This window comes from Plectrocnemia conspersa, unplaced genomic scaffold (genome assembly GCF_051122295.1).
Source record: "Plectrocnemia conspersa isolate PC_06_02 unplaced genomic scaffold, ASM5112229v1 ptg000011l, whole genome shotgun sequence".
Taxonomy (NCBI): domain Eukaryota; kingdom Metazoa; phylum Arthropoda; class Insecta; order Trichoptera; family Polycentropodidae; genus Plectrocnemia; species Plectrocnemia conspersa.
The window spans coordinates 13,849,859-13,921,947 of NW_028277175.1; the positions used below are offsets into that span (position 1 = coordinate 13,849,859).

The 72,089-nt window shown below is 27.1% G+C and overlaps 1 protein-coding gene across 1 annotated transcript; it reads right to left on the bottom strand.

The window, feature by feature from the left end:
- Positions 1–10,120: 10,120 nt before the first annotated feature.
- LOC148229579 (limbic system-associated membrane protein-like) lies at positions 10,121–58,633 on the bottom strand. Its single transcript, XM_088197146.1, has 8 exons — positions 58,265–58,633; positions 40,838–40,956; positions 27,357–27,526; positions 25,431–25,511; positions 24,992–25,075; positions 18,690–18,824; positions 11,414–11,627; positions 10,121–10,651 (listed from the first exon to the last, which is right to left on the bottom strand). The coding sequence occupies exons 2-8, from the start codon at positions 40,905–40,907 to the stop codon at positions 10,533–10,535; spliced, it is 873 nt and encodes a 290-aa protein (XP_088053272.1). The 5' UTR covers positions 40,908–40,956; positions 58,265–58,633; the 3' UTR covers positions 10,121–10,532.
- Between the last annotated feature and the right edge of the window lie 13,456 nt (positions 58,634–72,089).

The following is a 72,089-nucleotide window of genomic DNA, read 5'->3' on the forward strand; positions in this document are numbered from 1 at the left end:
TATATTATCAAAAGAAAAAAAAAACATTATAACTAATACATTTGATATAATGTATAAACATTTATTAGATGTATTAAAAACTAATAGGGACGATGTAAATAATAAAAATGAAAATAATAACTCAATAATTGAGTTATTAAATGATGTTAGAAAAGATGTTTATAATATAAAGGATAAACTAAATTTAAATAACAATATTATTAAAAATAAAATGCAAAAGAAACATTATTCGGAAATCGTAAAAAAAGGAAAAGATATTGCGATAATTATACCTAAAAATTTGCAAAATATAGAGCAGACAAAAAAGGATTGCAAAAATTTAATTAAACCAACAGAATTAGAAGTTGGAATACAAAATATAAGACCAATAAGCAAAGGAGGTATAATAATTACATGTGATAGTAAAGAAGATGCATCGAAAATTACGACAGATGCAGTAAAAAAACTAGGAGATAAATATAATATAAAAGTAGGAAATTTAAAGAAACCAAAAATAAAAATAATTGGAATTTCTGAAGAATTAAAATATGATCAACTAAAAAAGTGTATAATGAAACAAAACACATGTGTAGAAGAAAACAAATGTTATTTAGAAGTAAAACATATTAAAAAAAACAAATTTAATAAGTATGATGCTATTATTGAAGTAGATGTTACGACATTTAAAAATATAATGGATGTAGGCAAATTAAATATTGAATGGGATAGGTGTAAAGTATATGAAGACATATTCATATACCGTTGTTATAACTGTTATGGTTATAATCACAAAGCCAGTGAATGTAAAAATAAAAAAAATTGTATAAAATGTGGTTCGGAAGAACATTTAATAAATCAATGCAACAAAAAAGAAAACTGTGTGAATTGCTGTAGAGCAAATAAATTACTAAATCTTAATTTGAATGTGGAACACAACTCCATGGATAGAAATTGTTCAATTTATAAAAGATACGAGCAAAATTACTATAATAAAATACAATATAATATAGTATAGCAATTAAAAAAATCAAGTTCATATGGGAAACAAGAATCAGTAACTGGGATATTAATCAATGCACAAGGTTATTTAAAACATAAAGAGGAAATAGAATTAATTACTGAAAAGGAATATCCAATATTTTTAGGGTTAACTGAAACCCATATCACAAATGACATTGAAGAATTTGAACTAAATATTGGCAATTATAATATAATTAGATGTGATTCTAATTCCAGACATACAGGAGGTGTTATACTGTATATTAGAAATGATATAAAATTCAATACTATATTTAAAAATAATCAAGATAAGACATACTGGTCTATCACAGTTAAGATTTTTATTGAAAAAATTCCCATAATATTATGTATAGCATACAGATCTCCAAATAGTAATCCGAATATATTCATAGAATTTATAAATAATATTGCAGAATGGAGTTTTGATCAAATTTTGGATACTGTTTTAATTGGAGATTGGAATTTTAATTGGAACAAATGTGAAGATTTTTACACAGCAAAATTAGAAAAAATATCAAATATATTTGGTTTAAGACAATGTGTCAAAGAAAATACAAGGACTAATAATAGATCGAGCACATTAATAGATTTAGTATTTACCAACAACAAAAAAATTTATTGTGAAGTAAAATCAACTCCAAGAATAACTGACCATTCAATTGTATATATTTATATAGAAAAACATAATGAACTTAAGTTTAAAAAAACAAAAAAAATTGATATAATTAAAAAAATTAATTTTAATAAATTAAGATTAGAATTACAAAAATGTGACTGGAATGTAGATAATATGGATGTTAATAGGATATGGAACAAAATTTATAAGAATATAGTAGATTGTAAAACAAAAAGTCAATATAATTTTAAAAAGGAATATCGTTACAACCCAAAACCGTGGTTTAATGATGATGTTAAAAATGCTATAAAGAAAAGAGATGAGTCATACAAAATTTTTCAAATATTAAAAACAGAACAAATAGAATATAAAGTCTTTAATGAAAAATGGAAAACATACACACAATGTAGAAATATGGCAGTCAAAGTATTAAGAATGGCTAAAAAGAAATGGTATGAAAAATTTATAGATGAAATACAAAATGATCCAAATAAGATGTGGAAATCAATAAAACAATTAATTAATCCAACTCAGAAAAACGACATAATAAAAATGGAAATTAATGGAAATATATATCAAGATCCTTATATAATGGCAGAAAAGATGAATACATATTACATTGAGAGCATAGAAGAAATTGTAAATTCAATACCAAGGATTAGTAATTTAGTACAATATAATAATAAAACATTAATTGTAAAATTTAGTAAATTTAAATCAGTATCATTAGATGAAATTCATAACATAATATGTAAATTTAAAAAAGGAACTAGTACTGATGAACTAGATATAAATATAATTAAAGAAACATGGGAAATAATAGGAACTAAATTAAATTATTTAATAAATAAAGCACTCTCATTAGGAGAAATGCCTGAAAATTTAAAGATTGCTACTATTGTACCTATACCTAAAATAAAAAATAGTAAAAAAGTTGAAGAAATGAGACCAATCAACATGCTACCATGTATAGAAAAAATAATAGAAGAAGTAGTAATCAAACAATTAAAGGAATTTATTACTTCTCAAAACATAATATGTGAACAACAATCGGGATTCAGAGAAAAGCATTCCACTGAAACTGCATTACAAGTAGTGATAAATGATTGGCTGTTGGCTAAGGATACAAACAAAATCATTGGAGCAGTTTTCTTGGATTTCAAGAGAGCCTTCGAAACAATAGACAGAGAAATAATGTTGAAGAAATTGGAGAGTATAGGTATAAGTGATATAGTTTTGAGATGGTTTAATAATTACTTATATAAAAGAAAACAAAAAGTTAAGATAAATAATGTATGTTCTGAAGAGAGGTTAGTGTATTATGGAGTACCACAAGGGTCTAAATTGGGACCATTGTTGTTTGTTTTATATATAAATGATATAGTTAATAACGTAAAAAAATGTAAAGTTCATCTATTTGCGGATGACACATTGATCTATTGCATGGGTGATAACATTGAAGAAGTTGTGAGTAATTTGAATGATGAATTAGGTGTGTTAGAGATATGGTTAAAGAATAATGTACTTAAATTAAATGAGAATAAAACTAAATGTATGTTTATTAATTATAAAAATGTGTTAGATGATAGTACCAAAATAGTAATAAATAACTCTAATATAGAAATAGTGGATAATATAAAATATTTAGGAGTAATTGTTGATACAAAATTAAACTTTAAAGAACATTGTAATTACATATTAAAAAAAATTAGTAGAAAAATAGGTTTATTATCTAGATTAAGAAATATATTAAGTATAAATACAAAAAAATTAATTTACAATAGTATAATATTGCCCCATTTTAATTATTGTGCAACACTATTAAATATGTTGAATAAATTAGATAAACAAATGTTGCAAAAATTACAAAATAGGGCAATGAGAGTAATCTTAAATAAAAATAGATTAACTAATTGTAAAAGTATGATTGATAGATTAGAATGGTTGAATGTTCAAGAAATATTGAGTATGAATGTTTTAGTATTTATATATAAGTTAGAAAATAATATGTTATCAGAATATTTTAATAAGTATTTAATAAGAAATAAAGATGTACATAAATATAATACTAGAAATAGAGAAAATTTAAAGATAATTAAGTATAAGAAAACGAGTACGGCTAGGGGAATTATGTACGGAGGTTTTAATTTATATAATAGTCTTCCAAGAGAAATCCGAAACAGCAAAAATATAACGGGTTTTATAAATGGAATAAAAAAACACCTTCGTACATATAGAAATAAAATATTATAATATTAAGTCTTTATTATTGTATATTTTTTCTTTCTGTTATGTATTTTTTATATATTTTTATATATGTTTACTAAATTTGTTAGATGTAAAGATTAGCTATTAAGCTAAATAAATTAATAAAATAAATAAATAACCGTCATCTGCGATCTCTGCCTATAACTGTACACTCACGAACTTACAATAAAACCGAGCTATTGTATGTTCAACAATATTTCTTACACGATACTTACATACATATGAAATAAACGTGATGCATTGTGTTTATCCGTCTGAGTTGTATTTTTCCAAGCTTTGAAACCTACGTCGAATGCTGTAGAGTAAAATTCGTTAGAGAGCGAGGAGCTTTGTGTGTTTAAAACAGAGGATGGAAAAGCAAAAAGTAGACAATTTTCAAACCTTCCGCAAAGCTAAGCAGCTTAAGATGGCTTCGTTTTGCGGTAGTTTGATGCTCTTTTTTCCTTCGCGCTGCCACACACCGAATTGGCACGTTTCTGTAATACCAAAACTTCACGTACTCTCTCATATCACTATTTCACGGTTCATTCTGGAATGAACGCTGTGAGGAAAATTACTTTGTCCAGACCTCGCGTTTGCAACCACGTACGTATATATTGGGTTTTATTTTAGTTTTTTTTTCACCTATTGCGTATATGTAAGTATTGGATCCATCGAAAAAGTAACACTGAACAATTTAGTCGAAAACCTGACTGGTATCTTGTTCTGATCACGTTTCGACAATAATATTTTAACATGTGTTTTTTTAATTACGAAAAAAAAATGTTTTTTTAATTACGAAAAAAAACCATAAAATTACATGTTGATTTTTTTTTCATAACACTGTATACGAGATAAATATAACTGAAGTTTCTTAACATATTTTTTCTTCGCGGTTTTCATTTGCATGTTTTGTGCTCGCAATTTTGCGACAATCAATATGGTTTGTAAATTATATCTCAAATGCTTTGCACATAACTTTAACTTAATACTCTTAGCTAATTGCGCTTTGATTTTATTTAAAATCGTTAATAATATGTGAAGTTTGACAATAAAAAAAAAATGCTATAGTTCTTAAAAAAAAGCATTCAAAACGATCGCAAAATATGAATTCCTTAGCAAGATATTATGTAGAATATTTTTTTTGTAGTCTAAAGTAATTAAATCTTAATAGTTTAAATTTTTATTATGCAATAAAAATGTATTTGTGCGTCAAAATTATTCTAGTAGTAGTGTATTTATGTGAATAAAGTGACACAGTACAGAAGATCAAGAGCAGTGTTGTACATTTAATATGTAAATGAGCTTATAAATATATTAAATAGATCCTAAAATGCGTTGATTTGTTTATGATTAAGTTGTTTATTATGTACTTTAATAGGATAATTACTGAATTATTAAAAAGATAGGATTAAATGGTATTAAAGTAATAAATTGCTTTTAATAAATATATATCAAAATTTATTAGATCGAAAGTGTAATAGTTAATAAATGTAGAATAGTAGATTTTATTTAGTATCTAGCGATTATAAATACATATATTTTTTTTTTAATAATTAGAAAATATTATTCATAAGTAATTAAAATTTTTGGGAAGATTAAAATGCATTTGACATAAACATACATCAAATTTTTTTAACAAAATAAATTAAAGTAGAGATATAGAGTTTTTGTACAAAAATTAAATGTGCACATTTGTAAATATGATTAAATAATTATTGTGTGAAACAGAGAAAAATTAGGTGGGCATATTTTTATTACTACATCAATATAATACTAATCAATAAGTAAGAACAGTAATTATCTATAATTATGCAACTAAATATTCTTTACGAACATATAAAAATATTAAAATAAAATAAAACAACACAAATAGTTATTATACAACTTTTACTCATTTTTTTTTTTTAAATATGACGTATAGTATTAAATATGTATATTATATATATTAAATATATAAGGATATAGAACTGATATTAAAGAATAAAAAAACTATGCTATAAAAATAAATAATACAATACATATTCATACAGGTTTTTTTAAAAAATATGTATTCACGCTTTGTATGATATTCATGAAAGCGTGTATACATTTTTTTGTGACATGTAATTACAAAATTTCCCACATCTAAAATATAGTAAAAGGTTGATTTTTTAATCAGGTTTACTTTGCGAAACATAAAATTTAACATATATTATTGAATTTGACGTTAAAAATTTTAAGTGTTGTACAGTCGTGAGTTATTGTATGCTAAATAATTTATAAGAGGAAAAATGCTAATAAAATAACATTCATGTTATGAAAATACTTCGTGTTATAAAAAAATAAAAATATTATTTTACAAGGAATGTTTCGTAGAATTTTCTCATTATAATATCTAGAGAAAATTTATGAAATTTTATAACACATTATGAATCTTAAATGGCGTGATGAATTAAATATACGTAAAAATAGGTTATTATTAATCTTACGTTGAAATAGTAAAATTCATTTCAATAATGCAATCAAATAACATTTGTAATGAATGCCTTAGTGTCATATATTCAAGTTTATAGCACCGTTACTAAAGGTGATAAATGCGCAATTTTGTCGACATACAAGGTTGATGATCTTAATTTTGTAGTCCATTTTTTGCTATATTTTTCTTAACAAATCTGACTATCATATCTTGATAAGTTTTCCTAATTTGTCACGTCGGCCATTATACAAACAATTTAAATTTTAAAAGATTTAAAACAAATAATTTTAAAAAATATGGTGCACACCTAAAATAATTTTAAGAAATTTACAATAAATTTGTGTTTAATATTATATGTGTTGTTTTATTTTTGACTAATATATATAAATAAATTGAATCACTTCGTAATAATAACAATAATGCTAACTTTTTTACAAGCGTAATGAAAGTGGTTCGTTCTCGGTTATCATTAAAAAAGGTCTCAGATATCCTTGTAATTTCCGCCAAAGCATATATTTCACGAAATCATCATTAAGCTCGGCAAACCAAGCTTGAAAACATTTTTCCGCCACCACAGTACTACATTTATAGGAAAAGGTTTAAATTAAAGAATTTATCTCGGTCATGACATCCGCCACAGAGGAGATAATTGGATATTTTTACGCACTCGCCACAAAGACGAGATATCTGGGTTACATAAATTAAAATGATTTTCAGAAAAATATATTAAATTGAGTATGAACGCCCTAAACTCGAATCTGAGTTATAATATAAAAGTATATTAATGAAAATGTATTCAGTTTTAAATAGTTATTTACTTATAAGTACTGATTGAACTGAAAAGATTGAAACAGTTATTCTTTAATTATATTACTACAATTTATTATTTGTAAAATGTCAAAAAATGATTAAAAAAAAGGAGAGGAGTTTATTATAGTCTTAAATGTGTTAGGGCTGAATTGGAGCAAGTACAGCCTAGAGTCACCATGCACTTTGATAACGCCTAGGCCCTGTCGCTACATCAACGTAGATATTGTCTGTGGGGATCTTAGATCAATCCCGTAATACGAATTTCACTGTTTTAAAGGCGCGTTGTTCTAGCAGTCTCTTCATTAGAGTCGCTTAATTTCATTATACGTAAATGTTGCCCTTTCCAGTGTATCGTAGATTAAAGCTAGCTAACTTGATGATTGACTAGATCAAGTCATCGTTTGGACCAGGCGCATACGGTGAACTACATTGCCTTTCGCTCGCTCGCGTGTGAGTGAGAGATAATGGCGTGCGTTACATAAGTTCCGCACGCCCACTTCTTCTCACTCACTCTCGTCACTTAACTCGCGAGCGAGCGAAAGATAATGTATCTCGTCGTACGCGCCTAATTTGGACGTGTATATTGGTAATATCCGTTATGACGGTAGGGATCACTGATGGTTTAGTAGTTCTAGTCACGTCTAGAATTTTTTATCTGATGTCTTTTAGTCAGGGAATAGTCTGCCTGTCTTCTTTGGTAGTTGCCATTTTGCGTCCAGGGGCTGGCCGGGGTCTTTTATTGCATGAAAGATGCTTTTAGCGTGCCCACTGCATGGTTGCGAGTTTGCTGCGCCTTCTTCATATCGCTGATGAGGAACTTCCTATTCTACATTTTGTGTAACTGCTTAACTGCGATAAAAAAATAATTTGTCACCCTAATTCTAAAATAAAAATCGAAACAAAAATAAATACATTTTATTTTTTAAGATATTTTGTAAGATACAATACGTAGCCAGTTTTACATTCTCCTTTATTACGGGTAAACTATAAAACATATTTATTGTATTACGACTAGACTGTTCCTATTTATCATACATATGCATTCTTTATTTTGTCATTTTATATAACATTCAAACGACATTACTGAAAAATGCCGCATTCGTTCGATTTGTCAATGCCAGTCAGAACGATATTAAACGCACGTACGCGTCTCTCTCGCGTCATCCAGTTGCCGTCACACTTTCGAAATACGACGATCTCGACATTAAGCACACACATAAGAAGCGCCAAGGGCGAAGGCGTGAAAGTTTCAAACGCAAACAAAAGGCGAAATTTAGTGTCGGGGTACAGTAGGTCGAATTATTCCGGTCACGTAGTTATGCGGCTCTCGCTCGTATCGACCGAAACTAAATGCGTATGTGTACACGTTGCGGGATTAACTCGTTACCTACTATGTATCCCCATGCAAAGTAGACATGCTCCTCTAATAGAATAACTATTTCTATTTCATACCCGACATCTTATCACTATTTCATACGCGACATCTTAACACTATATCAGAAAATTATTTTAAGACATGCGACGGTAAATAAATTTACACTTTTAAAAAAACTTAATTTTAAATATAATAATTACCATTAATACGCAAATTCTTTCTTCGAGTTTCTGTGACTTCTTCATTCAGAAATGATAGTTATTGCTTTCTTATTGGTAGAGATGTACTAATGATATTTAAGAAAAAAAAAATATTATACATCAAAAATAATGGTCAGTATCTATTTTTTCTGCGCTGTTGAAATTCATTAACACTAAAATTTGATATCGTTTTTAAAAAAGTATGACAGTTTTTCTCGAGATAATATTTTCGAAACAAGTGATAACCGCCAGTACTTGTTTGTAGCACTTGTCACTTCGTCGGGTATTTTGCTTGTTTGCAAGTACCGCAGCATAGCCGTGACTTAGACATATTGTCACCTGAGGCAAAAGGAAAATTTTTCGCCCAATGTAGTTTATTTTACATCTAATAAACATAATAATAGGAAAAATGAGATTCTATTGAAATTTATAAAAAAATAATATTGATAATTATTTAATATAAAAAAATGTCATAGAACACAGTAATAGTACAAAAGTTGTAAAAATACAAGGTTTTGGATATACTAAACATAAAATGACAAACTACAAAAAAGAAAAACGCCCTATAACAAACAAGCTTAATGATCCCTGTAGGTCTTGGCTGTGAGACACACAAGAAATATACATAGCTTATTCCTTTTTCCGGATAAATATGGCTTGTGCATATTTAAAAACCCCAGACATGTTTGCCTTATTGTCATATTCTTGACCAGAGATCAATGTAGTATTTTTTCATCGATTTTTTTAATATACTGAATAGTAATTCAGGGCCCTTTCTAACGTTTACCTGAGACAAGTACCTTGCTCACCTCCTCCTTGTATTGGCTCTGTACTGCAGGTGTCCAGTATAGGTCCAGTGCTGTTTTTTATGTTTGTCAATGATATACAAGAAACGTTCTAGAAATTTGGCTTGAATTTATATTTTTATTAATATTGTTCTTGCTGTAAAATTATGTGTTAAATTATATTATTATCTTAAAATATTATTAGTGAATAAATACGGTTCATTGCTTTTAATTATCCAATGCGTATTAAGGTCTACTGATTATTTTATAAGAAAATAAAAATAAATGGTTTTATTTTTAATATATTTTATTTTAATTAAATCTTTCATATATATTTTAGTATAATATAATTTATTATATATTATATACATTTTTTATTTACAATAAATAATTTAAATTTATTCAAAATTAAACATTGATAAATTTATATACTATATAATTCATATCGTATATGTTTCTTTATATACATCTTACATGATTTACATGAAAATTATTTTTGACGAATAAATCAGCAAATTAATTATTAATAATAATACATTTCAATTGATATGAAAATTAGACTATTATGTTTGAACATAACGGTCTCTGTTATTTTTAATATACATATTTAATTATCAATTGAGCGGTATATCTCTACTCAAGATTTGCACAAATACACTAATTATTAATTGCACAAATAATTGTTTATAAATATATTTTCTGAAACAATATGTAACAAAAAATAAAATCTAACCGCTCATATTTTAAATAATATTTCAATTGGTATACTGAATTTTGTCACATGCATAAACATATTAAATAATATTGATTTATATATTTTTTGTATGCATATCATTTGATATATAGTAAATAATTGTATATATGATCTCTATATATTTTTAATAATAATTATATATTATATATCATCTTTAATTATTTACAAAATTTAATAAAAACATCGAATTTACAATATAATGGATCGACAATTTTTGTGAATTTTGCATAATATTTTTTAGATGTAAAAAATGATTCTATGGGTTTACGTTAAGTTTAACGATGAGGGTCACCGCGTAAGTAACGCCAAGACCTCTGTTAATAGAATAGCAAAGATGCACGATAGGCTATTTCTACTGTAGCTTCCTCTTGAGCTTTTCCTTCTTGATATTGCTGCCATTTTATCGCCTTTAAAAATAAAAATGAAAAACATATTTATTATGACTTAACTATTCGAATCAAATATTAAAACGCATTTTTAATAATTTATTTTAATTTAAAAAAAAAAAATTAAAAAAAATATATAGTAATTGAAAATAAAAATGATAATTAAAATAAGATGCAATTTTATATATAAATTAATTGATTTTATTTTACATATTTCAAAGAAAATACATTAGGTTAATCACAAATAAGTCATTAACTAATTGAATGTTCCTCGCAGCGCTATTCATTTTATGCTTCGAATAGACTGGTTTTGAGAGACTTAAGGACTGGTGCACTTCAAAAGAGAACTGTGCGATTTGTATGCAGCTTACCAAAGAGCATGTCTCGAATCCTTTCAAAGACATGCAGCATCAACTCAAAAGGCTTAACCTCAAAGTTGGTCTCGCGCAACAGTAACTATCAAAGTCCTTTCTAACTTATCCAACTTTCAAATCTTTCGAACTAACGTTCACGAACAATATTTCCGAATAACACATTTCGTGTCGTTGGCTTTTTTATACAACTTTAAAAAAATGTTCTTTCTTTTATATTTAAACTGTATATTATTTTTATTCTTATACATGATTCCAACAACTGTTTATTTTGTATGGGTGAACGTAAAGTTTACAGCACCCTGTACACATCACATGAATTATGTAATGTTATAATTACAATCATACACATAAAAAAACAATAAAAAGAATTAAGACTAGTACTACATGGATAAATATAACATCAATATACCTTCAGTGACGAAGACGTATATGCTGGCAGGTTCTGTGTTACTGGCGCTGCAGGTGTAATTACCAGAATCCGTATCCCTGGCACCTCTGATGGTTAATCTCGACTGGCTCTTGGGCCCTGGTTCGGTCTCCACTGTGATGCCACCGCGAGCCGTATCATAGTTGATCATACGTTCATTGTGATACCAAAACACGTACTGCGGCGGTGTTGGACTCTGTTAAATTTACAATAATATAGAACTAAATTAATTAGTGACGTACGTGGTATATTATCTATAAATACATTTAACGTATGATAATAAAACACGGTAATATTAGCTAAAACTATATATAATACTAAAATTTAAGTTTTCTACTATTTGCGTAATGCTTTAATACGATTTATTATATTTGCTCAATGCTTAACCGCAACTCCGTAGAAAATTGTAATATGTTAAATTTAAAAGGCATGCCGGAATGTGATTTTTCATAAGCGGTGTTCGTGACATGAGTATAAGAATTTAAAATACAAAATTTGCATAGTCAATTTTATAGTTCGTTATGTAGTACATGGATGTAGGAAAATTTAAATCTTTAAACTTAATTGTTTTTAAATTTTTTATCTCCATATTTTTATAGGTACTTAGTAAAATCAATAGTGTCTTATCGCTAGCTACATCAATGGCGCTATATGTATATACATATACATACATATCTCAAGGGACTGTTCCATTTATTTTGCTAAAATATACTTGAAATATGTAAGATAATTTCATTTAAACGTGTATTTTTTATACATGGTTTTCATTTTAATAAAATTGTTCAGGAAAAGAGTACAGTAAGGTAATAACTAAAGTAATCCCTACGTCATCTAGATTTATTATGATTGAGTTAAAAAAATATAATTAAATTTATTTATTTCTTAGTAGTTTTAAAAAATATTTTTAATCATATTTTTAGTTTTTTACACGTCCACGTCTAATATTAATATATGTTTGATCATAAAAATTACTTAATTAAAAACAATAAAAATAATAACTATGTTACGAACAACCAAACTCCATAAAGTAATTTAAAATTACCTGACTAAACAGACATCATATTAAATGTTTTTATTATTCCAAAATTGAATATAAATAAGAAAAAAACATTTTATCTAACACATAAAATTTAAGTGATTTTTTTTTTAAAATAGAAAATTTTCTGATTTTAAAATACCATATTACATATATACCTGTCCGTACTTATAGTTAAAAAAACAACATAATAACTGCACATGTTTCATCACAGTTAAATATCTATTTCATAATATTATTAACACAACTATAAAATAAATCAATGTATCAAACGTTTTTTTCTAAAACTAATGTTGTGGATTTTAATTTTAAAATTTTCGGGATTTTTACTTGACTTTTTGCCAACATATTGAAAAAATAATTATATAACAACTTTTTAATTTAAATAAATTAAAATATTTTCCGTAGAAAAAATATTTGTGTATTATTTTTCTTTAAATATCTTTATCGGATATATTTATTTTTATACAAATATGTTATAATAAATATTAGGTATTAAATTTTTCAATTTATTGGACTTTAATTGTATTTATTTTATTAAAAAATATATTTTTAGTAATAAAATTAGTTTTTATTTGAATTTGCACTTTATTATTTTATATTAAACCGAGCCAAAATATCATGATTTATTTTTGAAATTTTTTAGGTACCCCTTTTTTCTTTATAAATTGCTTTTAAATTCGTATTGTTTTTAACGTTGCAAAATTAAATCTCAATGCTGATGGTTGTTCAATATTTCGTCAACAACAGACGTTTCTGGCTTTTTCTGAAATTCTGAAATACGGTGTTAATTTTCTTGGGTAAGTTACCTTAATAATTTTAAATTAAAATATAGTTTTCTGGAAAAATGTCAATACCAAATAGTTTAGATTTTATTAGGGCTGGAAAATTACGCAGCATTTGGGTTTGTATTACTTTACGATGTATGTTTATTTTCTCTATAAAAGCATATAATTTATTTCCTATTTGCAAAATGATATTTTCACGCAAAAAGGCTAAGAGACGCCACTATCCACCATTCCTTATTTCTCTTATAAAAACAAAATAATTTCTTGCCATAAAGAAAAAATCGTTCCAGATATCGTGCCATCACACCGAGGTATGTAAAATAACATCGTTATAATTACTGTACATTTTTTCCTGAAGACTTTAATTATCTGTGGTTCAGTTCCTGCGCTCGAATATATTTCACTATATTTATTACGGTTTTCATAACAGCATTTGCATCGCCGATGGAAAAACATAGTGCAAAATTTTCTTGGTGTATTATGCAGTGAAATAATAAGAGGTTTGGTATATTTTATTTTTTCTTTAATAATGAAATAAATCCTTTTTTAGATCTGAGCATAGAAAGACAAAACGGTCATACACAAATCATTTTTTTATATCAATATTATTATGTTTAGAAAAGTACTAACAATATTAAGATAATCTGTGCCTTTGGTTTAATTATTCATTAAAATAAAATTAAAAATTAAATTCTGTTGTTTAAATATTGGTACTCTAATCTAAAATATTTCGAAATTTGCAAATCTTCTTCGATGCGATTAAAAATAAATTATGCAAATTTCCTTTAATAATACAGAGAGCTGCAATCTCTTAATATCCAATTTGTTTAATATTTTCATTGATTAATGTATCAAACAATATTTTGGACGCATTATTAAAACATTCCTTCGCAATCTCTAATATTTTGTTGTAGTTGCAATGATTTGAACTTTTTTTAAATAAAGTTAACTTTTCATATCTTAAAGTCCCGCATGGATAAGTGTCAATAAATGATTTGTATTTCGTGGTATGGTGATTAAAAATATGATATACAACATTTTCACGTCAAATGGTTTGAATATATTTGGTAACGGGTGTTGGGTTGAGCATGAACACGCCGCAGGTTGAATATCGCTGGTTTAGATGCTTGTTTTATTGTACTAAAATTGCACAATATTGTCCAGAAACACTGTTTATTTTTATAATGCGTCACTTTCGTTACTAAGCATATCTCGGGGGTTACACGTTGTGACTTTGGATCACGTACTCATTTTGTATGCAGCTCGCACTTTTGCGGCAGTTTGCGGCGCCGGGGCGTTGCTACGGTCTACAGTCTACGATCTACGGCGGTCTTTACTACGGGCGTCCCTTTGAACGCAACTTTGAACTGGCCGCGTTTAGCCTTCAAAAGTTTTCAGCATTAACTATGCACATCGCATGTTTAAATACAAATTTGCAGGTTGATACTGTTACTTAGTCTTAATTATACACGCCCGGACTGAAACGTAAATTTGCATATTCATATATGACTGTTGGCTGAAGAATCGATATTAACGTCAACACGAAACATGTGTTGCTACAATTAGAATCGTTTAACCTTCAATCTACTTCGAAAATCACAAAATGGGCAAGAATTGACGGTGAAGTTTGTTCATTTACAAATACTAATAAGCAATCTTTTTAACGCTGCACAATCAAAAATTAAAATTTAACGACTTAAATCCAAAAAACAATTATTTGTGGATCATCGCATTATTTTGCTGCAAACCCTCAAAAATGACCAAGAAAAGAATTTTAAAACAAAATATTTTTTTCACTATAAAAAAACTGAATCTATTGCAGAGTCTACAAAACCAATGCACAATTGTTACCGGAAAAGCTCAAAAATAATGAAAAATAAATCAGAGATTACCTTTCAAGACCCATAGAAAAAATTAACCCTATCACAGCTCATGAAATAGCTAATATAATTCAACGACTTCCTAATAGCAAGCCCCCCAGTAATGACCCTTTTCCCAACAGAGTATTGATAATAATTCCACCGATTAACACTCTACTTCTGAATATTATAAAATCGTCACTTGCTTGCCTATACTTTTCTATATTTATTAAATCGGGTACGGACCCTACACTTCCTTTAAACTATCAACATATTTTACGTTAAGCTTACTGCCCGTTACAAATAAAATCTACTAGAAAATTATTTAAAATATAGTTCTAGAACATGTAAATAAAAATAATAACTTGACTAATGCGCAATTTTTAATCCGCCACGATTCTACTACACGGAGTTGTGAAATATATTCAAAAGGGCTTTGACAGAAAATTTAAAGTTAAAACTTTGGTACACAGGCATAACATAAGCAGCTTTAGTGAAATTCATAGAATCTTTCGACTTAAAACTAAAAATTATTTATATAACTTCCAGACCCATATTTGCTAGAGCCCACTTGGGTTCACTTTTAAGACCCTTGCTATCCACGATATTTATGAGTGATTTTCCATCTATCACAATAAAAAAGCCACTACGTTATTTGCTAAATAACTAATAAAAATCTTCAACGAACAGCAGATTTAAATTGACTTAAAAACAGAATAAAAATTGTTCGACAAATGGCTAGTCACTGTAAATCTCACTAAAGATGTCGCAGTAATGTTTTCTCACAAAGAAAATACATTCGCTATCGATATATTAGTAAAAATAAATAGTAAAAATAATAACGTAGACCTGTAATTTCGTACGCTTTCTGGTTTGCGGATACATATAATAATAAATACTCGTAAATATCCAATAAAACTTAACAAAATATTTCGTTAAGCTCCATAGTATGTCCGCAACTTGATTGCACACCGTAATTTGAAAATAGATACCTTAACTAAACACTTCAGCAAATAAACGTAAAACACCGCGAGAGAATTAAAATTTACAAAAACGCAATAATAAAAAAATACAAGAAGTTAATATAAATAATAATATTTTTCTCTTCCTATTACTTATATTAAAAATATTTACTACTAGTAATAACATGAAATAAAATTTTAAAATATCGATACAAAAAAAAACATTTCTTACAAAGGTGATTTTTTAATAAAAGCTAAGCTGGCAAGAGACCTTGGTCTAGAACTGCAAAAACCATTAAATAATCTGATTGACTATATATTTATATTACATTTTTCTTTAATGCGTCATATTTTTTATATGTCCACATCCTCTATTCAAATACACTAATATTTACAAACGTTAGTTAACATATTTATAATATAATGCACCTTTCAACATAAATTGTCAAATGTAACCAAAAAATATTTTTTGAATGGCGAACTACAAAGATACAAAATAATAGATTGTCATTAGAATATAACATTAATTATAACATATTTAAATTTACGTATATAAAATAAGTAATAAAAAAATACAATATTACACTTATTTAGTTAAAAATATAGTAAATTAAATATGTAATTGATTTGGATAGCAAAAAATATTAATAAACATTTCATATTTATAGACTATAACGCTTATAAATAGCAGTTTTAATTTACATATTTATCACCGATATGCTTAAAAAAAACTAGGGCTAAGAATTACTGATACTTTTTGTAGATTAACACGAAAAGTTTTATTTTTTATTAATTTAAAATGTCAAAAAGACGGAATAGAGAGATAATAAATTAGAAGTAACAGATAATAAATAAAACGTTTCTTTAATTTTTACTGTTTTAAATTTTTCCATTGTGTTTATGTGTCTTGTTTATAAATTAAAATATAAAATTAAAGCTGTTAATTTAATATTAATTATTGATCAAAATATTTACACCTATTTTGAAACGTTTCTAAAAGCTTCTTTATAGCCCTGTATATCATACCAAATTAAAATTAATTTACCCCACGCAAATTAAACCATTAATATTGCAGGCGAAAACTACTAACGCAAAAGTACACATACATACACACAACATTACAAAACACCCTCATGGGAAATTTTCGTCGCTTTCTTAGACACTCCCTAATGCTACTCAGACATGCATTTTTACTCAAAGTATTTTATATTATCCTCAGAGAAGCCTTTTATTATGCTTTATTTTTTCTTATCTTGTATGAAAAAAAAATATATCATCATATTATAATAATATTTTAAGCGACAGTTAGATTACAATTTAACAGAGGTTTATTCAAATTAACTAATCAGCCTTAAACAGAAAACACTAAGATATTTGGGTGTGTAATTTGAGTTTTAAATAATTGATGCTTCGGTTAAAAGTGCCGGAGATGTAAATTTATGTAAATAGTACCGCGTTCAAATTCACGAGAGGACTTATAATTTAAGTTGACCTTAAACTTTAATTAAAATATAATTAAAATATTAATGTTTTATTCCAAGTTGCTAAATTACCATAGGGTTAATATAATATTATAGTTGTAAGATAACGAAAAACGTGTCCTTGATTTAAGAACAAAACGGATACATATTTTTAATGCGTATCTTATATTCAAGACTATTCATCTCACCTTTACATTAACAAGTTTATAAATATATAATAAAATTCTCTTTGTTAAGGCTTTATATATTATATAGAAAACTGAAAGTATGAAGCTTGCAATATTTGAAAATCTTTTGCTCCTTAGATTATCTCTTATTCATTAAATAATTTAGATTGAAAATTCAATAACTTACGACTTTGAATTATATAAGTTATTTAGTAAGATTTTACATGATTGACATTAACTTATAATTGCTATAATAAATCTTGATTTTATCAAGATTATGAGAGCTTTATAATTTACATTTATATTTTTAATGAAATTACTTACTTTAATTATTTAGCAGTATAAATGTAAATTTTCGGGTAGCTCTGCTTTTGGGTTAAAATAACTCAACAATGACACTCATCATTACAGAACATATGTAAACACGATGTATGAAAAATGCTAACGTTAAGTATGAACCACTATCTACATTTTATATATAATAGATACACACATACATGTCAATGGCTTTAATTTCATATTAGCCAACTCTAACTCATATGTTCTGGATCACAAAATTAATGACACCCATTTTTGTCTTTACTGTAAATAATATTATTAGCTTATAAAGCAACAACCATTTAAAATATTTATAAATAATAAATAATTCAATAAAAAATAGAGTAGAATAAAATATTTATTTGAAATATATGTCTATCTTATTTTCAACGTCATATCTCAGAAAGTATATCCATTCATCAGCGATAGCCAAATGGCCGCCTGCGGGCTGGATTTATCTCTCGTCAATTTTTCACATTATCCTCGTTTGCGATGAACCGCTATCAGTGCGCCCGATCGATAATTATTAGGAGTTCATCCATCACAAAGGAATAGGATGGGGTTTTGGGGGGTTCAACAAAAACATTTATGAAGAAGGGAACGAAAGCTCACTGGATGAGAGCTATGTGCGCAAGATTTTTACCCACCTTCTCAATTATGCACACCAAGTTGATGATGCTGTCCGTGTCTACGTGATGTTCGCCTGATCCCAGTATGAACGCTTCTGGCACCACAATGTTGAGATTTACGTAATGGGAAAGTAAACCCACACCTGTTGATACCTGTTGACAGAAAGCATTGCCGTTTAAAAATTAATGTAATGGGATTGCTATAAGAAAAAGTTAGAGTTTATTTTTTGACATCGAACTTATTTTAATTTACACATATATGTGAAATTCTTTGTGAGCTTAATTAGATTATTATTAGAATATTTTTATACCATATTCAATTTTATTTATTCATCACGAGATTCATTAGTAAAATTAGCAAAATCTTGTAAAACTTTTTCTATGATAATGAATCAAATTAAAAATATTTATTATTTATTAATTTCGTTCTCCATGACACTATAACAGATAAGAAAATACAATGGTTCACATTTAAACCTAAACTGTAAATAAACAGGTAAACCTTTGATAACAAAATAAATGTTATAAAATTATTAGATACCTATTTTTTTGTATTCCTTATTATATATAATTTTTTTTAAATAGTACAATTTTACATGCAGTAAGTTAAAAAATATTTTGAGATTTTTGATTGCTAAGTACGTATTTTGTTATATTTGGGTTAGTGCACATCTGAAATTTACATTACAATATTTTTTAAAAAATGGGCCCAAAAATTCACAATCACAGATTTTTTACTAAGTAAACAATTTATACGAAACTGTATGTTATGTGTGTTTCTTAAAAAAAAATATTAAATAATTTTTTTTTGTCAGTACTTTTTAATAAATAAATTATATAAATTTAGATTATAAATCAAACGTATTTAAAGTTGATAATAATAAAAAAATTAGCACTTGCATTAACTTATTCGTCACTTTAACAAATATGCCATTGCTTGTCGATTTTTTTAGGGTTTCAAGTCCAGTTTTGCTAATTTTATTCCTAGACTAAGCAATAGCTTTTATTAGATAAGTAATTTTTATAAGCTTAGTATTGTATTATTTAAAATAATATTTAAAGGTTTTTAATAATATTGATTTATTGTAACGTCGTTCCTAAAACATAAACATTAATAAATATTTGTTATATCATCGTATTAATGTGCACTATATGTTTTATTATATTGCTTTTAAAATTCACATATGCAGCTTTTTATTTTTAAACCACCTAGAAAGTCTACAACATTTTATAGGTTTTCAGATTTACTATTATCACTTTTTATGTAATAAGGAAGAAATTAAAAATTAAATTAATACATTTATTGTATTTAAAGTTGAATAAAGTTGTTATTTTAATATTATATTATTTACAAACACAAAAGCAGTTTCCTTTTAATACATTTGAATATTAAATGACTTTGTAGAATGTAAAAAATTTTCACAAAAAGGTACTCTAAACTATTGTATAGTTCTAACTTATTTGTTGTAGTCCTAAGTAGTAAAGTTCAAACCTTTGTGATCTAAGCTCACATAGAGGTCAAAAAGTCGTTAATCTCAACCCTTCAGTCAAATCATTTTAACAAGCGTTTCTCTTTTCCGATTTTCTAAATTAAATGAGCAGTATTTTTTGCATGTGTTATTTAAACGTAATACAAAAAGTGATATTAATATTTAAATTAAACGTAACATTCAAATTAAGTGTGAAATGTTTTCTTTAACTACGTCTTATTCTCAACCATTGTCAGATGAAAATAAACCAAATTTTAATCATACTTTAAGTATGCTCAAAATAAAGGCTTTTAAGCTATACCAGTTATAGCTTAAAGCAATATTCATAAAATAATTTTTCAGGTCATTGTTTTTTTTTTTGTAAATAAAATATAAACAACTAAAAATATATTTTACAATTCATGCAACGTCAACGAGTTTTTTTTTCCATTAATCGAACTTTTTTTTAAAATGGAAACTATTTTTAAACCTTCCGATAAGTTAATCGCCACATTTCATAAAATCGATATACACTCGAAGCGAGTTCATTGTGTACTACTGTACCAGCACTGTTGAACATTTTATTTTTTCGTCGCCTTTCGAACGCACAAACACATACTCTTCGTGTATTGTTATAAATGAGCACTTTCCACTTGACACTCCTTCAATTCTGAAAGTTCAAAGGCAAACTTCCTTTGATGAAAAAAAATAACCAAGATATTCAACGTGTGAACCAAAAATGTCAAGGTATAATTTGCCCTTATAATAATAACATTTTAATAAACCTATTACCATAAAACATTTAAAATTACAACATTGTATCGGTGCATTTTGAAGTATATAATAAATTAAGTTCATAAAATATATGAAATAAACACTTTATAAAAGCCGACTCGAAACCTCTAAAGCAAATAATTTTATCTTAACTTGAGCTGGTATAGATTTAAACTGAGGCGTTAGTTGAACGAAGGTAATAAAAATATCCTAACGTTACTCTTTATGCACAATCAAAGCTAAGACAACCGCTTATTAAAAATGTAATAAAAACGTACGTCTTTTGCTATAACGTAAAATTATATTTATGTGTATAAATCGCTGTTCAATTTACGGATGTATATAAAATTACCAAAAATAACTTTCTTAAACTAATCATAAGTTTACTAACGTTAAACCACATTTATGTGAACGTCAAATATTGACTGCTAGTTGTCAATACACATGCCGTCTTTACTGACATCCAACTTTTATTAAAGCTATCAAAAACCGATCTCGCACAACGAAAAAATATTATTTATATTATTAATCTTAAAAGGAAAAATAATTTATTGAAGACGATAAGTAGATATTGTATATAAGTATTTAACGAAAAATATCTTTGGCAACTTTAATAAATTCTCTAGTACCTAATCTAAAGCTAAATAAAAATAATAATGATATAAATAAAAATGGAATATCAATAAATGTAATGCGCAATATATTATACTAAATGTATTTCTCTTTCCAAATGAATATTACTCGAAAAACAAGTTTCCAGTTGTCTACGCTTTTATAAAGTCGTAATAATCTGAGGATAGGTTAAACGTGTGTGCGGTGCTTAAAGAGAAGCGGTGTGAGATGAAAATCGATCCGATGGTTTACCCTGGTAACGATGTGCGGATTTTATAACGAACCGTTTAATTACCTAAACTCTTGCCGATACTCTCGCTAAATAAAGTATAATAATACTTTCTGAGAGGTGTCGTTTACACAGGCATAATTGGCGTTGTTTTGTAAAATTTATAGCGGTTGTGTTATCCATAACAAAAATAATGAGTGAGATGCTTTATAATGATTTTAAAGTATTAAAAGCATAACAGTCTATGTATATACAACAGAAAATATATCAATCTGTTTATATTAATGTTTGATTTTAAAGACATATCAGCATATAGAAGCTTTATTTATAGTTGCAAAAATAAACCGTAAATCCGTTTACCACAAAATTATATTTTGGTGATTATCACAATGGATATTATCTGATCCAGCAAAACATCATTTTTGCTGGACCAGATAATATCCATTACCTCTTGTGTGAAGTATTACTTAGACCTATTTATGTGCTGTTTTATTTATAATTAAGCAAATCAAATAATAAACAATAAACAATATGAAAAAATAAAATTGTATGTAAACGATATTTGGGCCTTATGATATTCTACTATATGTTTTGATCTCTGAGCCATCTATTAAGCTTTAGTAAACATGTACTGCCAAATTTAGTAATGTACATTAAGAATGGTATTTTATAACGATACAGTATTATGGTTATTGTTTTTTTTCATTCATTACATGATTTTATTGTATTACTCGACTTATTATAATATAAATTATATAATTACCGAGTATTAAAATATTAACTCAAAGTTTTATTAGGCGAATGAGGAAATGGTTCTATATTGGTTCATAAAACTCTCAATATGGAAGTTATCAAAACGAACTGCGGTCGTAAATCCGAATCGATATTAATATTTGGATATAAATCGTGCTTTTCAAAGTAAAATTGATAAGCTCATTTTAAGTTATCAGAAGACATAAAAAATGAATCTAAAATATGGCCTTAAAATGTTTTGCTTTTAAAACAATTTATTATGTTTATTTAAAAGGTATATATTGATCGTTGTTATTATCTCAGAATGGTACGCACCTTAAAATAAATCTAAGATCTGGTTTACAAACAATACTTCGCAAAAATTTGTTTATTCTCAAGTTTAATTCATCAAGTCTTTCTTAGAAGTAACTAGACAACAAAAACTCTTTACTTGTGGCATTTCAACTATTTCTAAGAAATCTCGAATACCTTAAAATATATATTATATTTATCTTTATTAACTGTGAGCGAAATATTTATTTGAGAAATAAAATAAAAATATTTGTGATATATATATTTATGAATACATATTTTGTACAAGTGTTATAAATGTTTTTTTTCAATTCGTTTCAGTAATTGTGCTTATATTTATATATATTACAAGGCATAATATATACATTTGAATGTAAAATACATATTGTAGATTTATAATATATACATACATATAATTAAATAATATTTAAATTGTAATCATTTTATTTTAACAAAAAGTTCAATTCGAAGTTAATAATTAAATTGTAAAAGGCGCTTTGATTTTTTGAAGCATATACAAAAAATAATTATGTTACTTATTTTGTACTTGCAATAAAAAATTTAACTTGAAATATGAAATATTAATTATTTACTTTATTTTTATTATTTTTAATAATATTTTTTTTATTAAGCTATTGATTTGTAAATAATATAAATCATTTTCGGGATTTTAACCCTAAAAGATGTGACTTCGCAGCCAGTAAGACGAATGAAAACTAGTGAGAATTATATTAAATTATAAAACATATTGCGACAGCGATATCGTTATTCTCTGAGCGGTGATGTAGAAGCGGGCGCAGGGATGATGTCGGTGAAAAATCGTCAGAGTTAATGTAGGTAGCATGGCAGCATCAGTATAGCAGAGGTTGCTCTCTCTCTACTACAGTGCTCGTATGGTGAAGTCCCTCTCAGGCTGTGAGCGTCCATGACCATATGTTGTCCGCGGGCGGGCGGGCGTCTGCTAGTATCTTCAAGTATCTGCCGGAGTCCGCAAGGTGACTGCCCTCTTCTCATTGAAGTCCATACTTAAGTAGTTAGGGCTGCAAAGCTTGCTGACTAATCACAATCATGCAGCGATCATCCAGCTAATACATGTACTCGTTTCTTAGAATAGCGTAATATGTATACGCCTTTAAAAAGCGACATTTTCCTGATGGGCATTGTCCAAGGTCGTATACTGCAACAAGAATCTCGTGAATCCGGTGATTTATTATACTCGGGACTGTTTAGCAATAAAGAAATATTTTTTCAATGCACTGGAGAATCTTTGCGTGCTATTTATGATTTTTTCTGGTTGTATTATTGTTCAATCACAATCATGCAAAGCTTGCAGACCAATCACAATCATTTGAGGTCGAATTGAGCAACGGGCATATTGCAGCTTTACGGTTATATATTGTTTTCCGTGATCGCTTCGTAACAAAGAAATATTCATTCAATGCACCGGTTAATCCTTGCGTGTTATTTATGGTAAAACCTTTTAGTTATAGTCATATCGAGAGCTTTTGTGTAATCACACTATTGTCTAGTTTATCTTTATTGATAAATAATCACTTTTGGTCAGAGTAATTAACGCGAATTTTTAGAATAAGATCCCCCACAAATGAGAGCATCTGAGTGGATCCCATATAATAATATGTTTTTTTAATCCTAATAAAAAGTAAATTTATTGTGATCTTTCAATATTTTCAAAAAAAGTGTCGCTTATGGTTATAAAATAATTAGGTATATATTATTGCTAATAAAATGTTTTAAATTAATTTTATAATTCAAGTAAAGTAAAGTAATAAATTTAACCTTGTTAATATATTATTTTTTGCTCATCTTAAATAAAAGATAAATATCTTAAATATCTTTAATGAAAGTGCAATCTGTATATGAAAGCACTTAGGTACAGATTATACATATTTTTCTGATATAAAAATATATTATTACTAATGACATATTATTTATATTACATTGGCTCGACTTAATGACTTATTTAAACAAATGTACACATACCAGTATGATTAAGATGAATTTGCACATTTCACAGATATATCATTATTTACAAATGTATTATTTAACCGCGAATTTTATGATAGCACAACGAACCCTTCATCCCTTAATACGTTACGCCACCTCACTCGAGAGGAAGCTCTCGCGCTACAACACTCGCACAATGTATTATACGTATAATATAAATCTCATACCTGACACTCGTACGTTCCATTATCCCTCTTCTGCACATACTTGATTTGTAGCGTCCAATCGTCGGAACTTTCTCCGTGCAGAATCTGCGAACAAAGGGGGGCGAATTTGAGCCAAAGCCATAAAACGTGTGTATAGTATGGTGAACACAATCAATATGCGGCGTCGTAAATTTAACAATTAGCTCACCACATTCTGCGGCTCAACTTTGTCCATTACTCTTCCTTAGCTCACTCGCGAGTAAGAAAGTTGAAAACCTCACCACTTACAACGTGTATGAGGTAAAAGTACTATTATTATATTAATATATGTATGTAGATGCAGAGTCTGGAACAACCTTCAACCGCAGAGCACGTCACCATAATTTTGCATTAGCCCCGCCTATCAGGGGACCGAAATTATTCTACTGGAGGGGAAATAGATAAAGGAGTAAATTATAACCTGGAAGCGCTCGTCGTTCGTGAAGGTGAACATCCCCGACGACAGTATGTGCCAGTCCCTTTTTCTGACCCATGATATTTGCTGAAACATAAAATACACGTTTGAACGCGTTACTTTTATCTTAATTGCCTGGTCCCTAATTTAATCGATAGCATATATTATATGGGTCTGTGTATATACATATGTGAGTGTGTGTGTTTTATTGCAAAGTCATATAATTTTAAGGTGCAAAAATATATATTATAAAAATAGATATGGGTTGAATAATAAACTTTATATCGCACACCTTATTTAAAAGTGACCCTACTCAATATTTACTAATTTACGTTTCAAGACGGTTTTGTCATTTTGGTGGTCGTTATTTTTTACGTATAAAGTTTTATGTTATATAGATATTAGTGTAATTAAAATTATGCTTTTTAAGGCATACGCTGAACTGCATTTTTATTGCGTTGAAATATAGAAAATCAATCAAATGTAAGTTAAAAAATCAAAATCAAATGTAAGCTAAAAAAATAATTACAAAAATCTCGTGTCTTCAATAAGAATAAACAACATATAGTAAATCAAATAAGTTTTAAGCTCACGTTTAATTAATTCATAATATTTTTTATCTTAATAGTTTTTTCATTTTATTAAATAATTTTGCTAATAATAATAAATCTGCTAATATTTTTTTATAATTTATTTTCAGTAAAAAACAATTAAAAAAAAATATAATATATGAACATGCAATATTGAAAGCAAAATGTTATGGGAATTCTGATCGCTTACATATAAAAATAAATCAATTTATTGCTTATTTTCAAAATAAAATAATAAGTTACTTTGTGTAATATACTAAAATATAATATTATTCACTATTTAAATTTAAAAGACAGTTATTAGGATTATTAATTAAAGATAATAAAACGCTACTAGTGATTTTAAAAATATATTATAATCAATTTAATAAAATCCATATATGCCTATATTATAACAAGCACACTTTTCTTGATACAAACCAAAAGCAAAAAGATATGTATTTTAATAATATATCAATTAAAATCTATTATAAAACTTATTTAATTTTGTAGAAAATAATATACAGTGTAATATTGTTAAAAGTTTATATAAAAAAACTGTAATACATTGGTTATTATAAATGCATTAAATATATTTTTAATTTAAGAATATACATGCAATATTCTGTATATGAGTATATATTTTTTTGCAAAATTGAGAATAATTATATAATTTGATTATTTCATGATATCCATCACCAAATTAAAAAAACACACACAAACAAGTAATCTTTAATTTGCTTTATGATATTACGTTATTTAAACATATCATGAATCTAAGCTTAAATTATTAAAACTAAGCTGGTTTTAATGTAATTCAAGATAAATTAAATTTATCCAGAGAAGTTATTATTAAATAATTCATTAAGTACTAGAATTAATTACATATAATATGTTTAAAGCTTAAATATACAAATAAGTTTACGAATGGTACTTTTTGCGTTCTACTTAAAATATCTGTACATTTAATAATTAATCATTAACCTGATAGTTATATATAAAAGCTAATACACATTTTTTTTAGCTATAGAATATATTTTATAATATTTAAATCAAAGTTAGAATAATACGGGTGTAAAAATAAATTGGCTTCTGTTATGTGATCAAAGAGAATATTTTTCTAAGCTTAATTTTATTGTTCTGTAAAAAAAAGGCATTAATTTAGCCTTTTTCGTTAAAAATTCCCTCCGGTTCTTGTTTCAAAATGAAAGCTCCCTGTTAAAACCCGATTATTATCCAGTGAACATTCACATCGGGCATAGATATTAATTATTCTTTTTATACGCAAATTTTAGCTGTGCAATGCGTTAAAAAAGGTATTAATTCCTAAGAGATTATATATTTTTATTTAATTCAAACTCACCCCTCTGTCAGATTTATGTCTAACTGGACAGTGTAAGAAAGCTGTCGCACCCAATTGGACTGTCACGTTGGATATGGTATTATTTTCTAAAGGTGGATCTAGCCTTTGATAGTCTTCAAAGCCGTTATACCATAGCTGTTGCCAATCTCCCTCATGGCGAGACGTATCGTCTGAAAAAAATTTAAATAATTTTATTTTGTAATATAAATAATGTTTTTTATAAGAACATTTGAGCAAAAATTTTATTACAAGGTCATAGCTTTCTCTAATTGGTTTTAGCTCAAGGACAAACCTTGAATGTTATTTTAGCTTAATTAAAACATAATGCCCAGCATATTATTCAAAGCTGAAAACTTGTATGTTTAAAATACAAAATAGACATATGTACATATTTAAACTGAAAACAAGTAATCTACGATTAAATACGTAATTTAAAACAACCTTAAGTTCAATAAATACTCTTTAAACTAAAACAGAAATAAAGAGGATTTTCACCTTTCTATTTTATCAACATTTCTGAATAGATTTAAACAGCCAAATAATTATTCATTGATTGCGCTAATTAATGGTGCAGAGTTATTAGTGAAATATATGCATCATTACCGGTATATATATTTTACTAAACATTTCAAACCCTACATTAGAAAATAATTTTCTAAAGTGCAGGTATCTCGATACTTTACAAAGTTTGGTACGTTAAGAATGTATACAACTTTTATCGAGCAATAGTAGTAATACATATAATTTTAATACCCGAAAACTGATAGCAGTTTAATTAGCAATACGTATAGAGCTACATTTATTTGCATCATTGTTTTAAATAACGAATAAAATTGTAGATTTTACAACTGACCGATGAAACATGGAGTCTAAAGACTACTATTTTTAGCTGATCATAATTTATCAGATAATATGGGTATGTGCCTCTAAGAAAAATCTAAGGAAAGCAAATATGCTATTTATTTATTTAATCCTACGTACTATAATAAACTTATTAAGTATCAAGCGTTAGTTAATTGACCGAAATTTACTGTAAAAAAGTTTTCCACAAACCTTTTACATTGTCTTTTTGCCTAATTTAAAATTAATACAGAAGAAAAATAGTCTCATTTTATTTTCTTGTACACGCAGAATCTACTATTTTCTTGTGTATTTTTATGGTCTGCCCTTTAAAAATTGATCATTTGGCACTTTTAGACCGTGAGCCTGGAAAGGGTTGTGAAATCGAACCATGCCGGCCCACTCGTGCCTGAAATATGTGACACATTTTACCATATACAATTCCCAAATCGGGGAAAAGGGGAGAGACTTGAATTTTAGATGGCGCACGAATGAAACGCTCGCTTGCTTACTTACAAATATATTTTTTATATTATATATTACGTAATATATAAATTCGTGGCAAAGCCGCTTAAAGACCGACGAAAAAAATAAATTCAATAATATGCTAATACTTATATATACACGCTTATATAATATAAATACAGGGTCATCCCTCCGTTCGTCACATATGGTTATGACACAGTTATCCCTGAAATAACCTACTGATTTAAATGAAATTGACTTATTTAAAAAAATGTTTTATACAATATATATACATATGTGTCAAGGGCAACTGCGAAGTAAATCAATACCATCAAATTTAACTATAAGCACCAAAATTTAGATGCTTACTCGGTAATGGTTAGTAGCCTTTAAATTTAAATTTAACTTTATTCTATATAATGTACATTTACATGTATTCTATATGCATTATATTATGTAATAAAAAATACCCAAACTAATTCATGATATTAAAAAACTTTAATATATTTAATTCAAGCATATATAATTTGTAAATGTATAAAGCCCACAAATGTATTTAACCTTTACGTAAGTTTTCCTTCTTTGTTTGACCCGTCAACGCGCTAATACTTCTCGAGAGCTGCGAACTTTTATTAATGAACGCTCGCGAAACAATATTTGCACGTAATTTTTCTTAATCGCCGACAAATAAATTATTCTCTGGGACGTCTTGGAGAGAGAGAGGACTCTTGGTGTGAGTTTTGAGATATCTCTTTCGGTTGCGCAACTTTGTTTATTCACAACTTTGGGTCCGCACAGAGAGGCGGAATAAGAAGACGTAAACTTTGGCTAGGAGAGTGAGCAGCCGGTTCGCATAATTGATGGTCAGAGGAAGGAGGCTTGTTTCTCGTAATTATTACACTTTTCCCTTCGAAGCCTTTGGCATCGTGACGCCCCACCGGAGAATTTCACGACTGAGCGGGCGTAAAAAAGACTCGCCCGCTCGGAAATAGCGCTCGTTTTTATCTTTAGGCCATATGCGGGAGGTTTATGCGAGAAAAGTACTTTATAAATGTTATATAATATTTGCGTTTAGATCAGATTTTTTACTTAGGTATATCTCGTATCATCCCCTAAGTATTATTTGATAGCCTTTTAAATGACGTCATAGAAGATTTTCATCGTATAAATTAAGTAGGTGCTAATATTATTATTATTGTTATACATACAGTGGTGTTATTTCAATAGCAACACCTACTGTCTTGGTAATATAATAACACCAGATCAAATCTGTAATATGCTTACGATTATGTTTACGAAAAAACAGAATTTTCGATCTTAATAATTATGCACCTCATCATGACGCATATCTTCAAAAAAAAATATTTCAAAAATAAACTGAAGGCCAATGGTTTTATATACGATTCGTTGCAAGAAACAATATAGATAGGTAGAGGGTAAAAATTAATGTTAATAAATGAAAATAAATTACTTAAGCAATTAATTGTTTTGCCTACAAATATCCTGATGGTGTTTATTTTAATGAATTATTATTAAAAATATTTAGCTTAAAAAATTAGGAAATGAAATTAATCCAAATCTTAAGAAAGCTTTAATATTAGATTAATACAATCTAATACAGTCATATCCAAATTTGGATATTGCGATTTAAGAATAATTTTAATATTACAGGTCACTGTTGCCTGATTTAAAAATTATTAATACTTAGCAAGAATCGACACTTGCTCAAGAAAAAGTATCAAATATGGTCATTTTATAGATTCAACGTGTGATAATTTAAGAATTTGCTTTAACGTAAGATAAGATAAAGAGTAAATATTATTAGTTTGTTCTTTTGTGATATATATTTTTTTTTGAAGCAAATGATTTGAATCACCGAAAACTTGTAAATTCAATAACTAAAAATTTTATGATATTGTTATTGATTTTATGTGACAATCTTAAATACGTTTTTATAACTTTTTTTGTACACTGTTTAACAAAACAAGCTAAGAAAAATTAAAATAAAAAATATGTATACTTACTTTTTACTATATACAATATAATTTGTAAGTACAAAAATAATATATTTCTTATTTTGGTTTTTTTGTTGTTAAAGTTTTTGTCATTTTATTTGTATTATATCTAAAACGATATATTTTTACAACTATTAAACTACTGCGAAAAACCAAACTACTTACATTTGTATTATTATAAATATTATAAATATAAACATTACATATGCTTTTTTTAAATTGGGATAAAACCAATACTTCGTTAATATATCTATTATGGCTTCTATATTATTTTTAAGCGATAACGCTTTGACACTCATTCGGATGTATATTATAATAATATATTAAAATACTATTATTAATAATATTTTTCATGGGTCGCCAAATACAGTTTTCTAAAAAATATAAAAGGATAACATTAAATAACCTATTATTAAATACAAAATTAATTAATTTACTTAATAATAACTTGTATTATATAAACAACGAATACGTATACAATAATTTATTATTGGCATCTATGCATTACTGCGTAGCAAATTCTTTAATCTATATTGTCCATATTATAATTACTAATTTCCAATCAGGCAACTTCAATATAATTATACAGCAGCGCTCTAATATACATTATATTGTTTTCTAAAACGGTAGATATACATAAATTTAACCCTTGGCCGAGCTCCAAAGCGTGTACATTATATTATATACGTATAACAAATATATTTCAACGTATACTGTGGAGATTTGTACTTATTTAGAATAGACGTAGGATGTAGTAAGGATAAAGTATTTCAAACATAAAAAATCCGTTTATTATGTTAAGCACATTTTTTGATGCTGAAAAACTTGAAGGTAGTATATATAAAAAAAAGTTTTATTTTTATTAAAAACTATACAGTTTATTTTATTATTATTTTTATTTTTATAGAGAAATAAAAAACTATAATAATAAACGGTGCACAAAAAATTGCCCAAACAAAAATTGCGCAGACAAAATTCCGCACAGCGAAAATTCTAAACAATCGTGATTGAATTATGATTAAACTGTGATTATTTTTGATACAATAGCTAAATCTAAAATATTAGATTTTTAAAGCTGCAATTTTATGCAGTTATTTTAGCTATGTTCAGTGATATTTAAGAAAAAATAATTTTAATTGATTTTTATAAGGATTAAGACTATAAAATTTTATCCTAAATATAGAAAACAATTAAAAAAAAATACACAATATTTTAGAAAAAAATGTTAAACCTTGAACAATTTAAATAAAATCATTGCGAATATAAATGTTGCATAGTCAAATTATAAAATATGCACTCATAGTACATATACTATCTTTTGAAAACGAAACATTAGTCACGAATATAGATAGTTGGCATTTCACACAATTTCTTACAAACATGAAAAAATATAATTTTACTTTGTATTAGTGATCTGGTTTTTGAAATGTGATAACACATATTAAAATAATTTTATTATGTTTACAGCTTTTTTATCAACCAGACACCATAAAATCTTTTTTTTTATTATAAAAAGTTGGGCTAAGTTAAACAAAGTTAGGTAAGGCTTACATTATATATTAAAATTAATAAATGTCTATACATGTGTATTTCATTTTATAAAATTAAGAAGCCTATATGTTTCGCACTAACATGTAATTTTTAAGAATATATGTTTTCATAATATTACTTACGCGTTAATCAAAAATAAATATAAAATTGTTTTTTTTTTTTAAATGCAAATTTTACCTTGATGCTGTATTTAAATGTTCTAATTTTTTAATTTTTAAAAATATAAAATGATATTTTATGTTTATTCAAAAAAAAAGTTTTTTTTCTCATAAACATTTTTTTTACTAATTTTTGCGTAGAGATAAAAAAGGCGACTTTAGTCGATTTGCGTCCAAAGGGTCAAGTTAGGTAAAGTTAGGCTATGATATATTGTACCTTAACCTAACCTAACTCAACATATATTGTTAAATATGTATGTAAAAAAAATATATAAATTTAGAAACACGCGTTCTAAGTTTTAAATATAAAAGTACAATCAGAAGCATTTACAACGAAAGTGTCACAAGTGCAAAGCACCCAGGATCCGAACTAAGAAACAGGTTCCTAAAAATAAAAATAAAAAACATGTTCATATGCAAATTAAGACTATCCTGAGTAAGGCTACGATATATTGTACCGTTACCCGGCCTAATTAAAATATTTATTTAAATATAAAATATGTAAAAAAAATATATACATATATAAAATTAAATTTATATATTCAGATACACACAGAATAATTTACAAAAGCAGTGCTGTGTGTACAAGACACCCAGGTTCTGGGATTAGATAGAGGTCTAAAAACAATCAAAATTTTAATAATGATATATTGTACCTAAACTAAACCTTACTTGTAATATTTAGAATAATTAATATGTGAAAATTTAAATGTAGGTTCACGTGTATTAAGTTTATATATAAATTTACACCGCAAACATTTACAAACACGATTCAACGGGTGCAAGACACCCAGGTTCTGGGATTAGAAAGGGATCGAGAAACAATTATTTTTTTTAACTTGTATTATACCTATTGATACTTTTATAATAATTTATATGTGAAAAATTTCAATGTATGGTAATGTGTACTATGTTTTATATATAAAGATACACACTAAAATATTTACAAACACGATTCTAGGGGTGCAAAGAACCCATGCTCTAGACTATGAGTAAGAAATTCTGAAAAATATTTACATGTAAAAATTAATGTTCGACAAACTTATGCTACGATATATTTTACCCTTAATTAGCACAACTTGAAATATTTTTAAAAGTAAATATGTAAAAATATATAAATTTAATATATAAACTAAATATATAAACTAATTCTTATTTTTTTCCACTTCCTGGCCGAAGCCATTTACCTGGGTATCTATTAATTTGTTCTTACTTTTATTTATTTATTTTTTAGGGCAAAAAAAAAAACTTTTTGTTTCTTATTAAATTAGCTAGCATTTTTTTTTTTAAATATTTATGTTATCTTATTAAGGTTTTTAACTAATGGGTTAGAATGATTTTTATTTTTGTCATGGTAATTTACTTTAAGTTTATCGAAATAATCGCGTAAAGGCAATTCTGACACATTTTAAAAAAATGTATACATTGATTATTATCAAACCAAAGAAAATTACTAGCAAATAAAAGTATAGTGTGTGTTTTTCTCTCATGCTACAAATAACTTTTGGTAAAAGGTGTTCAATTATTTTGTTTAGTGTAATTAAACTACAAGTGCATTTGTAACGGTAATACTGATCCATTAACATTTTTTTCTAACTTCAAAGGTTGTTTAACACGTTTTAAAATAATACTATTGATATAACTAGCCTGTGTAAACATGCATGTATACTTGTTTATACACAAATTTGCGTTACAAAATATACAAACGTACACAGTTTGTGTAGTATATGAATATTTTCAACTGTAATATATTCACCGCTAATATCGATACACAAAATGCTTACGAGACACGCGAGCCGCCGAATGAACGTAATAAAAATCGACGTCGCCTTTCCAAAACGCTTTATAAGCGAAATTCTCGTTTTATTTATTGCTATTGCATTTATTTTTACAAATTGTTATATGCCCTGATTTTGTCGAATTAGGCAATCGCCCGCAACAGTATGAAACGTAATCGATTATAAACGAAACAACTTTTAGTGTCCCGCCATACTTTTATTATCGAGTTTCGTGCCGGCTTCGCTTTATCTGTTTAGCTTTATTGACGTTAAACTATATCCATTATTATGGAATCTATATATGTACATATGTTTTAGCGTGAAACGTAAAAAAAATTACGTATTCGTATAGTTTTTTTAATGGCTCATTCAATTACCGAATGAATATTTTACGACTTTTTAGGCATGTAATCAATGAACGTGTTGTAGTAGCGAATCAGTAATAAAATGCAAAATGTCGTTTTAAACGCTATACTGTGAATGCCTAAGAATAAAATACAGTTAGTATTTTTACATTAAAAGTTAAAGCTTTTAATGATTTTATACTAATAATAAACAATACAAATATTTTAAATGGGAGATATTCAAAAAAAATATAAAAAATACATTTTTTCTAATTATCAACACTGCTGTCTTCGCTATGTTTTATGGCTTGTATTATATATTTTAAATGACCTTGAAAGTCCTTGATCAAGCCAAGTGCGTTTAGTGATTTTTGAAAGTTATTTTTGTGTGAGAGGAGAATTGGCAGCTTATTTCTATTTATGGTTTATGATACATTAAGAATTGATAAGATTCAGCAAAATTGTTTTTTATATAAACAATTAATATTTATATGTGTAATTTTAAATTAATATATTATATTATATTTTTATTTTTGTTTCAATAATAAAATTAAGTTATTTATATCAAATAGTTTTTTTATGTTAAATTAAATTTGTATTATTTATAAGTAGTAAAATAGATTAAAATTAGTTTTAAGCCACTAAATAATTTAATAAATAATATGTCTTAATACGGATTAATTTTTTTTAAATTTATTATATGCTCTAATAGAAATAAGTTTACCATTAATGATATTATAACTAAGCTTTAAGCAAAATTTAAATTCCATATTAGGATATAGCAGTGAAGCAATATTGAGTACATTAAATCAAGCAAAAATATATTTAAAATTAAATACACAAAAATAACCATATATTACACAGGCAGAATGATGATAGCCCAAACATCAGAGATCGAAACGTCGGGAAAAAAATAATAAAAATAAAAAGCCTGCTAAGTCCTTCTATTTCTTAAACCTGAGCTACCGTGATAAATTCTGTGAATAATATTAAGATAACAAAAAATATACATTTATAAGAATTAACATTTATTTAATCAATTAAATCTATTTTCTCAATATTTTTTTGGCTTATTACTAATGGCACATTTACGAATATTGTTTCAAAAATAACTGCTTATAATTTTTTTTTAGTTTTTTTTTATAAACATTATTAGAGTGGTAAGAAAATATTATGCATTTAAAAAAATTAGATCTTGACCACACTAATTTAGTGGCTATACAAGACAACTATTCTACTTTATTTGCACAATTATTTTTATTTATTTCTGTATAATATGTAACTCAAAAGTCACTGTTTATCAGAAAACTTTGATTTAAATTGAAAACTACAAGCTATTTAATTAAAAGTATTTCTTAAGATAATCTTATAAAACAATAAGATTCAAGACTCCTAATCTTTCCATAACTTTTAATTTTTATTTGTAGAAATACTGTTTTTAAGGTAAAGCAATATAAATAAGGATAAGAAAAAATGAGAACCATCACATACAATATCCCATTATCAACGACAATTAGTTAAGCTCGCGCAAAGATAAGCTTAAATTAAAGTTAACAACATAATAAAAAAAATACTTTAAAACAATATTTAATACGAGATAAAAAATAATACAGATATTAACATTTATGTATATACAATCATCCGTAAATATGAATAATAAAAAAATATATGATTCAAACTTAGTGTTGTAAAAGTATTACAAATACATTAAACAGAAAGTCTTTTAAAAAAAAAATATGTTTAACAGTTTAATCTTATTCTCAGATTTATGTACTTGTATTATAATTATTATGATAATATTCATAATACTAAACCTTATAAATTTGTTTATTAAAAATATGTTTTTATACATTTATATAATATTTAGAAAGTATATGTATTATTTTTTTACCCATATACACGTTTCTATGGTATACGGTTATCGCCAGGCTGACATGTGGGCAAGGGCGAGCGATATTTTATTGTAGTAACGCGAAAGGATTCTGCACGTGCGAATGTGATGCTTCGATACCGTTTTTTTACAACACAAAAAATACGTACAAATTCGCGAAAGCTTCGACGCTTTCTCGCCGTTTACTATGTTGGAAACTGTGACCCCTGCAAAGGTCGATGGTTTATAAATAAGAAAATTTATACGTATTCTAGCGACCGTATGCAAAACGACTAGTATCATATTTTTACGACCGTTGTATTATTTCTTGTAGTATACATAAATATTTTATTAGAAATGTATCCTACACCGTAATAACTTGAAACTGCGCGGTATGCAAAATTCTCAGATATATTTTTATGAGTTTTTACGAGTAATTTAAGTAAAAACGTTTACCTAGCGTATAATGCATACAATTTCATATTTGATAGTGTAGGAATTTTCTGTGATATCATGTGTAAAAATATTAAAGTGTTATATTTGACCAAAAGTAAAAAGTTTAATTTTATGTTATACTTATAGTATTATTATTAACGCATTGATACTTGCATTTAGGCATTTTATTTTATCATTTAATTTTATTTCTCGAGAAATAGGAATTCTCGACTCCACTTTTGAGGAATGAAAAAGTATATGGAATACAGTAAAGTATTGCAGATACATTATTACATATTATACTTAAAATAACCCTTTAAAAAACACATGTCATATAAAGTAGAATCAAACATGCTTATATGATTTTCATTAAAATAATTTCGGCCGTAGAAAAACTTCTTTCGTTTTGTATCGATGTTGGTTTAATCTAAGCTAGGCACTGTCAATTATTTGTTTTCTTGCCTGTCAAATAAAATATTTTGAATTCTTTCTTAACTAATCTGTAAAATTTTGGTTTTCTTACACTACTCTCTGTAAAGCTGAAAAAATTCTTTCTCTAATTGTTGCACCAGTGATAAATTTCAAATTTCTTTAATAGATTCTAAAGATTTAATGGAGTCGCGGAGGTCTTTAGCGTCAAGCCATTAAATAATCTGCGACTATTACTTATTTTATATGTTTCTGCTTTTGAAGAATATCTAAAAAAGTTACTTTTTTTGGACTTTATATTTTATATTTAATTAATAACATTTTCTATCATACAATTTATTTTTATTTGCCCGTCAAAATTTTGAGCTTTCGTCAGAATTAATATTTTCCAATTGTTTCAACAAAAAGTTTTAGGCTGTTGCTACTTCACAGAAAAAATATAAAAAAAACTTTTTCGATTATAGAAAAAAAATAGCCCTAAATCATTACATTCTGCCAATTCCCATGCGTATTTTGTTGTTATCGAATCGGGTTTTAATATCACCAAATCAGAGATAAAGCCGCCTGCCGGTTAGAGTAATAAAAATCGATCATTTAAATACTTTCGATCTTTCGAGAAAGTATGCATATTTTCAAACACCTTATTTCTTAACTGAGTGTTTTTTTTAATTACTAGGAAAAAGAGGTCTAGTTTGAATGTTAAAAATTTGTAAAAAATTGTTGTCATTCTTAGATCCCTATTAAAACCTTTCATACAGTATGCCTAATAATCCTGTACCCACTGTTACTTATGCAGCGGTATAAAAAAGGAAGTAGTTAATTTTATGTAGTGAAAAAATGATTAAGAAAAATGGGAATTCTCGATTTCACATTTTTCTCGATAAACTCTCAAGAAATAATTTTTAAAAAGAAACACTAATTGCAAACTAAATTGCAAATATTTGAGTATGTCAAAACGAAATATTTGCTTATCGTAATTCCTGGAGTTAGTCATAAAACTTGGATTATAAAACAATGTTTTCAGTGTGTAAATAAAAATCCTTTTCCGTTCTTTACGATGTGCTCTGGCTGCAGCTGTAAATTAAGTATATTTTAACCTCTGCTTGTTTTTAAAATTGCTATTGAAAACCATTAAATAAATTTGTATAAATAATATTTTTTATAAAATATCATTACATAATAATTTTCATTTTTCTTGATAAATAAAAAATTATATTAATGCATTTTTCTAACTTTTCTGATTTTTTCTATGCTAAAATATTAAGCATCAAGTAGATTAAATTATGTCTTTCTTTTTTAGAAAAGATACAAACTTGCATTTTTGAAAATATTAAATGCATTCATAGAATAAAAATTTGAAGAGCTAGGCTAATTTTTTAAAGCACTTATTTATTTATTTAGCAAATATTTTTGTTGTTTTAGTTTAACGCCAAAAACTCTTAAACAACGGCAACACTAATGCGTATATATTGAAAAAAAAACACATTTTAATATGTTTATGTACCAGTAGTTAACTGATATTTTTAGTTTATATTTAAAAAACATATTATTTCTTTACTACAATTTTTTTTTAAATTACTGTCTATTTGGTACATTTATTCTATAGTATAAAATAATTAAATTTAAAACTTTTAAGCTGTTACTAGTTACTAGTCCAATAGTTGTGTAAGAGTAACTTGTTATATATTAGAATATCATTTACCCAAAGAAAGTGAACAATAAAATTTTGTAATATTAAGTTAGGCTTTTAGCATATGATTTAAAATTACATCATCAATTAATAATAAAACATTCGTTCTAAGTTATTTATGATTTACATTTATTTATTATATCGTACTTTTGGGTCACCTAGTAACGTGTGCAAGTGGTGCTACAATTGTAAATTGACCGTTGTAATTTGACAAGGCTTGCCTAATGCGTTTCAACGAGGTAAACAATTACCACAAGGGTATGTATAGAATAATTCTGGAAACTCGTAATATATGTTTTTAAGTAATGATAAATTTATTTTAATATTAAGCTATCAATCACGAGAACTTACAATATAGGTCATAATGGATTTTATTTATAGGGTTATAAATAAAAAATCAATTATGTTGGGACAATCAAACTCACGACTATGACGGCTATGGATTTTCAGTCCAGCACTTTACGGATTACGCCATTCTGGCCATTACTCTCAATCTATTGATATAATAGTATATACATATGTGTCTACATACATACAACATGTTCATAAAAAATGAGAATAGCTGTAGACAGCCTGTCTAGTTACATCTTGACATATTGACAGTTACAAACATGTTATGTGTATATATTAACGTGATGAGACAATTTAACCAACAATAACTGTGCAGCGATTGTACAATTCGTCTCTAGAGCTCAGCACTTCATTATTAATTAATTATTTTTTTAAATATTCTTAAGTTAATAAAATATATAATTAAGTATCACATATATTTTTTAAAAATGTGCTATTTGGCCATTTGATCATGTCGAATTAAAAGCTTTTGGCCTTCTTTATGTGTATATTCAGGTATTTTCTGTGAAAGATCTTCGTTGCGTATCATTATGGATTGACAGATTCTTCTAGTGGAAAATGTGATTTACTATTTTTTATTTTTCGCTTGCCTATATCCATACTATTTTGAACAAGTTCTTAATCTTGCTTAAGCTCACTTGCAGATATTCTGCCAAGACTACGTAATATTGGTATAATATACATGCAGATATGTATCATCTGCGCTTGTGAATATTGTGTTCTTTATAAAGGCAATATCAGCAATCTATTATATAATATAGAAAAGATTTATCTCTTGTTAAACTTTTTAATTTAATAAATGAAGCATTCGTTTCTTATTATAGTTCACATAAAAGTATATATATATTTTTTTAGTATGACTTTGAGATTAAATAATAATTATATGGAATGTTTATATTTACTTTTTAAAGTAAGTAAGTTGTATAGTAATTTAGTATACTTTTGCTTCGTCGGATTTTATTTCACAACACGCAATCTTGATTCTTTCTTTGAAGTCACTAATTTTTCGTAAACTTTGCGTTTTATAACATTCCAAATTACACCAATTATAAACAAGTGTTGTTTGCCTTAAAGAAACAAAATATTTACTGAATGATCAATGTTTTGCTTCCACGTAAGTAGGTATAATACATTAATCGTTTAGTAAATATTTTTGTTTACTAACAAAATATTTTTAGCCACTGTTGTTTACAATAACATTTGTGTCATTAAATTTTTTAAATAATTTTTAATTGCTTTTTTTTGAGTTGTGAGATTTTAGAACGATGAGTGCAACTTGGTATTTCAAACTACGTTCTATATCCGATGTACCAGAATACCTGTATACAGTTAAGTCGATATAAATTATAAACTATATAATTTTTCTGAATTTTTACTAACTAAATTTCCTAGAATTATTCGGTATTGGAAAATTATAGAATGCAACCCTAATTTTTTTTGAACCCATCTTGCATAAAATGAGACTCCAGTTTATAACAATAAAATTGGAAAATATTGTGCTGAGTTGTGAAAATATTATATTAGCATTATCCTTAATAAGAAAATGTGTACATACCGGTTTTGGGAGTAGGCGGCGTGAGTAACGCGGGCGGCAACCACAGCAGCAGAAACGCTGCGGGGCCCATGCCGCCCTCCTCCACAGAGCGCGATTCTTAATTCAATATCGCCTGCCGTCTGTGAAACAAACATAAACGAGCTGTGTTAGAAAGCACAATAATAATAAATATAACGATGTATTGTTTTTGTGGTAAAATGAGATTGTGGCGTGGAAAAAATAAGCACGGTGCGGTGTAAAAGGGTACATGTGTGGCTAGGGACAAATGATTAATTTAATATTTAATTAAATAACTCGGCTAGAGCAGAAAGGTCCGATAGAGTTAGGACGTAACAACATGCCAAGAGACTCATTATAAAGTTTTATCTTCAAATGAACATACTATTACTTAATGAAATATATATTGAAAGTTATATTGGCATACCAGAAGGGTATTCAAAGCCTTGATCAGATCAATGATGTGATTACAGTGTATTTAGAAAAGATAGCAGCAATTCTTATAATATTACCAGTGTGACTTTTGTATTTATTAACAATAAGTTACTACATTCATTAACTTGTATATGTTTATGGCAATAAATTTATAAACGAACAAAATGTGAAAGAAAATTATAACGTCACTAAATAATTACTTAAGCAAATTAAATCAAATAAGATAAACGTTTACCAATGCATAAGCTTTTTCAATAAGTTTCCAAAACTGTTTGTATTATATAAATTACAATAACTGTGTGTGATAAGTGCTGATAAGAGAGCAGGAGCAACACTTTAATGTCATAATCAAGATATTTTCCTTCTAGTTAAATATGGAAATAAAAAAAATAATGTTCCAAAATATTATTTTATTTTTAAAATATTATTTATAATAAATTTATAAATATCTATTCTAAATATAAAAGAAAAGAAACAATGATAATGTTTTTAGTTGTGTTTTGTGTGTTTTTAGAGCAAAAATATATATTTTTTTTAAGTTACCATATAATCATAAATGTATATGACATCAAAATTACGACAAATAAAATGATAATAAATTAAATAATGCATTTACTACACTTATGTTTAACTCTTTGAATGCCAAACAACTATATAACGTTGTTATTGATTATATAAAATAAATGCTAACAATCGCTGTTGATGCTCGAAAAACTAAATTATTTTAAAAGCTTGTTACTCCACTAGTATATCATTAGCATAAAACAGTTTTTCAATCAATTTATTTACAAAAATGTAGAGGAAGAACCGATAATTACGTGAAAAGAAAATTTTTTTAAAACACCATAGCATCCAAAATATTGTACTTCACAACGCAATAAGTATGGATTTTAAATTAATTATTTCTGTATCTTAAAAAAAAGTAATTTTGTAGAGTTGTCAAATTGATTAAAGTTCACAGTATAAATTACTTCTAACAAATTAAATTATTAAAAAATTAAAATTAAAGATTCTAATTAAAATAATATATTATATAAATACCGAATATACTATTTGTTATTAATTTTTTTGTCTAACTATATCATAAATATTCGTTTATATTTGTAGTGAAATATTAAAAAAAATGTTCTTAGATTTTTACTTTTAGTTTAAAAATATATTTTAAATATAATTATTATCACAACAAATCATTGCAAGCTTTGACAACTTGCAGGTTTCTCCAATGCGTCATGATGATAATAAGCAAAAATAATAATTTAAAAAATACTTATGGTGCACACTTAAAAGAGATGAGCACCATAATATATTTTTACCAGCTCCTCATAGTATCGCCAAAAATACTTATTTTTTGCAAGCTCGCTAAGAAGCTGGATGGTTCTTACAAGAGAAGCCTCTCCAAGCGCTAACGTTCTAACCGCAACGGACAAGAATAAGGAACGCGATCGCGACTCTTTAGGGCATTCTAAAGCTTGCAACCGAAAGTCACCGAGAATTCGCGGAAATTACCGCATGTATGTCATTAATAAAGAGTAAAAAGAGCAGAGGACTCAAATTAAATGGCTGTCCTCCAGAATGATAAAAATACTCAACGGAGCAATAATATATTCTGTATTGTATATTTTAAACAATTCGTGTAATAATTTTCCCCTCGATTGATTTATCAATTGTGCTCATTTTCTTCTGCAAAATTAAAAATATTTTATAAATGTTAAATATAACAGTCATTGGTTAACCACGAAAAGCTGACAATAAAGCAGTAGTATAAAACAAAGCAAAAAAAAATACTTTTTAAGTAACTCGTCTACTTTTATATATTTCTCTTAAATCAAAACGAATAAAGTAATTAATTATTGTAATCTTTTTTAAGACTTCTAAATCGTTATTACTGCAACACAATAAACCCTAGATTTACTTCTTATCGGCAGCATAAAAAATAAAAATAAACTTTTTACTCGTTAGTTTGAGACCTATAGTTGCATATTTTAAAATAAAATAAATTGACCTAATATTTCTAATTAAAAATGTAAATATGAACCTGTGTTTATTATTTTAACTGTATTCTTGCACTATTAAATAATATAATATATTATCGTTATCTATGTTATAGTTAAATAATTAAATTCATTGAATATTTGGAAACTCTACTTAGAATGATATTTTTATTCTTCCTGGTAGTGTAATTATAACTTAGACCTTTAAGTTAAGCGTAATTATAGTTAAGACTATATATAATCAATGATATTACATAATTAGATTTATTTATAAATTTTACTATAATATTTTATTAGCATATCAACCCAAATATTACCTCTTAACAAGTACAATTTTTTATCCAAATTATGTTTTTTCATAAATTCTTATATGTTTATTTATATATATAATTTTATAATTGTTATAACTTAAAATATAACCATCCGAATGAGTAATTATATTTTTTAGTTGAAATGTGAAAAGTAGACTTGCAATATTTTTGATAATATATTTGAAGTTTATCTATTAAACATAACACAAAATAATTTACTTCTTATGTAAATTTGTTGGCAACCAAACGAGAAACTACAAAAAAATAATCTAAGCAATAAATCATACAACTGTAATACAAATGTTTTACAATCTCCTATTTTTAAATATATACACTGTTAGCTTATAAATTTACAAAAAAAATATAATACAATGAATCAATTTCTTTCTTATATAATAACATATTGGCTACTTTAAACCCTTTTAAGCCGCATAATATAATAACTATTCGGAACGTCAAACATCTATATTATTTTAAATAGAATTGAACGTAAAAGATATTTGTATTTAATGCCTATATATAATATAAACTCAATATAACAATTTCCGTTATTATTAGAAACTACTTAAACCACACGATCGCTATCGAAGTTTTGCGTCAATCATAATTTCAATTTCAAGCTTTGCATATTTACTACAATGTCAAAGCTGTCATGCAAAGATCTGGTTGCCTTGACAATCCTGACCACACTGACCTCAACACACGAATCGATTGCTTCAAAGCCACACCACTAACCATCTAGTTTCTAAGCTCGTGTGATATGTTACTTATTTGAGATAATTGTGACATAATTGTTATATAATTACTATATTTTAATTTTTGACTTTTAATTAAATACTAACCTAATTCGGTATATTATTAATTATTCTTAAGCCAAAAGCACAACCCTCAACTTTTAAACGTCACAGTAAAATACGGCAACGACTCGATACGATGGGCAGACAAGACGACAGGAGAAAGGCATGTCAGCCCTTAATAAAATGGTAACCATAATCTCAACGATGCTGAGGTTGCCCTCAGTATTTTATTGTGAGAGCGTGTTTTATTGCTTTCGTACATGGAACGCTAATAAACGAAAGCTGACAAGTGAAGAAAGACGGTTTTCCGTGCCCGCTCTGGTTTCCCCCATTTAATACGCTTTGAAGCACTCGATGTGGCAAAAAAAGGGTATAAAGAACTGTAATTTAATAAATATGTTATAGTTAAGCGGCTAATTTTTATTTTAAAGTAATATCGTACTTTTCATGTAAGTGTTAATATTCTGGTATTTTAGTACAATTTACTTACAGTTCGAAGATTTTGTTACAACTTAAGGGCTATATTTTTTACTCTTTTGTGTTATTTTAATATTTATCTTTTATCTATCTTTGGATCACTACTCGAAGTTTTACTTTCTGCGTGTAATATTGGTAATAGTTGATAAAAAAAAAGTTTTTATTTTTGAATTCTTTCTGCGTGTAATATTGGTAATAGTTGATAAAAAAAAAGTTTTTATTTTTGAATTCCTTAAATTTATGTAAAATATAAACAGTTTAATAATAATAACAGTAACGTGCTGTATATCGTTTTCAACGATCGAAAATTTGTAACAATACGACAAATAATCGATTAATTTTTTTTCAGAATGCTCTTATCCGCGGAGAAGTGGGGGTAATAATATTCGAACTAACGTGTTTTTAACATTAAAACCAATAAAAATAGTGTGAATAAAAACTCCTTCCCTGCTCGATGTAAAAAAAAGTGTACTCTAAGAAATGTGAAAACTCCTGATAATGCTGGGACAATCTTCGGCGAAATATAGGGTCCCATTCAAAAAACAAAATGAACGCGAAAAAAACACGTAAATAATTTTTATATATATATTTAATTTTTAATATATATAATATAATAATATAATATATATATATATATATATATATATATATATATATATATATATATATATATATATATATATATATATATATATATATATATATATATATATATATTGATAGATTAGAATGGTTGAATGTTCAAGAAATATTGAGTATGAATGTTTTAGTATTTATATATAAGTTAGAAAATAATATATTACCAAAATATTTTAATAAGTATTTAATAAGAAATAAAGATGTACATAAATATAATACTAGAAATAGAGAAAATTTAAAGAAAATTAAGTATAAGAAAACGAGTACGGCTAGGGGAATTATGTACGGAGGTTTTGATTTATATAATAGTCTTCCAAGAGAAATCCGAAACAGCAAAAATATAACGGGTTTCATAAATGGAATAAAAAAACACCTTCGTACATATAGAAATAAATTATAATATTAAGACTTTATTATTGTATTTTTTCATTTTTTCTTTCTGTTATGTATTTTTTATATATTTTTATATATGTTTACTAAAATTGTTAGATGTAAAGATTAGCTATTAAGCTAAATAAATTAATAAAATAAATAAATAAATAAATATATATATTATATATATATATATATATATATATATATATATATATATATATATATATATATAAATGGATTTTTAGATTTTCGCGAGTATAATTATTTTTTTAATAATTATCTCGGGATTCATCGCGATTTTTGCTTACTTGTATTCTATATTTCGGCCGTGATTTTCCGGCCATGATCGCGAATTGTTTGCAAACAATCCGTGATCATGGCATAAATATTTTTAACTTTCTATTTATAAGTACTTTCTACAGTGTTCCTGGAATATCCGTTATATGGATTATTATAGCCCAGAATCACAAAATAGGGTATAAGTAAACAAACAGTCGTTCGAACATCTCCAAACAACAATAATCCAAACACATATAAAATTAACGATCAAAGTAAACCCGCAAACCGCAATCTTGATTAGTGGCGATCACGATCAAGCTTTTACTGTTCGGTTTCGATTTTGAATAAAATTTTATCGACACGCCATTACAAACTGTCAGTCATAAAAATGGCAGCGGTCACAATTGAACCAACGGGCGAATAAAATATATAGACGTAAATATTTACAAACATACAGCGTGGTTATAATATTTTTATTAAGTAAATAGTATACTGATGAGTTACGTTTTTTCTATATAATAAAATGTTAATATTATTTTTAATTTAATAAAAATAATATTAACATATAAACACAGCTTAAATCATAAACAAACATAATTTAAAGAGATGGATAATATTTTTAATTTAATATACTGCACGATTTTTGTATTTAATAATAAATATGTGTCCGATAAATTACGATTTAATTTTTTTCACCTAAAATATATTAAATTTAATTATTTCCAGAATTTTTTACTCACGGCTCAAAATTAATAAATAGAATTAAATTTATATAACTGTTTAATATATACATATACTAATATATATATACCACTTAATAATAATGTAAAAAATAATAAACCATTACTTTTTGACGATTTACGTACTAAACTTTTCACTTATTTTTAACGCAAAATTTAGAATTTGTTGTGAAAAATGCAAAATTGGCTTTAAAATTTTCTTTGCATTATAATATTCTGCTTAAAAAATATTTATTATTATTTTAATTTTTTTGTAAAACACGAATTATTAAACGATCAATTTTGCAAAATATGTATACAAAATAATATCGACTATCAATAATTTAGTTTTTATCAGTTTGTAGTTGACATATAAATTAATTTGTTTATTTATAGTCACAACAATTTTCATTTACCTTGTATATATTTTTTTAACAGAATGTTTGGCATTACTTTATTTTTATTATTTATTAATTTTGCTTATATAATAATTCTGATATATTTTCAATTAAATAAATACGTTACTTTTAAATCAACCTGTAGGTAGCAGAGCAGTTGAAATTTAACGACTAAAAGATGCAGCGTCCGTTTTCGACGCAATACATAAAACACTTTCAATTGCCACAAAATATAATAAAAAGCGACATAATGAACGCTGTTAAAAATTTGCATGAAATATTTCGCTCTTTCCAAACATTGAAACGTTACACAACCATGAAAAATGTTTTGTCGATACTTATAAGGAAAACGCCTGTGGTAAATTTATACTGGCACTACCACATTACGTATTATTTCAGTCGAACGATGTCTATTATTTTTATATACACTCCATTGGAAAACTATCCGAGGGAATAAGTTCCGGAGTATAAAAAACAAAAAGGCCACGCACTGGTCCTAGAGTTTGGTTCAGTACGTTGTTACGAGTTTTCAGATAATGAAAACATTTCAGTTTGCTATGTGAATAAATTTCCGGAGTAACGAAGTTCATTAATTGTATGAAAATTGACAAAACATTTATTCCCGTAATAAAATCGGCCTTTTTTGCGAAATGCCGTTGAAAAATTTCAACAATTCCAATTTTAGCGCTGTTTCAAATTATATTTCAATAATTTAGTGTTCGGCGTACCAAAATTCATTCCTTAGTGCTGAAAAAAATATTCATAAATTATATTTTGATATAATATAAATTCTATAATAAATTATACTTATTATTGCGTTTTTAATATAAATAAAAAAAATAAACAGATGTTTTATTTGAATAATTATTTTATTTTGTAATATCTGAGATCAATCAAATAAGCTTTCATATACAATTTACATATTTTTTTGCTATTACTTTTAAATATAAATGAAATAAAAATTATAATAACTATATTTTATATCGATCCACAAAAAGTAATATAAAAATCGATCAACAAAAAGTAATATAAAAATTAAGCTCGACTTTTAATTATTTTAAATTATAAAACTAATTTTCCTAATCAAAGTATTATAAAAATATAACATTATTGCTACTGACAATAAACCTGTACATAAGCATTTAAATTAATTATTATCCTAGTAAATTTAAACTTTATTATTATATTTTATTATTTATTTTAATGTAACATAACAAATGTAACATAACAAATTAATCTTATGAGTAATTGTATATATGAAAATAATGCTTTAATAAGTTGATTTGATTTGACAGATCTTATTTTATATGTATATAAATATAATTTCTCATTTCATATTTATTTAACGCCTTTCACTCACATTATTTGTAGTAATAATAAGTACATGAGATTTGCGAAATCCTATTTAATACCACATGTCAGATTTATTTAACGCCAGTCGCTCATCAAATTTGTGACAAATCTTAAGTGAATTTATCTTTATATTATTTTAATTATAAAAAACATGACAATTACGAAACCCTAAATGTAAAATACATTTTTAAAAGATTCTCATAAATATTTAGCGCCTGCTCTCCAGGGGGACCCTGAATTTAGTAGAAACCAGGAAACGGTGAGGTAGATGCTCCAGAAAAAATACGACGCTGATCGAATCTGAGTACTGTCTTTCAACCCGTTTTCTTTAATTAATCACTTCATATTTATAATAAAAATAAAATTAGATATTAAATATTAATATTTAGCTAATAATGCGCAATACATGTATATAAGTATACACCGTTTTGATTAATGTATAACATGTGCATATAATAATTTATTCGTTGCTATAAGAATTTATTTTTAACAAGATAAATTGAGATTATTGAACCCAATCATTAGCAATAATTAATTAGCTGGTCCCTACAAATATAATAGGTATTTTTGTAAAAGTTGTTGTTACTTTTTTTAAGCGAAAAAATCACTTATTTTAACGAATTATATCGTGTGATTTGCAGATATGCGTTGACTTGTTTACTTTGATCAATTATTGTGAAACTTATACGCCTTGTCACCAAGCCTTCCCAATTTTATTAATTTGTCTATATGCTGTTAAATCATACTAGCTTAGTTTCTTGGACAGCTAATGGATATTCTAAGAAGAATTTTTCTACAGCCAGAACATCGTTGTTTATCTTTGCTGGTCTTCCACATTTAAGAATAATCTTGTTATTGTAATTTTCTATCAAATTTTTTAAGTCATCACTGCCATTTAGAGATATCACTTCACAGTTTACAAATGTTCTTTTTGGTCGTAGTTACCGATTATTTTTTTTAAGAAATTCATATAACATGCAATTTTCTATAAATTAGACACTTGGTAAAAATTCTGTTATTATAAATTTTGAGGCCAAATTTTTTTATTATTTATTGAAATAAAAAATAACAAAATGCGTACTTTTACGTACAGACAAGATACGACTGAAACTTAAATTAAAAAAAATACATTTATTTTGGGATTACCTAATTTGTACAGTAAATCAAAATTTATTAGGTCTTTCGTAATAAATAAAAATACGCCCACGGCTTTTTTTATTATTACATAGTATTTATACGAGTATGCATAAAGTACTCTCGACCAAAAATATCATTTCACCAAGGGTGGCGTCAAATTGAAACCCCAATTACGTGTTTTATGTGCTTTGGTCTATATATATTTACATATAGATATATATATATGTATATATATGTATGTACATAAATGAAAAAAGAAAAACGATATTGTCTGTAAATTAACGATTTGCAATATATTGCGATGCTCCTTTCGCTACCATACTATACTAGGGGTTCTCCCCCGTTAGCCCTTGAGCGTTGCACGCTACCTAAATAAACCCAATAAAGTCATAAATATACCAATTAAACGCTCGATTGCCATAAAAACAAATCCCCACCGTAAAAGTTTATACTCTGACCATACGATATGTTTATTATAAGACGCAGACGTAATAAATGCCAATGGCAAGAAATATCAATATTTATGTGTTTGGCCAAAAATGTTTATATTTCATAAGCAATATGGTATCTATAATACAAATTACTTATATAAATTGCATGCTTACATATTAACTCATAGCTAGAATTTCTAAATAAAGTGTCAAATTAAGAATTTTATATCTCTTGAGAAATTTTAAAAAGCCGTTTTTATTATATAAATTAAATTTGTACGAAAATTTTTGAAAGATTTACAACCACTCCATTTTATTATAACGCTGCATAAGTAAAGGTGGGTTCATGCCTAAGATGCATACTTCTTGGATAATTTTAATAGGATCTGGGAATGACAAAAAATTCTTTTCAAGTATTAAAAAAAGACACTCAGATAATAAACCTTTGCGAAGGTATTTGTGTTCGATGTTTAAAAATATGCATACTTTCTCAGAAGATCGAAAGTAATTGAATGAACAACATTTTTTTGCAATTTTCTATATCTCTAACCAGCCGGCGGACTTATCTTTGCTCTGGTGATCTGAGAACCTGTTTCGATAAGAATAAATTACGCGTGGGAATTGACAGAATGCAATGGAAAATTATATAATCGAAGATACCAGACATTGATGTCATTAATTAAATAATTGTATAACCCATACTCTTTCACCAGTCAAAAAAAAATGGGGTAAGAAATTCTTATTTATGTTTACTCTGTAAAATCTTTCCATTTGATTTTTGTTTAAGATCCAAAGAATAATATAGACACTTTACAATTTTTTATTTTTTTATTGTATTTAATATGTTAAATAATCTTATTATATTATTTTAATATATAAGTGCTTTTTATACATCAACTAATAGATTTATAGAGAAGTCTCTGTATTTTTTTCTTCCATTTGCATATTAAATATAGTGTACGGACTTTTTGGTATTGTGTACCCTCTTAGATATTCTGGAAATGTAGTTTTGCGAAGGCAAAATATCTCCTGCGGAAATCCTGAACCATTTCCTTTCCAAGGGCTCTTGCGGGCTTACCCCCTATTTGCTTCCACGTAGCACCTGTCCAAACTTTACATTTTTGTCAGCGTGGCCAGTCAATTGCACTTACGAATATATCGTGGAAAATTTTAGTTCAGATTTTTCCCTCTACATGCAGGTGAATAAATAGGACACATATCGTGTTTAATAAAACACGATATGTACAAGAATTTGTAAAAGCTTACTATAAATATCATTTAATTGCTTAATATTCTATACCAATTGATAAAGAGGATGTATTTATATTTTTTGAATTATCAATTTACAAATTATCTAGTTATTACTTAGCGAATTACATACCTTATCTTATTTTATCATATGAAAATATATATAGAAGGTTACCCAAATGCATTAGTGTCACAGTACTTACATTCAAGTGCAATTTGCTTCACTGCTACATTTATTAAAATCTATTTTAAGTTCACGTAATTATTAACTGTTTCTTAGTTGATTTTATATATTTTTTAAGCTATCAATAGATTTTGCACTTATTAATTCAATTCAGGTTTGATTAATTCGTTTAGATCAGATTTGGCTTTGAACAGCAAATGAACGTTTCGCAACCATCAAATTGAGTTTTAACAATAGTTTTGAGCAGTTTATAAGTTTACTAGTTCCGGTTAGTAAGCTAGTATAAATATATACCTACCAGTGAAAATCTATTAAGATATGATTTGAATGACACGCTAGTAAAATATAAAACTGGTAATATACATTCACTGTAACATATAAATAATTAAGATTATCTCGATAATATCTTTTCCTTAAAACTTTTAATATACAATAAATATTATTATTTAACGACTTCCATAGATATTCGAAATAATAATTTATTTTAAATGTAATTTTTTTTATTTTAGTAAAGTTCCGTCACTAATACTTATGTAATACAAAATAATATTTGTAAAAATATTGTGTGCACTAAAAAAACAAATAGATCTCTTATTAAAATTAACTTTAATTTTAAAAATAAATCGAAACATTTTAATTAAAGTAAAAAATTCCATGGTGTAGAACAAACCCGGAAGAATAATCATTTATCCATAAGTGCAACCACTTGGATTGTTATTTTTACATATGTTTTATTTTATTTTTACAACTACTTGTTATTTGTTATTTTTTCATTATGAATACATCAAAAAGTAAATAAACTTTACTAATTTGGTGTTTTTACAATTCCGTAAACTTAATTTAAACAGAATAGTGGTTGAAACAACAACAAAACTTGAAAGTGAATATCTAAGAACATTTAAAGTTGGATTAAACTTTATTGCTAGATAATATATTAAAATGTTGTTATCATTATTTTATTAAAAAATATGTTTAACAAAAAATATTTTTTAATTTAAAAGTATAAAAAAATAATAACAATATTTTATTAAAATATATTAAAATTATTTTATACTTTTATATTAGAAAATAATATTTATTTAAATATTTATTTCAGTACATGGTAGTGATAATTGAAATGGCATGACCTTTTAAATAATTTTAATTTTGTGGTATAATAATATCATACATGTAATATATTATTCCAAAGTTACAAAATTTTTATTTTAATCTAACAAAATTGAGTGTTATAGTATTACAAAAATTATACATTGCTCTGAAAGTTGATTTAAAAATGTAGTGTAAGATTTCAGCCGTATATTGACAATACTTGCAATTAAAGATCATATTAAAAAACTCAAAAATCAATATTAAAAAAACTTTGTTCAAGTAATTTATATTCTTATGTAACCAAAAACTTTCACGATATATCAGCGTCATTCAACTATGATTACCTCTACTGATTAAAACATATTCATTATATAACTATGTATATTTTATTGAAACTAGTTTAAATAACTTGTTATAATCGTCAAGTTGTTTTTGGTCATAGCAATCACTTCATAAACAACAAAAATGTTGTCGTGAATTGAAAGCTATTTGTAATAAAGAATTAAGTGGCTTATTAGCAATATAAAGTAATTTGTAGCACTGTTTTTTTGATTAACCGTAACCAAAGATAAATAGTGAATATACAAAAGCGAGAAAGTTCTATATTCTTAGCATCTATAAACTCGTTTTTAGGCGTAAAAAATAAATTGAGAACCATGATTAAAAATAAAGGACTGTCCTTAAGTAATAAAAATTAAATTTTAAAATTACATAATTCAGAAACATATTTTTCCCTATATTTTCTCTTTTCGAATATTCTGAATACTCGTATTATGTATAATAATGTATACGCTAATATAAACATTGAGTCATTTCATTCGGTTTTATCAGTAAATTATCATACCTATACAAAAAAGCACCTTTCACCGGATATTTCAAAATCACGCCAAAAGAAGGAATCCATTATAGTCATAACTGCTTTCACATTTCACAAATTTCCCCTTTGAATTTCCTCGAATTTCCCGTTTCGCGCGGTTTCTTTGGTCGATTATTATTACCTCACCCGCATTGTAGCCATACGGTTCTGAGTAATTGTCAAAATGAAGTTTGCCCCTTAATTGCTTCCAAATCTCTTTCAAGCACACTGTGCCAAAGTCGAAAACTCTGTCCCTTCCAAATAGAGTCCTTTTGATCGAACTCCGATCGAGCGAGACGGTGATTGATACCACCGCCGTGGAAAAGTTGCGCGATTTCACGAAAAGAATTTGTACACAAAATTCGACTTTCGAAATATTAAACCTTCGTGAGATGTTATCAATTGGACGAAAGTTGGTACTTTATCGACGAAAGTCACGCACCGGCCGGTTACTTTGCATATTTTGCCCTAAAGTTAGCGACGTAAACGATGACTAACTGTGTGTTGTTGTTTCTATATACGATTCAATTATCCTATCGCCAAGAAAACTTTATTATGTATATTATTATATTTTTACATAATATATATTATATTACCACTATAATCATTAAAATACGCTTGTTCTTTATTTCAATACCATTTTTTTCGTTCTTAGCTAAATTACATTCACGGCAAGCTGTATGTTAACATTTTATTTTATATACTAAATCAGTAAGCTAATACTTTAACTAGAATGTATATATTTAGCATATTTTTAAGATATATGCAATGAAAAAATATGAAAGTCAAATTTTCTAGTTATGCATAAAAGTCTTTATTTTTTTCACATTGTTTATTATACTTCTTTGTTTTTTATTTTTAATAAATCTACCGTTAAAACATGGCAGTCGTAAGCCCAATGCGTTACAATGGGGTAAATCTGAACAAATGTTTTAATCCAAAATTATTTTTTAATTTCACAAAATTTTATAATTGATTTTTTAATTAATTTATTACAATTTTTTAAAAAAAATATTCATTTATTAAATACTTTATTGCTAATTTTTGAAGATATACTTTAAGGGTATGTCAATAATTTACTAATTTATTTACTTTTATTTAGTGAAAATATTAGAATAATGAAAATTAAATTTAAAAAAATAATATTATTTTTTTAATATCACAAACCGTTAATATAATAAGCACTATACTTTAATTTAGTCATGTCTCAGATTTTACTTTTATATTAAATTTGATACAAACATTGGTTATTTCAATTTTTATTGTGATAAACTTTTTAATGTAAAATTAAAAATTAATTTATTAGGCAGTGTACATTATATTTGAGGGCTTTTTCTTATTAGATAAATATCAGAAATCAATAAATAAATATATAATATTTAATAATTTAAAAAATATACATTTTAATTAGAAAATACTATAAATTTACAGAAAATTTTCCAATGTCATGTTAATTAATCGGATTAAACTTTGCACGATTGAGTGATTGCGTGTAGTTGAACGAACGAGTTTTGGGCGGTTCGCCCGATTTATCTCTCTCTATGGCGGTTTAGTGTTAGATTCGACTTTAATTTGTTGAATGAACTGCACAACGATAATCGCCAGTGATAAATTGAGCAAGAGCGAAATGTTATCGTAGCCCTGTTCAGCGGAAAAATGGTGGACAAAAATTTATGGAGATTTCGTATGAAGATTAACCGAACCCGCCCCCACAATACGCTTTGAGATGGGCGACCAATTTAACTTGGCGATAAAATAAATTCCACAATGTTTTTAAAGTATTCAAAGGTTCTAATTTCAAACACGCACTACCCTAAAATAATATAACATTTATTATAAATACTAAATATATTATTTCTATTATGACTTTAATCAATAATAATGAAAAATGCAAAAAAATCAGTTGCACTTCAATAATTTAAGAAACGTGTAAATCTAATATATGTATATATGAAACAACGTATTTTTAAGTCAAAAACTAAAATATCTGTTAACTAAGAACAATTTCGGAATAAGTTTATTAATAATCAGTAACCTTGGAAGCAAATAATTACACGTTTGTAGGAATATTCTCTAACGGTAATAATTTATAATACATACATCGTTATAAGTAAACAAGTGTTTTATGAAGGTTGATATATAAAGGGGTGCAACGCTTAACTAAACATTTAGAAGATAAACTCAAATAAAACGCCAAAAATAGTTTGTTTTCTTCTACACGCGATCCCTCGATTGTGAAAATTAGCCGTATTAATTAATACAACATTAAGGAAAGCGGTGAAAAGTCGAATGCTTTTCCTATCGGTCAGACGCGGTGGCACCAGAACAACGATTTGTATAGTTACGAGAACGAATCGTTTCTGCGAAAGTTTTATTGTTCGCTTGACTACTTTGACACGTCGATTATAGTTCAATGTTAAATGAGTATTGATGTGTAAGTAGAAACTATCAGCGAGAATCTAGAGGTATTTTATTCACGTGAAACGAATTTAGATATAATCTGGTCATTTAGCACGGCTTGTGATAAAAAATAGGCAGTGTTTATTATAGAAGCAATATTTATGTGTATATATAATAATACTGTCACCCCCCCCCCTTCTAGCAAATTTTTTAAAGGCTTAAATTGTAATGATTATTTTTTTAAATACGGGTTTAATCTAAATATTTTTTTAAAAATATATAATTTAAATAGTAACTAGATAGTATTTTTACTTTTATACATATAGACATATTTAAATACCAGAAATAATTTCATAATATAAAAAAATATATATATACTTTCTTCACTATCATCCGTGTTCAATAGATGTCTCTATATGAAGACTATTTAATACTCACATTACATATATAATATAATAAAATCCAGTGTAAAAGTATGAAAACTTTACACCAGCTTCCCAAAAACCTTGGTATTCATAATATATATATTCCTAAGAATAATATATATTCCTGAATAAGAAATTGTTATATTAGTAATAAAACTTGCTAAATTGTGTTTAATAAAATATTTTAATTACTCCCCAATAATTGTCATGGATAATTAGTTTATAAACTGTTTACTCATGTGAATATGGGACAATATTGGAGAAATATAGAGACTTATTAAAAAAGAAGATGAACGCGAAAAAAACACATTAATATTTTTTTTTATAAATTATCGCGTAAAATATTAAACAATTTTATAATAATAGCAGTACGTGCTGTATATCGTTTTCAAAGATCAATAAATTGAAACAATACGACAAGCGATCGATTGAATTTTTTTCAAAATGCTCCTATCCGCGAAGCAGTGAGGATAATAATACTCAAACTAATGTGTTTTTAACATTAACACTAATAAAAAAAGTGCGAATAAAAAATCTTTCCCTGCGCAATGTAAAAAAGTGTACTCAAAAAAATGTGAAAACTCCTGATGATGCTGTGACAATCTCGGTGAAATATAGAGGCTCATTTAAAAAAATTATGAACGCGAAAAAAACCTGTAAATATATATATATATATATATATATATATATATATATATATATATATATATATATATATATATATATATATATATATACACATATATATATATATATATATATATATATATATATATATATATATTTATATATATATATATACATATATATATATATATATATATATATATATACATATATATATATATATATACATATATATATATATACATATAAATATATATATATTTAAAATTATATATATACACATATATATATATATAATATATATATATATATATATATATATATATATATATATATATATATATATATATATATACATATATATATATATATACATATATATATATATACATATAAATATATATATTTAAAATTATTTATTTTATACGCGGTAAATATATTTATAAAAATTATTATAATTACGTGATTTAGATCGTGTTTTTTCTTATTCATTTTTTTCTCAGTCTCGATATATTTCGACAAAATATTTTTGGCATTATCAGAATATTTAAATTTTTATACCCAAAAAAGTGATTTTTCATAATAAAATATGATTATTAAAAATTATGAAATGCTGAATTATGTGTCTTAGTTAAGTATTACAAAAGAATGTGTGTTTTATCATAACAATAAATTTTGACGTGAACCTTCTTACAATTTTCGTAATGAAATTTTACGCCCAATGTATTTGAAAGTATTCATAAATTAACTTTTAAAAGCTTTTCATTACATGCTACAATCGCAATTTAGCTTTGTCCCGAAAGACAAAATGCCGCTGTATACATATTCTTCTTATATTCAGAAAGTTTCTTCGTAATACATTGAGATGAGAAACTTTTCCGAATTCTAATGGGAACGAATTTTTTCCATTCGAGCGAGATTTATAAAAAAGAGAATTATGTAAGAGAAGGAAAAGAGAAAAAAGCTCTACTCGTTACTCGCGCTAAGAGTTTGAAAATTAAATTATTTTATTTGATTGAAATTACTACTTCAATATATATATATATAAAATATATATAGTGTTTTTATGTCCTTAAATATTAAATTTTTATAGCAAACCTAACGTTAATAGAGCTTAATTCTATGTAGGATGACCTTTAAAAAGGTATTTTATACCTTTATTTAACCCAACTCTGCGAAATTCCCTTGAGAATTTAAAGATCTAGAACGACCGCCAGCATTTATATATTATAAATACAATAAATTAAACTTTGACTTACTATATCGGCAAATGTAGTTTATTTCAAAGTAAAATTAACTGCATATCAACACAATTTAACTATAATTTTAATAATAGTCCGTCGCTGATACATTTAAGTATTATTTTATAAGTATCACTAAACTAAGCACTAAAATATTGATAAAAGCTCGTATTTTGACAAAAATGCGGTTAATAGAGGTTATATGTTATTATATTAAGGATGTTTTATTAGAAATATTATTAATTTAAAAAAAAATAATAAGTATTTAGTAGTCACAAATGTTCACTGTGTTTGATTTGTTTATATTTTTTTTAAGTAACATTTTTATAAGTACACCGCATATGGTAGCAAATTTAAGGCGTATGATCGTTTCAGATCTTTACCCGGCGAAAGCTCGTAGCGAACTGAAAGCGTAGCGGGCAAATGGGCGGAACAAAAAACGAACGTAGCCGACTTTTGCCGACGCTCACCGAGTCCTAGTCCTTTCGGTCGCTCTTTGCTGACGTAATTTCTATCTTTCGTGGAGGATGTTTGCACACAGTTCAATACAGAATGCAAGCGGTGCCCTTCCCCTATCCAAAGGAACGCCATTAAAATGATAAAGGCAGTGTCAACATTCCCTCATGAACGCGTAAATAAAATATTGAAGCAATAACGCAAAGGGACAACAGTTATAAAAAAATTAATTCAACACCGCAAAGCAATAATAAGGTATTATGTAATAAATAATGTCAATTCATAATGATAAATTTGCTCTTAACATTTATTGTGCAGGGTGATTCATTAGGAATATAAATAACACACTAATATAATACATGTATGTACATATATCAGCGTTTGAAAAACATTGTCACAAATTAATTTAAAAAAGCAAAATCAATAAATATAAAAAATATATATTTATACTTTTATATCACATACTTCTGCTTATCGAAACTGCTTCAATAATATTTATCGGACTGTTTTAAAAAAAAAAACATATTCCACACTTTATTATTAGATTAAACAAATCTCGACGAGCAATGGCTGAAATTTATAATATTGATAATTAATTCTGCAATAATCAGTCTTAACTTCCACATACTTTAGATCTCTGATTATATATACACATTTAATTGAAAATTTTAATCGGTATAACAAAAAATAATTTTGCATTAAGGGTTGACATACGAGTTAAAGAAAAATAAATAATAATGAAACTAGAATATGTTGCTGAGATTTAAGGAAAATGTGAATTAAATAATTAACAAGAATCCTTAATCCTTGATTTTATTTTAGGTATTTTCCAACCGTTTGAATAGAAGCCCGCAAAAATGAATCTTATTAAAAAGCCTATAAAGGGTTCTACACTGATTTGATGGTATTTTAATTGAGTGCTTGAATTCTTAAACCAGACAAAATCAGACTAAAACAGAATCAAAAACATAGACAAACTTTGCCACAGTTTCATTAAAGATAAAATAATAATCTAGCGTTAAATACTTGGCTTACACCTGGACTTCAAGCTTAAAGCTAATAAACACATTTTAAAACTTTTAAAAAGTCTGTCAAAAAGCCTAAAAAAATAAAAATACTTCAAAGCCTGTTCAATCAAATTTTGGTACACACCAAAAAATGCCTCAAAAGCTTACATTTTTATTAAATTATATTTTTTTTAATTACACAATTATTTTCTAAAAAACTAAAAAAAACTAAGAAATCTTTACAAATATTTTAATGCACCCCAAATTATAACCTTTTACATGATCTCAGATATTCCCAAATTTATAGCATTTTTGCGCTTTAAATACTAGTTAAAGACTTTAGAAGTCGTAACTAATTTATTTAAATACATTAATGTATAGCTTTCTATGCGTTTTTCGGCTTTAAATATCAGTTAAGGACCTTAATTTATTTTTAATAATTCATCTTAATTCACAAATATATGGCATTAAATAGTCGTTTTTAGGCTTAAAATATTAATTCAGGACTTCATCACAAGTCTTTCTACACACTCAAATGTATGAACTTCATGTAGAATTTTGGGTTTAAAATATTTAAAACAGTTAATGACCTAAGTTTTTTTCAGCTTTGTTAGAGTAAACAAATTTATAGCTTTTAATATGAGTTTTTGAGCTCAAATCACCTGATAAGGACCTTTGACATTGGCAAAAATCTTCCAAAATACACAAATTGCTGGTATTTATATTTTTTTTTTACTTGAAACACCAGTTATATTTGTATAGGTTTAAAAATTCATAGTTTTTAAATGACACTTATAAAATATTGCTTATAACTAAATGTTAACTGAGATAAATAATAAAATATAAGCTATTTTTTTTATTCAAGATTAAAATTGTTTAATTTAAAAATGATTGCTCATTTTAGTTACTCGACATTAGCTTTCTTTTATTAAAGGTTTTGTGGTTATTGTATATGACTATATATTTCATTTGAGCACACAACGTGACTTCGATTGCCTTTAATGTTGCAATCTATTGCTCATCGCCATAACTCACGAGTCGTTTCTTAAATTGCCATTACGGGTCTCCCGGAGAGTCATTGCTACCTATAAATCGAGAGCAGTTTACGCTTAGACTTGGAACAATCGCTTAAAGGATTGAACTACTGAAAGCAGCGGTTTTCAGAGTGAAGTCTCGTAAAACCTAAAACGAGTTTATAAGATGGGGAACGATTTTAAACCCGATTTAAATAGGAGCTTTATTGCCGTGGCATTTGCGTGTAACCATAAATGAATATATAGTGTGTACATAAATATTTATAAAGAACGGCTGTGAGTAAACTCTTTCTATCTAATCAAAGTTTGTGTGACATCTTTTCAAAGAAAGTTATTTTGATTCTAAACGAGACATGAAGAGAATATACAAAAATGATGTAAAATAACATCAAACTTAAGAGGAAAATTTCCATATTTATTACTCGTGATAAAAATGTTTTTTTTTTTAATAATAAATTTTTTTTTTTACAAAAACATGAACATTATTAAATTATCAATATGTTTTTATTCAAACCGGCTTAAAAATAATTAAGCATGTATTAAAAATATTTATACATATATAGCACTGTCAATAATATTGTCGCAATGCTTTATCAAGAGATCCCAGAAACGACTAAATGGCTCTGATCAATAAAATCTCGAAAATGGCAATAGAGTTATCGTTCATAATGAATTTAGACCTCGAGTGAGTTATGTATAAATTTAATAAATAGCTTAAAAATAATAATAACACGCTTGACCTTGCGCCAATTGCCATTGTTCTACAGACCCTTGGTTAACGATCGCCCTAATAGTCAAACTTGAAGACGAGGAATTTTAATACTGGTAATATTGGTATTGTGGTAAAAATTCACCTTTGGTACTACGGTATTACAAAATAAAACACTGTCAGTACCGAAAATATTTTTTATATACTTTTAATTGATATTTGATATTGGTGTCAATATGAAATAAATACATTTTTTTTATCAAAGGCCCCTTTTTTCTGATATGATTTAATTGCAAACACGATTTTTTTCTACTATTATTACATATTTACACTTATTCACATCAAAGAGAACATCAAGATAACATTAACAGAACACATCGGGTCTTACACGAGCAAGGGAACATATGTAACTAAGACTCACGCAAGCAAAGCACAGCAAGAGATCATCACGATTTCACGACATTATTGACTAACACAAGCGAAAAGATTGCTACTGGACGCACTAGCAAAGACTAGTGTTTCTAAGACCTACCATAACAACTTCACCGCCTGATACTGAAATCTACATTTCTGTATTTATAAGGAAAATTATGTATATTTCTATAATAAACTAAATTCACTACTAATTTGGTCATGGCTCTACGTCTCGTTATATATATATATATATTCATTGTAGTATACAACCAAGAGCGTATGTGTAAAGTCATAGCACTTTGGCATTCCACGTACGTATGTGTATGTATTTCGCGAGGATAGAAAGCATCAATCATAGCGGCCTCCTTGATGCATTCAGCCTCAGAACTTCGACCCCTTTATTCTCTCGTGCTCTTTTGCCAGCTTTTCTTGCTGCGCACAGTAGTTCTTGGGCCAATGTCTGAATATGCTCACCATACATTCACCATATAAAAACGTAAGAAAGTAACAAGACACACAAGAACAGGTATATGCATGTGTGTATGAAAAACTCTGACAAACGAGCAAAATCGACGCTCAAAGTCGGAGCAAAGAAATTGTAAGATGGTATGTATATACATGTACATACATAAGAATAATACAGACACTTTCGCGACTAAATCTTTTTAAATTTTTGCGATGTTCAGACATAAGAGTACAATGGGTGCGCATCAATTTTATGGTAATTTATTCTGTGTATTAGTGAATATGTGTAATTTATTTTTTTTGTGTATTTTAAATAGTATAGTAACATTTAAAAGTTACTATAAATAAAATATAATATTTCATAAAATCATATAATAAAATATACAGGTAAATAAAATATATTTAGTGCAAGTGTGATACAGATTGAATGGAATTTACTCATTTTTTTAAATCTGTTAATTTAAAGTTACTTTTAAATATTTTTATTTGAATAAAATAAATACTTCAGAATATTTTTATTTTTTTATTTTTTGTTTATATTTATGTTATGTAGTATATATATGTTTAGCTGAAATTTCTAAGTGTAAAAATTAGCTTTATTAAGCGTAATAATTCTTAAAATAAAATAATAAATAATAATATGGGGGAGGGAGGGTCACGTTAACGACCACTTGAACAACGGAAATAAATTTACCACTTTATAAAATAAGCCAGTCTGTTTCGAAAGTAGGGAAATCGCACATAATGAGTCAATACAACGAAAAAAAGACCTCCATACTACAAAAGAGCTCTTTAGAATGGTCAATATAATTGTTTTATGCAATACATTTCTGCACAGTTGTGCAGAAATTATTGCATAAAATATCCGACTAGTCAAACTCTTTACGACTTTTGATAATTATATACCACAAAACAAATTATCTCATTTATCACGTACCATAAACAGTCAGAGCTGGACAGCGTATAAGATATAGTATTATCGATAACAGCGATCTGTACAATAGTAGTTAAATTTTGCGGAGCTGTATAAATAGTGTATTAGTACAAATGTCAAAATTCTGAGAATGAATGAACTGTTTATAGTATTGTTCATCAAAACGTCATTTAAATCATATATTACTAAAGCCGCGGTCACTTGATTAATGGACACCAATGTAGGTATGCCTAAGAACCTCCTAACTCTTTTCCCGTTTGGCTTGCTCCTCGACGTCCGTGGTCGGCTTGCGGCTACTTAATGTGACACTATCCCGACTAAAGTCTTACCGAGGGATTATATATTCCGACCTAGGACTTTATTCCGCCCTCATAATGGCCAAGGTCGGAAAAACGGGGGTGCGAATGTGCAAATCCGGATGTAAGCCACCGTGCCGGATTGTTCTATCAAGATTAATTATACTTAAGATACAAGCGCCAGTGCTAATATAATATTATATGGGATATACTTTTACGATTTGACATAATCTCGCTTGCATATGTATGTACGTGCTATTTAATACGCAGTGAAGTAAAAAGGAACGAATAAATATAATAATAATATTTGTAAAACAATTGTCGCAATTTCAGCGCAAGTCGTAAACTCAACTTAAAATTATAAACATGTACTATGCATTATTTATTAGTACGATTTTTTTTTGTATTTACCATACTAGTAAATATACATCTATATTAATAGAACCCACGTTATTATTTTATAAATATTTTTATTTAATCGTTTCGCTTGCGAAAAATACCGAAATAGGTTTTTTAGAGAAAAACATATATAAACGATATTTAATATTTGTTTCATGATTCTTAATTTTTTTGCAACCCTTGTAAAAATTAATTATGTAAAAACAACCGTTGTTATTTGAAACAATGTTATTGTATACATAATAGATATTTATATTTTATAAAAAAATGGCATATGTAACGATATTTTTTTAAGTTTACTGATAACATGTCGCGTGTGATAATATCGCAAAACGCGTCCATAAATCACGAATGCGCTAGTTGATGATAAATTTATTTAAATTTTATTTTCCCCATGTTATAAATAACGCAATGTAAAAAACCCTAATTCATTTAAAGTTGTAAAATAGTTTTATATTAAAAAAAATATATATAAATATATTACATTATTTTTTTTTAATTTTAGCACACATCTGCAAGTGTAATAAAACGTAAATTATATTATTTATACTATTAAATGTATGGTTTTAACTGCTTATTGTAATATTATATATTTATTACCGGTAATGTATTAACAATTCACAGAAAAACCAATATTGAAATTCTAGTTTATAACCAAAATATTATTCAATAACTCGTAGTCTCACATATAAATTAGTAATTAGATCTTAGTTACAAAAAACTTTAATAATATTTGTACGCTGTTTCATTAAATCCTCTCACATTGTTATTGTATTCGTGTTTACCAAAGTTCTATATTAATTGTACACTCGTAATGTATATTTAAGATACTTATAAGCCCACGTTTGAATGCTACAAGTTGTTAACCCTTTACTGGCATATTTGTAGCACAGTGAGATTTATTTATTTTTGTGAGATTTTTCTACTGCAAGTTGCATGCAATTTTTTCAATATCAAAGTCAATTGAATATCATATTTTTTTCGAATATAAGACCACACGTCTTTAATGTAAAATTTTACATAATATTCATAAAACAGATATACATTGAGAGATAAAACTATTTTTGAAAATCAAACTATTCTTGAAACCGTTTTATTGCTGCTTAGGCAGTTACATAGATGTAAATAATTGATCTACGATTGTACAAATTAATCTATTTTTTGCAATTTTAAAAATATAACCAAATAGTATCAATAGCAATACATGCCTGAAAAGCTATTAAAATGTCTAATTTACAATTATGAACTTCTTTTCTATATTAATTAAATCTGTAAAATCACAGTGTTGTTCTGACCATGACAATAAAGATTCGTCTATTTTGATATCTCTAACTAGACGTTTTTCCTTCAAGAGGACTGTAAATGACATATTAATTAGCTACTCTTCAGTTTACTCGTACACTTTGTAGAGTAATACATATGCAATATTACAGATATTTTTATTTGCCGAAAAAATGTCATGAGGTTTTATCTTCTTAGTACTTAAAAATGCCTGGTAAATTTTGCTTCACTTTGATGCATATTTATGCTGCCTGCACGACCACTTAGGTAGGAGGTCAGGTCAAGTTTCAATCTACATTCTGTACTGAAGCAAAAGCTTAATTAGGTAAGTACTCATATTTAATAATGGGGCAAAACTCCTGCGCCTTATTTAACTACTGAATAGGGAAGACTGTTTAGAATCTTACACTCACTTCCGTAAATTTACAGAGCAATGGAGTGTATATTTTAGCCCGGAAACAAAAAAATACTTCATGCACGTGTGCTTCAAAGTGTTAATTTATGTATATGCTGGTACATATTTATATTTAGTAATCATAATACACAACACGTATAATTGAAAATATGAATTAGGGAATTAAATTTGAACAAAGAGAACCGCAAACTCGAGCTTTCGCATATTCATTTTCGAATATATATGGTTATATACAAAAGTACTTACGTAACATTCGCGAAACGCGAAATCAAATCTTGACTTTCAATACAAATTCGCATCAAATTTCGCAGCCTCGCCGTAATTTAATATAAATCGAACAAGTATACGCACACATACAAATTTCTGAAATCCTTCTGAAAATCCTCGGCAATGAGAGCGAAAGATGAGCACTCGACTGTTTATGTGTATGTGTATGTACATGTATGCATATGTATTGTCTTAATATATGAGTTAACCAATCACACGTATTCCGAGCTTGAGTTTCCACAGAGCATCTGCGAGAAAAGTCGTCGTGTCAATTTGATGAAACGCCCGACTTCCCCGGGCAAAATGAAAAAGGCATTTTTACACCGCCGCAAAAGAGTGAAGAAGAAAATTTTACCCCCAATACCCCCACTGCCACCACCGCAATGCCGTCCTTCTATCACAACCACCGTTGAAATAAAAGATTTTCATCGAAGCCGAATAACGACGATTTCTACGATTTGAAAAGTTGTTTTTTCACCCCTCGTTATGTGTACGAATAACATATAACAGAAAGAACGCCGTTATATTAGAAAGTCATTTAAATCAGGTGTTAATAACCTTTCCATACGAAAAAATAATATTTGCCTTTCAAGTTTATTGACAGGTTATATATAATTAGTTATAAGATATTGAATTTAATTTGTATATTTTGCATATTTTGGTACAAAATTCAAGAAAAACATTAAAGTCGTTACTAAATTACGCAAAATATACTAATAAAAACCCATATTTTTTCCCTATAATTTTCGGCATATTTTTGTTTATAAATGTCTACACAGACATTAATATAAAATAATTTATTTTAAAATTGATAGTAAATAGTTCTGTAGCAATTTATACATAACGCCAGTCAGGAGACACATCTGACTCGCGCCTGAAGTCCCGCGAACTGTGTCCACGAACCTAGTAGCTATCTCGGAAGACCGAATTCATTCAATACCTCAACATGCGGAGTGGTTAGTTGGAATTAAGGTGTATATTACGAGGTACAAAACTGGATTATATATATATATATATATATATATATATATATATATATATATATATATATATATATATATATATATATATATATATATATATATATATATATATTACTAATTTGCTCCATTTCTTCACCACGGACTAACGCTTCGCCTCATGTTTGAGCAATTAACTCCAGGACACGCACTCAAGAACAAGTATCAACGACTTCTAGAAAGACCTATAGAGGTAACTGAAGATCTGTGTATTCATAATAGTAATACAATTAGAATTAAAATAAAATTTAATTTATATAACATCCTAAATTTAGTTTCCTGTAAAATTAAAAAACGCTTTTTTTATTTTTAACGATTACAATTTAACGATAATTGCTTTTCTTATATATAAATACTCTTTATTTTAAGATGTTTTATAATCGTCATATGCTTTTATAACAATTTTATTATTGAATTATCTATTTTATAGAAATAAGTCATAATATTTAAAATATGATGAATCTATATTATGAGGGATGAGGCAAACTTTCCAATTCTAATTTGTTTAATTTTCCACAGTAATTAGTAAAGTGCGAGGTTTTGCATGTCATGGAGCAATATTGCTCCATGTCTGTTTACTAACGTCTGTTTTAATGGTTAATTTATACTTAATTTTCCTGTACTATGGTTATGTTGTAATAGTCTCACCTAGTTTGAAAACGAGCAATGAATAACTTTAACAGAAAAATACCATACTGACACCATATTTTGTTAGAATACAAAATTTGGCGCATGTTTGAAGCTTCTTGTCCCTCTATCCTAATTTATTTCGGTTATTAAAAAAATCTAAGAAAATGATTCTCTATAAGAATGGTGCTCTATTGTCTCTGCGAAATACCAAAATACAGACTTTAAAACGCTACTGCTTTTGCCGTTCAATCAGTTCGTGTCATTTGTCAATTTATCACTATTCCAATGGCATCTATTTAGGGGGCGTAGCCCTAGGGGTGGTTGATCTCGCGGCCAATGAGACTCTTGTGTGAATCTAGATGATATTTACATGTGACAAATGGACGTTTTTTGCGATGAAGGTGAACGTGGCGCAGGTGGTGATGCCGGTAGATGATTCTAAGGGTTCCTAGGTTGCGTGCGGCGAGTGTCAGGTGTGATCTTCAGGTCTATCGGTGAGGGCGCGTGGCTGATTCCTCCAGATGGCTGCTGGTAGATCTTGGCTCTCTGATCGTCTGCGTCGCTGGCTCTGCTGTCTGGGCCGTCTCTTGTCTGGTGCCTCAGCCGTTTCGTATGGTGCCTCCGATCGTCTCTTGACCATCTGCCCTCTCCTCGTCGGAGTCCGGGCTTATATCCTTTAGCACTCTGGCTGGCCAATCGCGATTGTGCATCGCTGCAGTGGCTTCTTAGAATTCAAGAAATCGGATGTGTATTTTCGAAAGCGAGTTTTTTGCTTTGCTCCAAACTTTCGAATCGATGTGATGATTGATTGCATCCGTACCGTTTTGTCACAAAAAGGATTCTCTTAACGACCCGTGTTGTATGGTCAAAAGAAATCCCTCTTGTGCCATGATGTTTGTCTCATTGTTAATGAATGAACGTTTTTGGTCACGGTCAATAACAATGAGACAATCGCCCTTTTAAATGTGCCTATGTGTGTGGTCGCCACATTTATCTATCGTAAATCTGTTGCATTAAAACCCTTAAGGTCTGGTGCAAGTGTTTCATGATATTTAAATTTGACTTGAATTAAAATAAAGAATTTATTTATGGTTATCTATACATTTTATTTTTTTTTCAGATAAAACCCATGTTGTTTTAAATAACGTAATAAACATACAAATTTAATATATTATTGTGTAGCATATTGCGTCTTTCTTTCGTGCATATGTTTTGCACAAAAGAATATATTTAATTTGGTAATGGTTTTGATCCAATATCTGTCCACCTTTTCTTTTAGTTTTTTTATAGTATTAATAAACATAAACATAAGCTTAAACACATTAGAGTTTCTTTGTCTCCACGCATTCTAATGTGCGAATATGAGCTCTAGGGGCTTTGTAATTAATTCTTATTTATTGGCTCGCGGCTTTTCCTGACCCCTTTTTTATATGGAGCTTTTTCCCATCCGACGAAAGATTTCTTTTCACGATTATGTCGGCGTAAAAGCCCAACGGAGTTAATCCAAACACATGAACGAGCCCAGTCTAATCCTTTTATCTATAGCCGAGTTGTCCCGAACAGGTAACAGGGGACATTAATGATGGCTTTACCTCAGGCTATATCCGTTTACAGGCTTCGGCATTGTAAAACTGCTGTCAGGGCTTATTCCTTCGCATAATGGCTATTATATACAATACATCAAAGCCGTTTCGGCTCGTTATCCGCTCATGGCAAGTGTTCGCTTAAACACCTACAGCCGCGGAATATCGCCCAGTATATCATGCGAATGCTAGCAATTTGCGTTTGGATGGAGTATGTACAAATTTGAGCGGATTTCTTCAGGATTACAATCATAATTAAAATTTCACACTTCCTGAAAACGTTATACAAATTAATTATTACGTTATAAATATACAAAGCTTTAGTGAAACATTTCATTAAATTTATATTTATAATAATTATTTATAGCAATATTTTCTGAATCTTGCGACATTTATAAATCACAAATAACTATATTATCATATTAATTAAATAAACGAGAGATATATAAATTGTAAAGGTACAAGAACAGTGCAAAATTTTACTCGATTGCCATCGCTGCCATTTCAGTTTGTTTAAAGAGTGTACATACCTCAGTCGCAGCAACACTTCTTGAGGTGGTATTCAAAATGGTCGTTTTGAATACACACCTCTAGAATTTTTGCCTGACTTTATAAATTACAATAAGCAAAATTTCGTTTTTTGTGTAAATTTAGTCATAAAAAACTGCTAGAAATTTAATTGGTGAAAGAAAATAATAATAATAGGTGTAATAATAGGTTTTCTTGACTTTGCAAATAATTTTTTTTTTTTATTAATATGTTTGTAAATTAGTGCTATTTTATACCAACGTGTAGAACGCTAAAAATATAACAGTTTATTGATTAACTCAGAATTATTAATAGGAACATTGTTATGTTATATTGATTGTATGATAGTCAAGTTTTAATGTAGGTATAATATCAACGCTTTCGCACTCCATTGGGTAATCAATTGTGTAATTATATTTGCAGTAGTAATGTTTAGTATGTCGATAGATACAATTACAATAATACAAAACACAAACATTACCTAAGAGAGGTAACACAATCATATCTTGACATTTTAACAATAGCTATTGTTTACTTAACATTATATACTAGTCATTTGCATTTGACCTGTGAACATTATATAATTTATTGTAGCAAAATTTCAACACCATGATAAATTTCCTACCATTTTAAATTATTTTATTACGGTAAAAATGTCCAGGTACAATATAATTTACTTTACAGATGATTATTTACTTACACTGGCTATGCATTTAAATAGAATATAAAATTATAGAAGCTTACTTTTAATGGCAAATTTCTATATTTAAATATCTTTTATTACTTAAAAAAATATTAGATAAACTTATGCTTTAAAAATATTTCAAGACAAGCTTATCGCTCTTATTTTTCATAATAAGATCTTCATTATGATGCAAAGTTATAAGCCACGACTGTCAGAGTAAATTGCTAGTCGCTTAAATTTAATATCAAATAAATATAAAAAAAATATAGCCCCTTATATATTATATATATAAACAAGTTGACAAAATTATCATGGCGTACGAAAATGTCAAGGACAAAATTAACCTCCCAGAGTAAACAGCAGCGAAAGCTTATTATGATTATAATGATTTGCCAAAAGCTCACTGATGTTGACAGAGTATACTTTTTAAGATTATAAGTATATTTTTCTGCTGTTTAATAAACACATAAATATTGATTTTTTAAGCTGTTTATATTTATTTATAATGTAAATAAATTTAACAATTATTATCTTAGAAATGAACTGGATTTTTACATTAAAACGATAAAATTCTTAGAATTATTTTTTCTAAATTTAATTTTATAAAAAAAATCTCACAATTATCTGACACTACAGCATCAATTAGCATTAAAAAATGTATAAATACTTATAAAATAATATTTTAAAAGGAGGTATTTTTTACCTGTATTCAAAATATAATATTTTTGTGCTTGCAATAACGTATTATTTAAAATACTTATTTCAGATGGTTTTTAACGCTATTGTAAAAACTATGTCTACTTTATATTTTTTTTTTTAAATATTTTTTTGTTACAAATCCAATAAAATATAACTTATACAAAAATAATATTTAAAAATTAGGTTGAGCTTTGAATTTCGAAATCTATAGCTGGACCAGGATTAAGGTGAAGAGAGAAGCGGTTGCTTTTTCAGTATTTTTTATCGTTGTCATAATTTATTACTGGTCTACTTAATGAGCTATATTGAATCCCAAGTTAGGAATATCAGGTGATAGCTCGTCTCTAAAGAAAATTCTGAAAGTATGTAAGTGCTAAGAAAGCGAACCGCTCTCCACTCAAATGCCAATTTCGAAGATTATGGTTGAATTTTATTATATTATGGATCATATTGTATTTTAAATATACTAAAACATAAAAATATCAATGGATTTTAATAAATATAATCAAATGTTATAATTGTGTTCACAGTGATGGGTTTTTCGTATTACATCTGCTCTCCCTCAGTTATTTGAATAAGGCTTCTCCATAAAGCATAGTTGCACAAGCCCCTCCAAAATTTCAACTGGATATTTCAATGAGCGTTGGATGTACGGGGCCGGTTTGGGTTATTATTTTTTTATAATCTTCAATTTTTCTCTTTCACCTACCGTAGTAGCACACACCGTGCATAAAGAAATATAATAACTTATTCATAAGGCTAAAATAGATCCCAGCAAGCAGCACGCCACTGTGCGTGATGTATCAAAATAATACCGTGATATTTCATTTCGTATTCTGACATTTAAATTGCATTCGGAAGAAGTCTACACGGTTACGCCGGATGCCGTTAGACTTCTTTCGTCCGAACTCTGTCTACTGTCTGCTTTTTTGCCACTTTTTATTATTTTCTTCAGACGCTTCGTCTTTGCCTTCTGCGCCAAACTGAATGGCAAACAGCCGCTAAGCAATAAATTGTGTATA

Excerpts from the sequence above, each read along its gene's own strand:
- LOC148229579 (XM_088197146.1), bottom strand. The coding sequence starts at position 40,907 with ATGGGCCCCGCAGCGTTTCTGCTGCTGTGGTTGCCGCCCGCGTTACTC. Across the intron at positions 27,527-40,837 it reads GCCGCCTACTCCCAAAACCG|ACGATACGTCTCGCCATGAG; the intron begins GTATGTACACAT and ends AATTTTTTTCAG. Across the intron at positions 10,652-11,413 it reads ATACGTCTTCGTCACTGAAG|GCGATAAAATGGCAGCAATA; the intron begins GTATATTGATGT and ends TTATTTTTAAAG.